The 68,565-nt window shown below is 53.7% G+C and overlaps 2 protein-coding genes across 6 annotated transcripts; one reads left to right on the top strand and one right to left on the bottom strand.

The window, feature by feature from the left end:
• Positions 1–16,519: 16,519 nt before the first annotated feature.
• On the bottom strand, positions 16,520–39,897 carry GEN1 (GEN1 Holliday junction 5' flap endonuclease). 3 transcript variants are annotated; one of them, XR_008915937.1, is made up of 16 exons: positions 39,550–39,897; positions 38,682–38,887; positions 27,569–27,798; positions 26,884–27,067; positions 25,932–26,108; positions 25,208–25,318; positions 23,392–23,465; positions 22,977–23,068; positions 21,993–22,134; positions 20,971–21,007; positions 20,799–20,882; positions 20,276–20,406; positions 19,896–19,957; positions 19,150–19,293; positions 18,382–18,527; positions 17,908–18,009 (listed from the first exon to the last, which is right to left on the bottom strand). XR_008915937.1 is itself a non-coding variant. In XM_056814821.1 (15 exons), the coding sequence occupies exons 3-15, from the start codon at positions 27,727–27,729 to the stop codon at positions 16,946–16,948; spliced, it is 2,463 nt and encodes an 820-aa protein (XP_056670799.1). In that variant the 5' UTR covers positions 27,730–27,798; positions 38,682–38,887; positions 39,550–39,897; the 3' UTR covers positions 16,520–16,945. The 3 variants fall into 3 exon arrangements, 2 of the variants coding, with proteins under 2 accessions (XP_056670799.1, XP_056670802.1); XM_056814821.1 differs by lacking the exon at positions 18,382–18,527 and having other exon boundaries at positions 16,520–18,009; XM_056814824.1 differs by lacking the exons at positions 18,382–18,527; positions 38,682–38,887; positions 39,550–39,897 and adding an exon at positions 31,268–33,385 and having other exon boundaries at positions 16,520–18,009.
• SMC6 (structural maintenance of chromosomes 6) lies at positions 38,885–64,705 on the top strand. 3 transcript variants are annotated; one of them, XM_056814817.1, is made up of 28 exons: positions 38,885–38,998; positions 47,510–47,597; positions 47,920–48,065; positions 48,807–48,924; positions 49,217–49,322; positions 50,067–50,203; positions 51,047–51,108; positions 53,295–53,375; positions 53,861–53,962; positions 54,526–54,645; positions 54,727–54,825; positions 55,426–55,572; positions 55,665–55,753; positions 55,834–55,998; positions 56,157–56,335; positions 56,477–56,681; positions 57,107–57,221; positions 58,186–58,346; positions 59,615–59,750; positions 60,633–60,713; positions 61,240–61,410; positions 62,070–62,207; positions 62,448–62,593; positions 62,677–62,802; positions 62,901–63,006; positions 63,517–63,669; positions 63,924–64,021; positions 64,119–64,705. In XM_056814817.1, the coding sequence occupies exons 3-28, from the start codon at positions 47,925–47,927 to the stop codon at positions 64,234–64,236; spliced, it is 3,300 nt and encodes a 1,099-aa protein (XP_056670795.1). In that variant the 5' UTR covers positions 38,885–38,998; positions 47,510–47,597; positions 47,920–47,924; the 3' UTR covers positions 64,237–64,705. The 3 variants fall into 3 exon arrangements, with proteins under 3 accessions (XP_056670795.1, XP_056670793.1, XP_056670796.1); XM_056814815.1 differs by lacking the exon at positions 38,885–38,998 and adding an exon at positions 38,999–39,130; XM_056814818.1 differs by lacking the exon at positions 38,885–38,998 and adding an exon at positions 40,065–40,263.
• Positions 64,706–68,565: the final 3,860 nt, after the last annotated feature.

The raw sequence follows: 68,565 nt of genomic DNA, 5'->3' as shown, positions 1-68,565 counted from the left end.
GGAAAACATGAAAATCCTAAGCAAAGTAGCCCAAACCTGGTATTGTTATGATGGGATTTGGGGTGAGGAAAGAATAAGAGGGAACATATAAATAAATTCAAATTTATTGGTTGGGAAGGGTAGGAAGGAACAGGGTATAGGAGTAAACTATACTTATACTTATCTTAAAAGCTAATATCTATAAACTATCTAAACTATCTTATTAAGCTAAGCATTGACTTTCCAATATCCAAGTCTCACACCAGGAGTCTAATCAAATAGGGTCAGGATCATCAGTTGGTTGATATCCAAGCAGGTCCAGAGATCTTCTTACTGATGCTGCCAGCAGCCAGATCCAAAAACATCTTTCCTCTGCTGGTCTCAGGAGAAAATCTCTTCCAAGCCTTGCACTCAGATCGGTCCAGGAGAGAAGTCAGTTGGGCATAGAATCTTTCTTCAGATCTCAAGGTTCAGGCTCCCATGTGACCCTTGGTCACATGTTCCTGTCAATCACTCTGAGGTTTACACCTCTCAGTTTTTGCAAACTTTTCATCCTTTATCACATTCCCCCCTTTTGCATAAATCAAAAATCATGTTGGAAACACTATTTTTGCATTTGTGCACAATCTAAAATACTTACTAATTACCTAAACTAAGAAATCTACCCAAAATAACAAACAATCTACACTCAGCTATCTTACTCTAATGAATATTAACCTATTCTAGGGAATTTTAACATGGAAGAAGGAAAAGGAAAAAGAATTAAATAATGAACAAGTACAAATATCAAACAGAAGCAAATAACTTAAAAAAAAAAGATGAACATAACTTCCATGCAAACATCAAACTTAAAATACTCATCAGCTAATACAGAACAATGTACTACTATTGCAGTATATTAACATTAAACTTAGAGGAAAAAATTTGAAAATTACAATAAACACAATATTGTATAAGTTTTACAGTGAAAATCAAACCAAACATTAAACTCACTTATGCAAATACATGTAACAATAAATATTAGTGCATTATGTACATCATTTACACAAATAAGTACATACATACAATATATACATGTATGTTATACATATGCACATATATACACTTCATATTTATACATAATTTCCATATATACATACAATATAATACAATTAATCTACAATCCTATTATATACCCTATTTACATATATTTACATATTTATTTATAATTTTGTTTTATATGTGATGTCATATGTTGTTTTTGTTGTGTAATGTATGATGTAGTGCAAGTCAGTATCTGATTTTCTTATTCCTACCTAACTGATCTCTATCTTTAAACTATTTCAGCCTAACTACATTTCTATACCTAAACTAAATCTAAGTATTTACTTAGTAAATAAGTAAAAAAGTACTTACATTTTGCTAGTAAATAACATATCTCTAGCTAATTATAACATTGTTAGTACCCTAACTATACATTGTTTCACTCATTTAAGTAGTGATTCAATGTAACCTAACCATGTTTATGTTTTGTGTTTATGCTTCATTATGTTGTTACTTTTGCTAGGGCATGATGCTTTGCTATTTTAATGTCAGTGTTACTGTTATGTAAGAGTTATGTTACTGTTGTATGCAACATACTTACCCCCACTGTGGATCTTTCTTTCTCTTCTCACCTCCTCTTTGAATATTTTTCTGCAATTCCACAGTAGAAAATATATTTGTGTTTGTATATGAATAAATGCTATGTTATTATGTACTACAATACATTACCCCAAAGGATAAATTCATCAGTCCATTTATCCTGTAATCCTCTTCATTGCAAATTTCACAAAGTCTTTTAAATTTATAAAATTTCAGTCTTTTATCAATGTCCATTAATTCCTGAATTCTCCTCTTCATCTACATTGTCCTCTTCTATCCTCTTCCACAGGAATGGTCCTCTCCTTACTGATCTTTTTGACTGCAGACTCAATTTGATTGATGATTCTATCTTTCTGCAATCTCTTCTTCATTTTCTTCTTCAATGATTTGTACATTTTCATTATTTATACCATGTGCTAATTTTATATGTGAACAATAATATCAGGGATCTCTACCCAAAACTTTTACTAAAGATAGAGAAACTAACACAATAGTGTAAGGACCTAACCAACTTTCCTGTGTTGCTGATGTTTTAGCAAAAAATTTTATATATGCCATATCTCCTGGTTCATAATTATAATACTCCCATATCATGTAATACTTTTAGTCTTTGTTGTAAAGCACTTAAGTAAGAAGCAAGTTGACAATCTCCTCCTAACAGAGATGTATAGACTGTCTTGCAAATTTTTGCTTGTAGTAGAGCATGTCCAAAGAGCATTTCATAGGATGATATATGTAAATCTGCTCTTGGCCACTTACATAGGTAAAACAAAGCTATGGGAAGAATCTCTGGCCATTTGAGATGAGTTTTAGCACAGAGCTTCCCCACCATAGTCTTTATTTCCTTATTTACATGCTCAACTTGCCCTGAACTTTGTGGATGATAAGGCACATGATATTTTGGTGTTGTTCCTAGATTTTCATAGACTCTTTTCAGGATGTCATGAGTGAAATGAGATCCTTTATTATAGTCTATTGTTAATGGTACTCCAAATCTAGGTATAACTTCCTTAATCAACACTTTCACCACAAAGCTAGCTGTATTTGTATTTGATGGAAAAGCTTCAGGCCATTTGGTTAATCTAGCAACAATTACCAAGCAAAACTTGTATCTTCTAGCTTTTGGCATGCTGATGTAATGAATTTACAGACTCTCAAATGGACAATATGCTAAAGGTCTACCACCTAAACCTTTCTTTCTGAATGCTCCTTGATTGACTTTTTTGGAAACAGAACAACTTGAGCAGATCTTATTTGCTACAATACTTATTGCAGGAGCAACCCATTGCCTCTTTACAGTGTCAATTATAGCTTGACTACCAAAATGACCTTTTGTGTGAATGGCTTGACATAAATAGGTATACAGGTCTTTTGGTAACAGCGGCTTTTCTGTATCTGTTAGCCATACACCTCTTGCTCCAACCTTCTCTTTCCATTTTTGTATTTCTGAGTCTACATTAGCTTTTCCCAGATCATCAGATTCTATAGTTGATAAGTTCATAATATACACTGGGGCATTTCTGGCATCAAATTTATCAATTATGTCATCTTTGTGATTTCCTTTACCAACTGAATCTCTTCTATTAGTATGACTTCTACACAACTGCAGCACATGTACATCTAATTCCATTACACAAATATGAAGAACCATCTGTGAATAAAACCAAATCTGGATTTTCAGTTGGAGTGTCTTTTAAATCCATCCTCAGCATATCCACTAGATCTACTACTTCTAAACATTCATGTAATGGTTCACTGTTCTTTGGCAAATCAGGAAGAAGTGTAGCTGGGTTTAATACACTAAACCTTTTCAACGTGATGTTTTCACTACCTAGAAAGTATAATTTCATACTTAAATATTCATTGGTCTGAATATGCTTGAGCATGAAACTTCCTCATTAGTGCTTCTATTTGATGTGAACAAAATACTGTCAATGGACATCCCAAAACTAAGTCTGATGACTTCTGAACTAACACAGCTGCAGCAACTGCACCCCTTAAACAAGGAACTGTACCTGCAGCAATTGGATCTAGATGACAACTATAGTATCCAATTGGACAATAACTTTGTCCTAAAATCTCTGTCAGTACACCATATGCAATTCCTTTTGTCTCATTCACAAATCATTGAAAAGGTTTAGTATAGTCTGGGATTCCAAGACCTGGTGCAGATAAAGTCGCTTCCTTAAGGTTACTTAAGATTTGCAGATGTTCAGATTTGAGTTTTAGAGGTTCTGGTTCTGTATTCCTGGTTAGATCTGTTAAACATTTAGTAATTTCACTATACACAGGTATCCATTGTCTACAAAAACCAGTTGTTCCAAGAACAGCTCTGAGTTGCTTGTTGATCTTATGTGCACTCAGTTTCTGGATATCAGCTATTCTTTTCTTAGTGGTACTTCTTGAACCCTCTGACAAAACAAAACCAAGATATTCAATGCAAGGCAAAACCCACTGAAGTTTGCTTTAGAGATTTTATGTCCATGTTTATGAAATTCAATAAAAAGATTCTTGCTATCTCTTAAACACACTTTAGCATATGGAGATGCGAGGAGGATATCACCTACAAAATATACTATTTTACTTTCCTTGAATGCTATTGTTTTAAGGTCTCTGTTCAAAATTTGAGAGAATTGATGCAGACTATCACAGAATCCCTGTGGAAGATGAGTGTAAGTCCACTGGGTACTGCCCCATGTGAAAGCAAAGATCTTTTGAAAATCCTCGTGAACTGGTATCGAGAAAAACACTGAACATAAATTTACCATGGTGAAATATCTTGCTTGACTTGGAATGGATAAGATTATAGCAACTGGACTTGGTACTATAGAATGAGTCTTTATTACATGATCATTTACAGCTCTCAAATCCTGTATGAATCTATAGACAATTCTGCCATCTTGATCAAGCTTTTTTTTTTTGGCATTATGGGAGTATTGTATTCTGAGGAACACGGTATTATGATTCCTTGTTGAATTAGGGACTCAATAATAAGTCTTATTCCATCTATAGCTTCTTTACTCAAAGGGTATTGAGGAACACAAGGAACTGGTCCTTCCTTGTTTCTCACTATTACTGGAGTAGCTGATTTCAATAGGCCTACATCTGTGGAAGACTTTGCCCATAAATCTTATGGTATATCCTCAGGAATAGGATAGATGGAATTCAACTCATTCTCTGCACTGACTGAATTGAATCTAAGAACAGCAATGGAAAAGTTTTCAGAGATTCTTCTGGGAGTTGTAATGATTTATCCCCAGTGTCAGTACATTGAATCATTGCTTGCAATTTACAAAGCAAGTCCCTCCCGAGAAGGTTCATTGGACATTCTGGCATACAAAGAAATTCATGCTCCATGGATAAAGGACCTAGAGTAATCATTTTAGGTTGTAATTTTGCTACTCTCTCTGGTTTTCCAGTAGCTCCAATCACTTGCATAGTATCAAAAGATTTCACAATCTTTAGGAAGACTTTGCAAAACTGATTTACTGGCTCCAGTATCCACCAAAAGATCATATATCTGATCCCCTATAGTTACAGAAACATATAGGGTTCAGCACTCTTTGGAGGACGGAAGGTTTCAAGAATTGGTACTAGCACAGTAACATCAATACAAAGCTCAGTAAGTTCCTGTCCATTCAAGTCTACATCTGCTTAAATTACATGACTTTCCCAGGATTTTGCATTATCAGCTTTTATATTACTCTCATTGGTCCTTAAATTATTCATCTTAGTATCATTGTTCTCATTTACAATTTCATTATTATTATTTAGTTAATATTCTTCATTAATTTCTCTTATTCTATGTACATTATGATTTTCTATTAAATTTATATTACAATGTTCTTTCTCTGTATAATTATTTACACCAATTATATCCCCCTTTGATTGAATTAATTCATTTGTATCACTGTGTATTGTATTTTCATTACTTACAATTTCATTTATACTCATTTTCAATTATACCACACTCATTTCTTGATTCTTTATCATGTGTCTTAGAGGAAACCTTCATAAGGAACTAGCATTCTTATTCTGATCACCCTTTACTACTTGACTGTATTTAGGTCTAGCTCCAGCATTTACCCAAGACTGCACAGTATTGTAATCTGGTGCTTGTTGTCCCTGGAAACAGGCATTCTGACACTGGTTTGCATACCAATTGTGATTATGGTTATTATTATTAGTGTTACATCTGTTGTTATTATTATAATTATCATTACTACTCCAGTTATTGTATTTATTAAACCCATTATTTAATTATCTTCTAACCTGATTGCTGAATCTGAAGTCCCAGTATAGATGTCCAATCCAATCACAAAGGAAACAGCACCTAGGGCCTAATCTCCTCTCATTAGGCTTATAATTGTTATTATGATACCATGTCTGTACAGATCTCAATGGAGCCACAGATTTTATTTCTTTAATTTCACTGCCTTTAGCTTTAATTTCAGCTTCCTTTAATTTCCTTTTCTAATTTCCTTTTCAAGTCCTCAACAATGGTATCTCATCATTTTTATCTTCTAAGTCATTTGTCAAATATGTAGCTTTTCTCCTTAAGTCTTCCAGATCTAATTCTTCCTAATAGGGGTAATTTGTTTTAAAAAATTGTCTGACCTTTGGGACTGCCTTCTTTACAAAGACCTTTTTGATGTGTTCAATTGTTTTCTTCCAGTGGATCCATCCCTAATAACATTTCAGCTGCCTCGATTATCCTTTCCAGGAAAACTGCAGGAGCCTCAGAGATCTTTTGCTTTATAGCCTCAAATTTTGACCATGCATTAGACCTTTTAGTATATCTCCCCATTACCTCTATGATTGCATCTCTTGCTTCTACTAACATATCATAAACCCCATCATCTGCCATATCCAGTTTTAAATCCTCTGGCCAAGATTGTAATAAAGGAACTGTTCTTGTATCCTGTATAAATTTTATTCTCTCTCTCTCTTTGTCAAGACCACTTTCATTAATAGGACAAAATCATTGAAATCAGAATCATATAAATTAATTGCCCTATGCATTTCTTTAATTCCTTTATTTGGTTCATCATTGAAATTTGGGGTCCTCCTTTTGATGGATTCAAGGTCCTCTGGGGAAAATCTCTTGTGGATCTTAATCTTATGTACCTTATTTTGCTTAACCACTGGTAGATCTCTTAGTGGGCATAAATTTACTATTCTTGCTGCTTCTTCCTATTCTAGCCTATTTAGGTTTTTCCCTTTATTGTTTAATTTGTTGTCATGTACACAGCCTTGGTTCATATTCATGTTGTTTATAAATTGCTCCAGTGTATCCATTTGATGTTTCATTTGTATAACCATCAGCTTTAAGTCAGAATCCCTCCTAAAGCAGGTTACTAGGAGGTAGAGTCAAGATGGCGGCCTAGAAGGAGCAGAAGTTCAGACCTCAGAATACCTTTCCTAACTGATCACAAACTGAATGCATCCAGGGGACTGAAAATCAAACTTAACAACAAGACAGAGCCAAGGAACCCTCCTGCTGGACTTAATTCAAAAGGTACACCTCCCAAAAAGCCGGAATCTGAGAACACTTCGGTTTAGAAGAAGTCTCAGAAGAAAGGTCTCAGGACCCATCCCCCCTCCCACCCAGAGCACTGAAATTCCAGAGTCAGCAGGAACTTCTGGGCGGGCAAAGGTGCTGGTCTGAAGGTCATACCTTGTGAACAGGGCGGTGCCAAGTTCAGAGCGTCCAACACAGACAGTGGGGAAGGAGCTAGAGAGAGAGCATAGATCTGGCAGCCTGGCCAGAGCTGTGGATATCCTCCATATTTGCTCCAGCCTTCCAGGAAGTTTTGGACTCAGAGCACACCCAGCCCAACTAAGCTGAACTTAATTCCATCAAAAGTCTCCAGAACTCAGGGAAGCCAGGCTCCACACCCATCCTCATTGACTGCTGGACTTTAATCCAATCAAAAGCCTCCAGAGGACAGGGAAGCTCAAACCCCAACAACCCCCCACCAGAGACGACACCGAGAGATCTTTTGTTAAAGCTCCAAGAGGGGAGACTGACAGAAGCCTCCAAAACCAAAAAAATTAGAGGAGCAAGAGGACAGACAAATATGGGGAGTAAAGAAGGGGTGAATTTGAGCAAACAACAGAAAAAGAAGAAAGAAACTACAATAGGCAGCTTCTATTCAGAAAATGGAACAGAGGGGGAGAGATCAGCAAACAATAAATCAGAAATTCCAGCGAGTTGGATACAGGCTGTGAAAGAACTCAAAACACAATTAAGAGAGGCTAAAGACAATTGGGAAAAGAAAAATTAAGATAAGTCATCTGGAAACAGAGGGACTTGAACTAAAACGAGAAAATAGTGTCTTGAAAGCCAAAATCAACCAGCTGGAAAATGAGGCAAAGGAGAGGAAAGATGAGGCAAAGGAGATGAAAGACGAGGTAAAGAGGATGAAAGACAACCTTCAAAGAAAATCAGACCAGAATGAAAAGGATGACCAAAAAGCCAGGGATGAAATCCAGTCTTTAAGGACCAGAATGCAATAACTGGAATTAAGTGACCTCACAAGGCAGCATATATCCCCTCATATATGCAGCATATGTGCAGCAAACATTGATTGCTCAGAGGTGGGATGAGCTAACAATAAAAATTACAATCCTACCCAAATTAATTTACTTATTTAGTGCCATACCCATTGAACTACCAAAAAAAACTTTTTTACTGAATTAGAAAAAAAATAACAAAGTTCATTTGGAAGAACAAAAGATCAAGGATATCCAGGGAAATCATGAAAAAAAAAAAAACAAATGAAGGTGGCCTTGCAGTCCCAGATCTCAAACTATATTACAAAGCAGCAGTCATCAAAACAATTTGGTACTGGCTAAGAGACAGAAAGGAGGATCAGTGGAACAGACTTGGGGTAAATGACCTCAGCAAGACAGTTTATGACAAACCCAAAGACCCCAGCTTTTGGGACAAAAATCCACTATTTGATAAAAACTGCTGGGAAAATTGGAAGACAGTGTGGGAGAGATTAGGTTTGGGTCAACACCTCACATCCTACACCAAGATAAACTCAGAATGGGTGAATGACTTGAATATAAAGAAGGAAACTATAAGTAAATTAGGTGAACACAGAATAGTATGCATGTCAGACCTGTGGGAAGGGAAAGATTTTAAAACCAAGCAAGACTTAGAAAGAGTCACAAAATGCAAAATAAATAATTTTGACTACATCAAATTAAAAAGTTTTTGTACAAACAAAACCAATGTAACTAAAATTAGAAGGGAAGCAACAAATTGGGAAACAATCTTCATAACAAAAACCTCTGACAACGGTCTAATTACTCAAATTTATAAAGAGCTAAACCAGTTGTACAAAAAAATCAAGCCATTCTCCAATTGATAAATGAGCATGGCACATGAATAGGCAATTTTCAGTTAAAGAAATCAAAACTATTAATAAGCACATGAAAAAGTGTTCTAAATCTCTTGTAATCAGAGAGATGAAAATCAAAACAACTCTGAGGTATCACTGCACACCTAGCAGATTAGCTAACATGACAGCAGAGGAAAGTAATGAATGCTGGAGGGGATGTGGCAAAGTAGGGACATTAATGCGTTGCTGGTAGAGTTGTGAATTGATCCAACCATTCTGGAAAGCAATTTGGAACTATGCCCAAAGGGCGATAAAAGACTGTCTGCTCTTTGATCCAGCCATAGCACTACTGGGCTTGTACCCCAAAGAGATAATAAGGAAAAAGACTTGTACAAGAATATTCATAGCTGCACTCTTTGTGGTGGCCAAAAATTGGAAAACGAGGGGATGCCCTTCCATTGGGGAATGGCTGAACACATTGGGGTATACATTGGTGATGGAATACTATTGTGCTCAAAGGAATGATGAACTGGAGGGATTCCACGGAGACTGGAACAACCTCCAGGAAGTGATGCAGAGCAAGAGGAGCAGAACCAGGAGAACACTGTACACAGAGACAGATACATTGTGGTACAATCGAAGGTGATGGACTTCTCCATTAGGGTCAATGCAATGTCCCTGAACAATCTGCAGGGATCTAAAAAACACTATCCACAAGGAGAGGATAAACTGTGGGAGTAAAAACACCGATGAAAAGCAACTGCTTGACTACAGGGGTGGAGGGGACATGACTGAGGAGAGACTCTAAATGAACACTCTAATGCAAATACCAACAACAAGGAAATGGGCTCAGAGCAAGGACACATGTGATACCCAGAGGAATTGCGCTTTGGCTAGGGGAGAGGTGGGGGGGGGGAAGAAAATGATCTTTGTTTCCAATGAATATGTATGAAAATGACCAAATAAAATAATGCTTAAAAACTAAAGAATAAAATTAAAAATAAATAATAAAATTAACCAGGTTACTAGATCTTTAAGACCCTTTACACAAAGGCACACAGAGGCATGAGACTTGTATACAATACACCCACAGATCACAGCACAGGGTACATATGCCATAATGTCACACAGTTTTAGATCCATCAGTGGCTTCATACAATACATGTCAAAATCATAATGGCAGTAGGTAGGGAAGGACACAAACACAAAATAGGGAATATACATAATATAGTGAAAAAACATCGTTATCATATTACTAAACATGTTGGCTGACATGTCAGCTTCCATTGTTAAATTATTATACAGAACAATATTATCACACTGTAATTTATACATCCAACAAAGAAACAAGCAAGAAATAAATTTCAAATTTTAAAAGCAGCTTTTTTCCAAGATGGCTGCTCCAAGATGGCTGCTCCAAGATGGCTGCTCCAAGATGGCTGCTCCAAGATGGCTGCTGGGCATCTATAGGGCAGCCTCACTAACCCCCTTGAGCAACACAAGCCCTTAGAATCCTATGTGGCCTACCCCCTAAGCTCCTAGCCACCTAAATATAGAGTAGAATGTTGGCATAAAACTGCTCTCTTTATACTTAAAAAATACTTATACAATAAACAGAGTTTATACGTCACCTAGCTGGCTTCTGGAAGTGTTTGCAATCATCGTATCTGAGAGTTTAGACAAAATTCAGGCAGATTCCAGATAAAGCTTTGGAGAAGGCAATGAATGCTGATCCAGTAAAAGCAGAAGAGAACTAGCTGAGAGGAAGGTCAGAGATGTCCAGAGAGGAGGGAGCACCCTCCAAGGGCAATGGATGAAAAGGGAGGGGAGGGTCAATGATGACAAAAGGGACTTGGAGGCAGGAAGACCTGGGTTCAAATTCAGCCTCCCACATTCCCTAGCGGGTCTATAAGATCTTCCCACCTTGGCCATCCCACGTTCTCTGTTCTGAGGCTCCTGTGGCCGGGGATTCCATGCTCTGCTGGGAGAAGCCCAGCAGGCTGTGGCTGCTCTCCTGCTCTCCAGTGAGGCCACAGACATTTCTGAAGAGACAACAATCCCCCGAATCTGGGCCCAGCGCAGAGAGCTGAGCGCCGGAGTCCTCGGGGACGAGGCTGATGGCTGGCCTGTGTCTTCCCCCACCATGGTCTTAGCCCGCAGGGAGCCTGGGGTCCGAGCTCTCTTTGGGTCTCCCCAACAATGAGATTTGTCTTTGAAATAAACTTGAGACATGTCTGAACCAGGACAGGGCTGGGGACAGAACTTGGAACGTGGACCCAGAAGAGAACAAAATCAGAGCTGAGGGGAACCTTGGAACCCAGCCCTGGGAAGGTCCTTAGAAGAGAACCTGGAATGTCAGGGCTGGGAAGGATCTTGGAGTAGACAGAATCCAGAGCCTCCAAGGAACCAGAGAGCCATCCCCAGCCAGGCTGGGCCTCAGTTTCCCCCTCTGTTATTTTCTCCTCTGGCTCTAAGGAAAGAAAAGGATCCAGAAAGCTGCCCTAGCAGTCCAGAGGCACTTAGCACAGGCAGAAGGAGCAGACACAGGATGCTCACTTGGGAGGGGGAGGGCAGGAGGCGGCCCATGCTTTGAACCTGAGCTCTCAACCTCGACCAGCAGAGGAGATGAACCTCTTTGTCCTGGGGCCCCTGCTTTGACACCTCTGAGGCACAGCCTCGGATCCCTGGGAGCTCCTGATCCGGCTCTGCCATTCAGGGCTGTTGCACTGTGTGAGGATGGAGCCCACCATGTGGTGAGGGGCCAGGGATAATGGAGAAATGGCCTCCCCCTGCCTCTCCTCACATGGGTGACCTGGGGCAAGTCACTTCCTCCTTAGGTCTCAGTTTCCCCCTCTGTAAAATGAGAGGGTTGGGCTCTGGATGGTCTCGAAGGCTCCAGGAACTTGGTCTGATCCATCCTACTGAGAGCCAAAGTCACTAGATTGGCCACGTTCATCCTGGGTCTGCCCAGCCTGGCTCTGGGGTCAGGACTGGACCTGTCTTTGGGGGACTCAGAAAAAGAGGCCCCAAATACCCTCCGGGCAAGCACACTGCTCTCAGATCAGCTTTCCTAAGCTACCTCTCATTTGGGGGCACTTTCCAATCTGCACATCGCCTCTATCAGCTCCTGTGATTCTCCCAGCCACCCCTTGAGGGAGATGCTATCAATCTCCTCCTTTTACAGGTGGGGAAACTGAGGCTCCAGGCAGGCACTCGACTAGCTCAAGGTCACACAGCTGGGGGATCCCTCTGTAGCCTGCTGATCTCTGAGCTCTCAGCCACTCTCAAACCTTCCAAGTTCTGGGGGTGCCTTGCTCTTCCCCCCCAAGGCTCTGCCTTCCCTCTGGGGTTGTCTCCAATTTATCTGGTCATCCCATGAGCATGCACAGAGCTGTTTGCTTCCATCAGACAGGCCACTCCTTGAGGGCAGGGGCTGCTTTTGATTTTCTGTCAAAATATTCTCTTAATACAAGGCAGGAAGCCATCTTTCCTCATCAGGAGGATCTGGGTTCGAGTTTCTCCACTAAAGGATGCCAACCCTGGGCACTTTTCAGGGTTCCAGATAATTCTCTGAAGCTATAAATTGCAGAGAAGGTGCTGACCTGCCTGAGTAAAGAGGGCTTCCTGTCCTGGGCACAGCTCCTATCCCCCTTCTCCTCCTCATTCCTGTGGAGCTAGAGGGGCCTTGCTGAACCCCTAGTCCAGCCCCCCCCCCCCATTCAACAGGAGGAAACCCAGGAAGCCCAGAGTTAATAATAATACTACTCGTCAGACCATCTACCTAGAGCGGGGCAGGTCTCCAAAAGCCCAACCTCCGCATTTTCGGCCCCAGGACGCCCAGTGATGGACTCGGGGCACCCAGGTAGGAAGGGCAGAGGCAGATTTCGCACCTGGACCTCACCTTTGACAGTCAGGGCTCTTTCTGTGGCCTGAAGTCCTTGACTTAACGTCTCCTTCTCCCACTCGATCCAGAGGTGAATTCTGCCAGGGATATGGCAGATGGAGCCTCCCCGTTCTACCCCGCTCAGTGGATCAATGGATCAATCAATGAGCATGGAAGAAGCCACCCCCGTCGGGCTCCCCCAGACCCCAGCAGGAAGCCCTCCCAAGGGATGGGGGTCCCAGCCTGGCCGGGAGTTTGACGTGAAGAACCAGGACTCACGTGGCAGCCACCCTCGGCTGACTTCTCATGAGGTGACTGCGTGTGCGGTGGAGCTGCAGGAAGGCTGAGGGCAGGGGGGCCCCCTCCGGGCCCTACATCTCCCCAGTCCTCCTCTCCTCCTCGGCCTCTCTTTCCCCCGGGTCAGGCACCAGCACGGGCCTCCTCTGGGCGGGAGGCCAGAATGCGGGCTCTGGAGGTGCAGCTCGGAGCTGCCGCAGAGGCTGAGAACCTCACGCAGCAGCAGCGCCGCTGGGACAGTGAGTGACGCGTGTGGGGCCACCTTCTGGGAGAGAACTGATCGGGAGGAAGGAGGAAGCCAGCTTCCAGCTACGCGGAGCTTCCAGTCCAGTGAAGCCTTTTCCAAGGCGGGGAGGAGGGAGGGGGTGAGCGAGCTGACTGGATCATGGAATGTAACAAATAAAAAGAGATCATTTTTTTTAATGTCGTGGTGGGGCACTTAGGGCTTAGTGGATAGGGGGCCAAGTCCTGGGTTCAAATTGTAAGAGTTAAAATTAGTTTTTCTCTGTCAAGGAGTATTATATTTTATGAGGTTTATTAAAGGTTAAGGATTAAAGAAAATACAGAATAAGAAAGCATGTGTCTAGGCCCAGAGAGGCCTATCCAATCCTACTTACATCATGAGAGACATGTCTGCTGGGAAGCGGAAGTAGGAAAAGACCCCTCAGTAGGCGGAGAACTCCTTTAAATAATAATTTGTGATCTCGCTCAGGTGAGAATTCAGTGCAATTACAAAGCATTCTGAGAAGTAAGCAAGGACTTCTAGGGACTGGAGTCCTGGGTTCAAGTCTCCATTTTTTACAAAATCTAGCCTCAGACACTTCCGATCTGGGTGACCCTGGGAAAGTAATTTAATTCCAGTTGCCTAGCCCTTACCACTCATGCCTTGCAACTTATATCTGTAAGGGTTTTAAAAAGAGTCATCGACTGCTCTTGGGTCCAACCACCCTGGGAATTGGGCTGAGAGAAGGATTAGAAATGAAGTTTTTGCCTACACCTATACCTCTGACTCTCTTCCTTCAAAGTGCAACCCAGAAGCTGCCTCCTCTTTCAGGAAGCCCTTCATGATTTTTACCCCTTCAGCTAGGGAAAAACAAGCAAACAACCTGGTAACTGATATTTTCATTTCTGAGTTAAGGTTTGCAAAATGACTTCCATACATTGTCTTGTTTGACCCCCAGTCAGGAGAACCTGGGGGAAGCTCCTGGGCTGTTTTCCTACTGATATCCCCACTTGGTAGCTTGAATTCCTAGCTCAGCACCCTGCTAAGCACTTTGTAGACCCTCAAGGAAAGCTTACTGAATAGAATTCAGTGAAAGAACCATCAGAACTAGACCGTGCAAGCAGGAGACTGAGGCTTGGAGAGGAGATGCCTACAGTTGTATGTCCAGCGAAGAGGCCAGTTTGGATGCTCTCTTCGGAATCCCTTCTGGAAGTGGCTAGTGCAGAGGCAGCATGGGACCGAGGCTTATTAAATTAAACCAGACTGGATTGAAGGAAGCCCCCAGACCTCCCCCATGCCCAGGGTCATCCCTATCTGAGTTGTTTGTGTCTCTGTCTCACACTTGACTAATGAGGAAGCACGAGGACCGAGCCAGCATCCTCAGACATCTTGTAGATCCCGAGCTGAGCACAGACCCTGGAGGTAGAAGCAACTTGTCTGTGGTTACCCCGGAAGAAGCAGGAGGAGCTGAAACTCCCCTGGGGGCCTCCTCACTCCCAGGTCATGAACATAAAATAATCAGGATGATGATAACCACAATAACAACAGCAATAACACGACTGACAATACTAATCATCTGATTAATGACAGTCATCTCTTCTTTGTTTTCAGGCTCCCAGGACTTTCAGACTCTGCTCAGTTGAAAGGCAAATCTTGATTTGCTGAGTGGGAGATTATTGGGAGGTTGGAAAGATGCTAATGCCCCAGGGGATATCCCCCAAGCCGGACTTTGACTGGAGACATCTAAAAATATAGGCAGCTTTGGGGACGTCCCACCGTTAATGTCTTCCCCTCACCATCTTGGCACAAAATGTGCTGAGGGGGCTCCACTGGGCTCCCCCATTAAGTGTCCAGGTCTGCTACAGTGTCTGCAGACACCATGCAGCCAAACAGTGGAAGGTTCAGACATTTAGACCACAGGAAGCAACCAGGTCCTTTGTCAGTGATTTCTTTTCAATGCCAAAACGGCCATTTATCGAATTTTTCTAAATCAACTTTCTGCTCCACAAAGCTGGATTCGAAGCCAGAGGTCTTGGGTGACCTTGGACAAATCACTCCCTATCTGGGGTTCAGTGTCCTCACGTACAAAATCCAAGTGTTTGTGCTCAGAGCTGTAACCAGGAATTCTGGGGGTTGGGGCATGTTCTATGGAGGTAGGGGGGTCCCCCACACTATGAGATTATTTCAGATTATATGCATCATATTCATTTGATTGTATGTCTTGTATATACCCTATTGAATCAGACTATCTGCCTTGTATATATACTATTGTATTGGATTGTACACATTGTACATATCTGATCAAATTGTATGCATTGTACTCATTTGATTGTATGTCTGGTATATATCCTATTGTATCAGATCATCTGCCTTGTATATATTGTATTGTATGACTTGTACATATCTGATTGTGTCTTGTATATATCCTATTGTATCAGATTGTGTATCTTATATATATCCTATTGTAGCTGACTATCTGCCTTGTATATATCCTATTGTAGAGGATTGTATGTCTTGTATATATCCTATTGTAGAGGATTGTATGTCTTGTATATATCCTATTGTAAAGGATTGTATGTCATATATATATATCCTATTGTAGCTGACTATCTGCCTTGTATATATCCTATTGTAGCTGACTATCTGCCTTGTATATATCCTATTGTAGAGGATTGTATTTCTTGTATATATCCTATTGTAGAGGATTGTATGTCTTGTATATATCCTATTGTAGAGGATTGTATGTCTTGTATATATCCTATTGTAAAGGATTGTATGTCTTGTATATATCCTATTGTATCAGGCTGTCTGCCTTGTATATACCCTATTGTATTGTATTGTACACATTGTACATATCTGATCAGATTGTATGCATTGTATTCATCTGATTTTAGGGATTGCATATATCAGATTGTAGCCAACTGTCAGTATTACATTCATCTTGTTGTATCAAATGGTCTGCCCCATATATATCTGATTGTATCAGATTAAATGCATTGCATATATATCTGATTGTGTCAGATTGTCTGCATTACCATGGATCAGCCTGGACACACTCAGAGAGCCTACCTACCATTGAGGCATTTTAAAACTTTAGGGTACGTGGCCCCAGGGCATTGTGGGGAGAAGAGGGGTCCTGAATGAGTAAAAGGTAGGACTGGACAAAATGTAAAATGTAGTTTAATAACTTCCCTGTACAAGAGTCCAGCTGAGGTGCACTTGGGGAAAGTGGAGTCTGAGAGGCTTAGAACGACCCCTGGAAGGGGCCTAGGCCCTTGGTCAGCCCCTCGGCAGGCTGTGCCTTCGGACAGCTGTCCTCAGTTCCCAGGGAGATGGAGAGGCTGGGATGGCTGGCCCCCATTTCTGGTTGCCTCTGGCCTCCTCCATGGGCAGAAGCCGCCTTTGATTGGGGAACGGGAACAGGCCAAGACCACCTCCTGAGCCGTCCTTCCCTGGCCCCTGACCCTAGGTGAGATTCCACCTGAATCCATCCTTTCCCCTGTGAGTCCAGATATGGCCATGGAGTTCACAGCAATGCCCGTGTCACATCCCAGGGTGGGGCCACGCGGCTGCAGGCGGCCAGTCTGGTCAGCTTCTCTGGAGCCTCAGCTGCAGCCTCTGAGCTAGTGGGAGAGGGCTCTCCCAGATGGCGTGGGTAGTTTTCTCTTCTGCGGGAATGGGTGGAGGCGGGCACACTGCCAGGCACAGAGGACTGCGGGCTGCATCTGCAAAGGCAGCAACAGGTGCTGCCCTGGCTTTGTGACCAGCCGCTCTGGGCTCTGGGCTTGGAGGACGGGGAGGCCGAGAGGACCGAGGCTTCCCTTCCCCATGTCGGCCCGTCCCTTTGCTGCCCGGGGGGTCTTCCTCCTCGTCCGAGGAGCCGCGGGGCAGGCACACACTCTTTTGGGGGACTCTCCTTGGGGCGCTCTGAGGCCCAGGCTGACCTCGGGGGAGCCCTGAGCAGGGGGCTCTGGCCACCGGCTGCCCAAGAGCACGGGGCATGCAGGCCCTGGCAGACGGGGCTCTCCCAAGGGCCACGGTGGGTTTCTCCTGGCTGTCGTGCAGACGAAATCCAGGGGGAGCACACGGGAGACTCCCCTGGATCTGCTGGGGGTCACAGCAAGAGTGGCCTCCAGGGATGGAGCTTTCTTTTCCCTTCTGTGCCGATGAAGCGTCCGAGCCTGCCCGCTGGGAGGGAGATGGGTCTGGGGGGGAGGAAGCCTGGAGCTGGCCCGGGGCCCGGGCACACACGCGCTCCCTTAGAGGCCGGAGGTCCTGGATGCTGTGGGTGCCGGGTACCGCTGCACGCCCGGGGTCCCCTTCAGGGTCCGAGGGGCTGGCCGAGGCCGTGGGGGCCTTGGTGGCTGGCGAGGCGCTGAAGGAGGTGCCCTCCCAGTCGATGGTGCTCAGCTGGAGGGCCTCGAGCACCGAGCTCTCGTCCAGAGGCTCAGACATAGATGGTGAAGGGCTCCTGGGGGCCTCGTGCATGGCGGCCCCCCGCCTCGGAGGGGCAGGGGCCGGGGGGGCCTCCGTGGGAGGGGGGACGCCCCCTCTCCCCTGGGCCGGGTCAGCAGAGAGCTCCACTCGGGACAGAAGATCCGTGACGGCCTCCACTCGGGCCAGGCCCCCCGCCTCAGGCCGAGTCCTCTTACCTGCAAACACAGAAAATCGAGTCGATGTTTTCTTCGAGAGGAGCAAAAGGCCAAGACCAGAAGACTCCGGGCCGGTCGGGCCTTCGGAGGTGCCCGGAGGGGCCGGTCAGAGCCTCCCTGTGGGGATCCCGGGCCCGGCCAGGGCAGTGTGTCCCCTCCATCGTGCCCGGAAGGGCTCCTCATGCCCCAGAAAGTGCCCAGGCATTAGGGGCCCAGAGTGAGCATGCTGGCCGGGGTGGTGCCCCCCTCCAAGGCCCGGGAAGACCCAGGGTGTGCCTAGAGTGCGAGGGGAATCCTGGGCTCTCTGTAGATATGGAGAGCCGGGGCAGAGCCTGGGGCTTCCCTGGGAGGAGACTCCACCACTGGGGGCACCTTCTCAGTGACTTCTGGCCTCCAGGCACTGGAGAGGAAGTGACCCATCCACAGTCACACACCAGGATGTCAAGAACCAGAACTTGAACCCGGGTCCTTCTGGCTCGGAGAGTGGCCCCTGCTCTGCCCTGCTCCCCTCCTCCTCCCTGTGCGTGCACAGAGAGGTCAGAGGTACAGAGACCAGCCATGAGACTGTCTACAGCCCCTCCAGAGCAAACACCACCAGCCCCAGGGAGAGGACAGGCAGGCTGTCAGAGGGGGGGCCCCGGCAGCTCTGCAGAGGGGGTACCCCCTCACTCGGGCTGCGCTCCCCGGGACTCCTTCTCTGGGACCAGAGGGACGGGAGGAGCCTCGAGGGGGACAATGACTCTGCACCCGGGGCCAATGGTCAGCAGGCTGCCCCGCGAAGGCCAGGGTGCCAGGAATCCACAGACAGGGAGCTAGCTCAGCAATCCTTTGTCCCACACGGGCCAGACCGAGGTGGGCCAGGCCCTCCAGGCAGAGCAGGGACCGGGGACTGAGGCCACGGCCGGTTCTCCCAGGATGGGAACCGCCGCTCCATGCAGGGACCTCCCCCTACCAGGGGCACGCAAGCACTGGCAGACGTGGCTCTCCCGAGGGCCACAGCTTGTCTGGCCGACGGTTGCCCAGGCTGAGGGGAGCTCAAGAGGCCTGGAGGGGTGCTGGGGAGCCTGGGGGGCTCAAGGGGGCCAGGGGGGCCTAGGGGTGTTTCTGGCCAGGCCTGAAGCCATCTGCCCCCAAACTCACTTTTGGTCTTCCTCCCCTGGGCTTCCAGCACTTGCTTCTGGTACAAGGCAGCCACGTCAGGGTAGGCGGCTTGGAACAAGGATGCATCCTCCACTGTGAGCACCGAGGGGACCTCCGAGCCCACGGCGTCCGTCACATAGTGCTCTGAAACGGGCCGAGGTCTGGCTGTGGGCCCTGCAGGGACCCGGCCTCGTCCCCTGGCCCTGACCCTCCTGGGGTCCGGCCTCTCCCTCCTGGGCAAGGACTGTCCCCCCGCATGTTGTGCCACGTGGCCTCCTTCATCAGCGACCACGCTGGGTCACCCAGGCCACGGCGGACTACGGTGGACCCCATTTCAGCCCCTGAATCATCCAGAAATCCCTCCACGGCCAAACAGGACAAGCCGCTTCTTGAGTCAGGGGAAGTCAGGGTCCCCCTGAGACAGGCGGCTCCCCTTGTCCCATCTGGGCCCCCCTCAGCTCCTTCTCTCCCGGGGATCTCCCCAGCCTGGCTTTGGCCTTTGTCCCGGGGCTCAGATGGAGGCTGGCATGGCTGGCATGGGGGGGAGGGCACCTGGCCGGGAGTGGCCGGGAAGAGGAGGCTGAGCCGTCCCGAGGGGCCTCGCTGCCCGGACAGAAGCACCTCTGGGCAGGGATCCTCGTTCCCCGGGTCCCGGTGCCACACTCTCGTACCCGTCTGCCAGCCACTGTGCCCTAGCATGTGGGCAGAGGAAGGTGGCCCGAGGAGGACCCACGGTGCCCACGCACCTGGTTTCTGCCACTGGACCTCAAAGCACGGGACACCGCTCCGGACACGGGGGTGGACGATCCTGGGGAAAACAGAGAGGACTCTGGCCACAGTCGGACAAAGCCCTGGACATAAGGGGGTGCCAGTGCTGGAAGGGCTCATTCTCAGGCTGGTCTTTCCCCAGCTGGGGGACCCCTGAGCCTCCCCCCAGGACCATACAGGGCCAGGAGGACTGGACAGTGTGGACGCCGGGCTGCCGCCCAACTCTGGCCCCGTGACTCCTGCTGCGGCCACCCAGACCAGAGAAGGGGATGACCACCGCTGACCATCTTGGGCAGACACCGGGAGCACCGTCCCTCCAGGGCTCCTCCCCGGCCAGCTGACCGCCCGCCCTGGTTACCGCACTGGCCGCAGCTGGTCGGGACCCGTCCGGCCAAACTTCCTTTCCGTCATGTCGTGATGGGTCAGGAGCGCCAGCAGCTTCTCACACGCGTATGGCCTCGGCCACTCCATCTTTTCTAGCGCAAACACCTGCGAATCCAATGGGCGGCAGCGCGGCCTGAGCGTCTCCTCCGGGCCCAGGCCCTGGGCTGGCAGACGGCAGCACCTCAAGGCCTGATGACCGACACCGAGGAGTGCACGAGCGTGGCACAGACCTAATGACCGGGCCCGGGGGCCAGAGGGGGCGGCAGGGCCGGAGGGGGCGGCAGGGGGCGGCAGGGCCGGGCCCGGGGGCCGGAGGGGGCGGCAGGGCCGGAGGGGGCGGCAGGGCCGGAGGGGGCGGCAGGGCCGGGCCAGGGAGCCGGAGGGGGCGGCAGGGCCGGAGGAGCCGGCAGGGCCGGGCCTGGGCTCTTCCATCCTCCACCCTGGCAGAGCTGCCGCCTCCTGGGATCACAGACGCCCCCATCCTGGGCTGCTCCTACCTGAAAAGACAACAGGTCGGGTCTCCGGTAGTGGACGCTCTCCACGGTCAGTGTGTCCTTGCTCAGCTGGAATTCCCGAATAACCTGGGGCAGGGGAAGGAAGCGCCGGACATTAGAGTTCCGGCCGGTCTGGCTCCCCGGGGCCAGGGCACCTCCCCAGGCGGGCGGTTACCTCGCGGAAGGGGAAGCCTGCGCAGCCGCGAGCTCGCCTAGAAAGAGGGCCGGACGGTCAGAGGGTCCCTCTGCGGCCCCGGCCCAAGCAGCCTGGTGGACGGGGAGCTCTGGGGCAGCCTGCCCGGGGCCGGGTGACCTCGGGCCTCTGGCCTGCCAACGACGCTGCTCCCGGGGCCGCAGGGGCGAGGAGAGCTCTGGGAAGGGGGGCCCCTGGGGTTCGGGGTGGGGGCTCTTCTCCGAAGAAAGCTCCCACAAGGCTGAGATCCGGCAGGCTCCTGGGCAGGTGCGGAGGCCAGAGCCCCGGCACGGGCTCCGGAGGCTCCTCACGAGGCAGCTCACCCCCTGGGGCCCCCAGCTGCCCCCCGAAGGACGAGGGCCCAGACCTGCCCCCCCCCCCCCGGGCACTAAACCAAAGCCGTCTCGTCCTGGCTCCCGTCTGCTCGTTCGAGGGATTCTGGGGTGCAAAGCCCCCGAGGGTGAGGGTCCTGGTGTCCGGAGGAGGCCGGGCCACAGGAGAGCAGAGGAAACAGCCCCCAGGAAGGGCTTCCACGCGCTGACCAGCAGGAGGCACGTCGGCCCGGGCAGCCACCGTGTCCGGCCTCATGGGGTGACCCACCCAGAGGCCCACGGCTGCTCGGCCGGGTCACCCCAACGATCCTGCGCGTTTCCTCAGGGGCGCCCCCTCAGCCCCCCAAGCTGCTCCCTTAGATTCAGGGACCCCGGCCTCGGCCCTCCCCCCGGGGGCTCCGGCACTGACACCGGCCTCCCTGGCTTCCTGGGCGACCCCGCTAGGGCTTCCCCTTCCACAGGCTGTCTGCCTGCTCTGGGGGGAGCCTGGGAGGCCCCCACAAGAGCCTCCACCTCCTGAGGGCAGCGCTCGGGACCCCCTTTGGGGCCTGTCTGGGGGTCTCCGCCGGGCCAAGGCCGGAAGGCTCCAGAGGGCAGCCCCAAGGACGAGCCCGGGAGCTCCGCTTCCTGCCTCCCACCAGGCCGGCAGCAGCCCCGGCGGGGACGTCCCACCTCTTCACGGCGCTCTCCACGGCGCGGCGCTGCTGCTCGCGGTGCCACTCGCAGGGGCAGAGGCGCTCGTCGGCGTGGGGGTCGCAGCCCCGCTCGCTGCTGCAGCACGGACACCCCCGGCGCTCGTGGTCCTGGGCGGAGCCTGGAAGGGGACACGGGCTCAGGGGCGCCGCCTCGGGCCGGGCAGGGGGGAGGCAGCTCCGGGTTCGAGAACAGACCAAAGGCCCCGGGCTCCCCCGTCCGGGAAGAAGAGGATCTGAGATCCGGAGATTAAGGTGGGACACCAGGAAGAGGCTGCTGGGAGGGAGGCAGCCCATGGGGGGAGGAGGGAGGCTGGAGCCCGGGGAGGGGCTCTCCTGCGGGGGGGGCCCCTCCGCTCAGGCGCGCAGGCAGGAGAGGAGGCAGCAGGGAGTGAGGCCGGGGGCCGCCAGAGGTGGACGAGAGCCCCTCGGGCAGCAGGCCGGACCTTCGCTGGGCACCCAGGTCCGTCCGTCCCTCCAGGCTCTGCCCATCCTGGGCCGCCGAGGGGCCTCTGGCAGTCACGTAAGCAGCAGAAGGGGCGCAGGGCATCAGGAGGGGAATCACTGCCTCCCGGGGTTAACCAGCCAGGGGATGGCCGCTGCTCCCCTCGGGGCTAATATTTCCTTGGAGCACCCCAACTGTCATCTTGCACCCCCTCTTTGGAGCCACAACACCAGCCATGGTTTGAAGCCCAGAAAGTCGGGAAGGGACTGAGGGCAGGCCAGCCGGGGCACCTCCCTAAAGTCGGGGTTCCAGGAGGGATGAGCATGAGCCCGGTGGGGAGGAGGGCCCAGGGGCTCGGGGGGTTCTAAGATGAGGGAACGCAGAGCCCAGAAACGGAGCGGCTGTCCCGCCGCCTAGCAGGGAGCCCCTCGAGGGCCCGTCTCTGCCGCCCACCTTCATACTGCTGACGGTTTGGGGCGCTCTGTGACTAGGGAAGGGGAACCCCTCGTTTCCCCGTACCTGGGTGGGAGCACACGGAGCAGTGAGCCGGCTTCTTGGCGGAGAGCGGCGCGAGCTCAGGGCTGTCAGGCTCCTCCTTCCACTGATCGAACCTGGAGAGGGCAGGAGAGAAGCGGGTGGGGGCGGGCGGGGGGCTTCCTTCCTTCCTCGGTGCCGGCTCCATCCCGTATGGCGTGTGCGGCCCCCCTTATGGGCAACAGGCCAGGAAGGAAGCGGCCCCCAGGAGAGGGAGGCACGGCAGCCCCTGGGCTGAGGGGAGAGAAGCCCCGCGGGCTCCCCGCCCCCTCGCAGTCTCCCCTCTGCTGGGGAAGGAGGGAGTCGGGGCCCAGCGGGGCGTCTCCACCTCAGGATGCCCTCCGAGGCTCTCCTGCCCCGGGGGCTTCCTCGAGGAGACCAAGCGCTGCCTGGGCCTTACCTCTGGAGGAGACTCTGCCCTCGGAGAGCCCGGACAAGCCTCAGCGCCTGCTCCTTGCCAACCCCCGGGACACCCTACGGGAAGGAAAGACAATGAGCCGACGGGCACCCGAGACCCCGTGCAGCAGCTACGCCGACGTAGCTGGGAAACGGAGTTCATGGGGAAGCAGGCAGGTCCGCTCTGGAGGGGCCGCACGTAAATGGGGGTGTTTGATCATTTGCAAGAAACAAAGGAAAGGCCGGTGCTTCGAGTTCCAGGAGGTCTGCTTTTGGGTCTCCGTCGCCTCGCCTGACCTGGGGCAGGTGGCGTGCACTGACCAGTGCCTGGCCTGGAAAACAAGCTACAGAGGTCAAAGGGCAGAGTGCACGAGTCCTGCATCCTCCCGGCGCCGGGTGCGGGTCCTCCCACTGTGGGGCCAGCACGTGCTCCCTGAGCCCCAAAGCCCCTCCAGAGGAGGCTCGTTTACCAAATGCCTCATTCCACACGGTAGGCTCCAGGAAGAAGCGCCGGGTTTCCTGAGGAGGCCAGCGGTGAATGTACACAGCCCCAAACAGTGCATTTATTTGCGTCATTGGCCATAAAGGGAGGTTTGCAAACAACAGTAAATCCAAAGTGACCGGGCACGAAAGCAAAAAGCTATACGGGAGGGAGTATTAAAAACAAAACAAGGGATAGCAAGGTAGCTCAGGGGCTGGAGAGTCAGGCCTAGAGAAGGGAGGTCCTGGGTTCAGATTTGGCCTCAGACATTGCCCAGCAGGGTGACCCTGGGCAAGTCACTTGATCCCCCAGCCTAGCCCTTACCATTCGTCTGCCTTGGAACCGATACACAGCACTGACTGAGACAGATGGGAAGGTTTACAAAAGAAGACTTGACCGAGAAACCTGATTTAGGAACCTTCAAAGTCATGGTGGTGGCCTAGTTGAGGCCCCCCCGCCAAGTGCTCCGAGATGTGTCCTCAAGGAGGCCCTGACCTCCCACACCTCCCAAGACTCCTCTTGGGGGGGGGGGGGTTGGAAGGCTGCTGCTGCCCTTCCACCTCACACCTCTTGAGACTCACTACTGGGGCTCACCGTGTCCCCTCCACCACACGGGGCTCTCAGAGGCGAGATGAGCATATTCAGAGACACCCCACACACTGATGGCCCCTTTGTGGCCGTCCTGGGGTGGGGGCTCCTGAGCTCGTATTGGCTCAGCCGGCCACAGCGGGACACCATGGACACACGTCCACCATGCCTAAAGGAAGGAGCTGGGGGTTCCAGGCCTGGAGGCACTCCTCAGTCAATGGCAACCAAGAGTAAATCGGATGTGGGGGCCCCGGACAGCTTCTGGGTTAAAAGGAGACCTCCCCACCCAACTCTGTTGGGAACCTCTGGGGGGCCAGTGTGCCATGGGCAGGGGGGGAGCCCCTGGGCCAGGGTGCCATGGGCAGGGGGAGGAGGGAGCCCCTGGGCCAATGTGTGATGGGCAGGGGGAGGGGGGAGCCCCTGGGCCAGTGTGCCATGGGCAGGGGGAGGGGGGAGCCCCTGGGCCAGTGTGCCATGGGCAGGGGGGGAGCCCTGGGCCAGTGTGCCATGGGCAGGGGGAGGGGGGAGCCCTGAGCCAGTGTGCCATGGGCAGGGGGAGGGGGGAGCCCCTGGGCCAGTGTGCCATGGGCAGGGGGAGGGGGGAGCCCCTGGGCCAGTGTGCCATGGGCAGGGGGAGGGGGGAGCCCCTGGGCCAGGGTGCCATGGGCAGGGGGGAGCCCCTGGGCCAGGGTGCCATGGGCCAGGAAAGTGAGAGAGGGTTAGGCACCAAAGACCAAAGCGGGCTGCTTACCTTGGGAAGGTAGTCACAGCCCAGCAGCACGGCCAGGCCAATCAGGGAGTCTCGGTCCAAGCCCAGCTCACTCGTAATGGAGGCCATCGTGTAGCAATCCACGTGGGGGTCCTAAAAGAGAGTCAGTGGGAGCGTGACGAGGGGTCCCCAGAGCCCGCGTGGCAGATGACCTCGGCTGGGCTCTGCGGACAGATTTCAGAGTCGGGTGCCAAACAGCACCCACGCGTTCCTCTTCGTTCCGCTGGGGGACGCCGGCCTCTCGCTGCCAGGTCAAGTCCTTTCCGGACACGGCGGCCACTTCAGGACTCAGAATCGCCGGAGGCGCCCTCTTCTGGCCGCTATCTCGGTGACGACTGAAGAAGCGTCTCTGCACTTCCATGCAGACTGCAGGGAGTGGCGCAAGGCCCCAGAGCTGGGGGCCCGATGCTCCGGGGCAGAGAAGGCCCCAGGGACGCTCCCTCTCAGGAGGGGGAGGCGCCTCCTCTGCACTTGGGGGCTCAGAGGACCTTCCGGGGTTTTGACAAGGGACGTCCCAGGGCCGTGCACAAGGCAGGCCCGGCTTCCAGGGGCCTCTGGCTCTGCAGTTGGCGCTAGCCAGCCCACACACTGCCTTGGAAGCCAAGACAAAGTGGAAATCCAGACCCCGATAAAACCAGTCTAAGCCCGCGGCAGGCGTCCCGGCCAAAGCTCGAGGTGAAAGAGAGGGGGGGAGGGAGAAGCTCACCTTGGCGTTCAGAGTGAAGTTGCGATACACGGTCTGCGCCCCGTACAGGAAGGCGTCTCCGTCGTTGGTGAGGCACCCGTCCACGTAGCCGTGGGCATCGAGGTAAGCACACATGGCCTCGGCCTCCCCCGCTGCTTGGACCCAGGGAATGCCCAAGCACGCCAACATGTCGAGGCACTAGAACAGAATCAGCCAACGTGAGGGGCTGCCTCCATCTCCCCACAGGAGCCTCGGCCTGCGTCTCCGGGACGCAGCAATTCATACAACTAAAATGAGCTCCTAGGAATGCACAAATCCAGGAAAAAGAGGTGGATGGAGAACACACAGATGGACGGGAAGACCGTCTCTGAACGCCAGTCACTCGACTGGGGCCGCCACGTTCCCGTATTTCACCGTTAATCCCTCCAGATTTCCCGACGGACTGCGGTCACGGCCAGCAGTGACCCCATCTCTGAGGCTGCCGTCACCCTCGGGCTCACCCCAGAGGCACTGTGAAACAGGGGGCCTTCGCCAAGTCCCTCCCCACGCTGCCTCCGACGCTTCCGGGCTTAGACACCCAAAGGTTCGCAGGAAGAGATCGCGGCAGGCCACCTCTTGAGCCAGCGTAGATTTTTTATGCCACCGAGCCATCGTTGTGGCCTGCCTACACCTCCTCGTGGCTCTCCGTCCGATCTGAAGGCATGGAGCCAGAACTCCTCTTGGAAGCATGACATGAGCCATGGCTAAAAAGGACCGATGGTGTCCTCAGACCCTCTCGTGTTCTTCCTATTCTCATGCCCAATCCACTTGTTAAGAATGGGAAGATCTGGGTTCCAATCTGGCCTCAGACGCTTCCTAGCGGTGTGACCCTGGTCAAGTCACCTCTCTCCCATCTGCCTTGGAACCAAACCTTAGTGTGGACTCTAAGACAGGAAACAAGCCTTTTCCTTCCCTGCCTGCTGCGGCTGCTCACCTCTTTTAGGATGGCTCTGAAAGAGGATCTCGTGGGTCTGTGCGCCCGGCTCTGGGGGGGCCCGTACCTCGCCTCGTTCCTCTTGCTCATGACATCTGCTTTCAGTCCGGGAGCGTCGCCCTCCATGACAAAGAGCAGTTTTACCCCCATCCGGGTCAGGGACGAGATCCGAAAAAACAAGTTCCTAAACACGGCACAGACGGGTCTCAACAAGGGCCAGCCCAGAGCCGTCGGCTGGGTCTGGCCCCGCCGATGACGCCTGGCGCCTCCTCGCCCGCACACGGCGCTCTGTCCACCCCAGCACGTCGGGCCCCGGGCACGGCCTTCCCCCCAGGGCCTCCGGCTCTGAGAAGACCTCCTGCAGCAGGGCGCCCCCGACCCCTGTGCCCCATGTCCGGGAGTCCATGTCGTCAGCCCCACAGAACGCAGCCACCTTGCAGCCAGGGAAGGTCTAGAGTTTGCCTCACCCCCTCGTCCCTCGCCAGGTGCCCGACGTGGAATTCAAGGGTAATAAAACGTGGGGGGCTCGACGTCATGGGCCAAGCGGCGCCCTAAGCAGCTGCCCATCTTCCCCACGCTGTGTCTCCAGAATAAGAAGCAGGAATCCCCCGGGTGTGCCTTTCGGGGCCCAGCCCGCACCCCAAAGGGAGGCAGGGAGGCCCCAGGGGCTGGCAGCAGACCATACCTGAGATGAGGCCTGGCCACAGTGCCCGCCATCTTTCTGACCGTAAGGGCTTCGCACACCCAGACACTCAGATCCACTGCCAGGGTTTTCCCCTGGAGGCTGCGGAGATGGCTATGCCGCTTGACAGGCTCCAAGATCTGCCACAGATCATGCACCCCCATGCCGGGCTTTCCTGCCTCCACTCTCAAAGGACACTGGACAGAAGTAGTCAGTGGTTCTCAATGAGCAACCTGGACGATACACAGAAAGTCGGGAAGAGGGTCGTTAGCCATCCTTCCCCTTTATTCGTACCGTTAAACAAATGCACTAAGAACTCCCCGGCAAGTGAAAGCACCTCAAGATGTGAGGAGCGGGGCTGCCCACCCGGACCAGAAAGCACAAAGGGGGCCCTGGTGCCCATCTTCCTAAATGAGGAGCCACGGGAGCATCCCTGAGGCTGGGCTAGGCTTCCTCTGGCCCCTTTATCAGCAGAGAACGCCTCCAGGGCATCTGGGCCTCCACCAGGGCATTAGGGTGGGTGAAGAAAGTTCTTGTGAGTCTGAAAGGGGGGAAAGCGAGTGGACGGAATGGAAAGTCCCTGCCCAGATATGGGATCAAGATCGCATCCCATGGCTGTCCGATCAGGGCTCAAGTCAGCCAGGAGCCCAGCATTCCAGACCAAGGGAAAGGGAGGGCCTTTCTTCACTGCCCTGGCCAGGGGATGGCCTAGAGAACTTGGAAATGCCGGAAGGATTGGACTTCCCGCATGGGTTGAAGTCCCAAGCCCTGGCACCAGCCTGTAGTGAGGCCCAGAGTCCTTAGCACTTGGCTCCTTCAAGCCTGCGGCGGAGCCCCTAGCCCCAGGGCAAAATAGCGCACAGTACTAAGTCCTGCAAGCCTCAGCAGAGGAGAAAGAATCAGCAGTGTTCAATATTCCCAATGCACAGGCAAAAAAAAAAAGGCTGGGAAGAGCAAAAAGAAAAAGAAACATCTAACCATAGAAAATTTTTACAGAGACAAAAAAAAGCAAGGCACAGATTCAGTAGGAGACAAGTGAGAGCAAAGCAAACACATGCAAAACTTCAAAGAAAAATGGAAATTGTCTCAGGCACTGGAAAAGCTCAAAAAAGAATTTAAAAATCAAAAAGAGAGGTGGAAGAAAAATGGGAAAAAGAAATGAAAGTAAAAGAAAATAACAGCTTAAAATGCAAACTGGTCAAGTGGAAAAAAAGACACAAAAATCCAATGAAGAAAAGAGTTCTATTAAAAAACAGAATTGACCTACTGGAAAAAGAGGTAAAAAAATCCAATAAAAAAAGAATTCTATGAGAAGTAGAATGGACCAAATGGAAAGGCAGGACCAAAAGATCGTGGAAGAAAGCCACTCTTTAAAAATTAGAACTGGGCAAATAGAAGCTAATGACTTCATGAGACATCAAGAAACAAATAACCAAAAGAATCAAAAGAATTAAAAAAATAGAAGAAAATATTAAATAGCTCATTGGAAACACAACTGACCTAGATCTTCAGGAGAAAATTTATATCCCTGAATGTTTATATCCAAATAGAGAAAAGCAGCATGTAACTTAAAAAAAAAAAAACTAGGAAAAAAAATCTAAAATCTCCAAATAAAGACTTAAGTAGAAATCCTAAAAATTAAAGGTGAAATTAATGAAACTGAAAGTAAAAGAACTATTAAACTAATAAATAAGATTAGGAGTTGTTTCTATGAAAAACAAATAAGATACATAAGACCTTGTGAATTTGATTTAAAAAAGGAAAGAAGAGAATCCAAATTACCTATGTCTAAAATGAAAATGGTGATTTCATCTCCAATGAAGAGGAAATTAAAGCAATCATTAGGAGCTATTTTGCCCAATTATATGACAATAAATCTGATAATTTAGGTGAAACGGATGACTATTTACAAAAACATAAATTGCCTAGATTAGCAAAAGAGGAAATAGAATAATAAATAATCTCATCTCAGAAAAAGAAATTGAACAAGCCATCAGTGAAGTCCCTAAGAAAAAATCCTCAGGGCCAGATGGATTCACAAGTGAATTCTCTTAACATTTGGGAAAAAAATAATCACAATACTACACAAAGTATTTGGCAAAATAATCAAAGAATAAATCTTACCCAATTTCTATAATGACACAAATATGGTGCTGATAGCTAAGCCAGGAACAACAAAAACAGAGAAAGAAAATTACAGACCAATTTCCTTAATGAATAACTGATTCAAAAATCTGAAATAAAACAAAGTAGCAAAGAGTCTACAGCAATGTATCACAAAGGTTATTCACTATGACCAAGTGGGATTTATACCAGGAATGCAGGACTAGTTTGATATTAGGAAAATTATCAGCATAAGTGACCGTATCAATGTGTGGAACAGGGGTGGCGCCCACCCCACAAAGAGCCCCACCTCCCTGTTAGCAGGTTTGAAACTAGCACATTGCTCGGCCAGGGGGCTTTTGGAAAACATATTCTGCCTACTTCTCACATCAATAACCAAACTAACAGGAATCACAAAACGGATTATCTCAATAGATACAGAAAAAGGCCTTTGACAAAATACAATACCCATTCCTTTGTAAACACTAGAAAACACAGAAAATAATAAGTAGGACCTAGCTAAAGCCACCAGCAAGTATCATCTGCAATGAGGACTAGTTAGCCTTCCCAATAAGATCAGGAGGGAATCAAGGGTGTCCATCATCTCCTCTATTATCTAATATTGTACTAGAAATGCTAGCGATAACAATTAGAGAAGAAAAAGAAATTTTATAGAACTAGGAAAAGAAAAAGCAAAACACAATTCATCTGGAAGAACGAAAGGTCAGGACTATCAAGGGAATGAAAACAAACTGACGGATGGGGGCCTGGCAGTACCAGATCTCAAACTGTACTAAAAAGTAGCAATGATCCAAACAACCTGGTAGAAGAGGGGATCAATGGCATAGACTCGGGGTAAATGACCTCCGCCATGCAGTGCTCCATAAGCCCGAAGATCCACAAGAACCCTCTCTTTGGCAAAAACTGCTTGGAAAATTGGAAAACGGTATGGAAAACATGGAGCTTAGATCAATCTTCCACATCCCATACCAAGATAAGACAGAAAGAGTGATGCTATAACTAAATTAGGGGAACCCGGAATAGTTTATTGTCGGATTTATGGAAAAGGGAAGACTATATGACCAAAAAGAAACAGAGAACGTTACATGATGTAAAGTGAGTAATTCTGATTCTATTCAATTTTAAAGTTTGGGTACAAACAGAACAATGCAACCAAGAAAAGAAGGGAGACATCAAACTGGGGCAAAAAATGTATAACAAATTTCTGATAAAGGTCTCAAGATAGTTACTTCCCAAAAAGAATACTATGGAAATGTTTTGTGTGATAACACATGCATAACCTGATATGGGGGCATGAGCTTCCCCTAGACACCCCAAAACCCTAAAGGTGTCCCAGGTCCCAGAATCCATAAAGACCTCATTTCCCCTCACGTTCCTGCAGTGCTGAGGGAAGGTGACTATGGACCCAGAGATGGAGGATCCTCTGTCCTCCCCCCTCATTCTTGATGAGCACCCACAGGCACCTCCCAGCTTGCTTCTGATGTCCCCTCACCGGGACAAGCTCACCCTTTTGACTCTGAGGCCCAGGACATAAGCACATCCCCCAAACATCACTCCAGCACCCCACTAGCACCCTACCTCTCATCAGGCAGGCCCTATTGTCAAGAGGGTACAAAGTAGGCCAAATCCCATCTCCTGAGAGGCAGGATCCTCGTGCTCCTGCCTCCGGGCCAGCTCCACTCAATAATCCAGCTTGCATTCAATGGAACAAATCTCCAATTTTTAAACTACTTCCTGGAGCCTGAAGAAGGTGTCCCTTCCGGCCCAGGTGTCCTATTCAGCTCTCCCCCATCATCACCCAGACCAGATTGCTTGGCAGCTCCAAGGGGGAGGAGGAAGAAGGGAGGGACACAGTTGGGCTCATATAACCTCAGAAGACTGAGGTGGAACATGTAATTGGCAAAAAATACATGAATTCCTTAAAAAAAGAAAGCTGTCCCGGAGCAAAGGAGGCTCTCGTCCTTGGGGCCGCGTCTCCCTCCCCTCTGCCTTTCTGGTGCTCGTCCTTCTAGAGCTCTTGGCAGCCCTGGGCACCGCAGAGCAGTGCCTGCTTCTGGGGGCCTCCCTGGGCTCTCTCCTGGGGCCTCCTATCTACTTCTTTCCCTTTCTACTCTTGTCCTCTCTGGAGAAGACAATCGGGCAGAAAAATGCTTTCCGAAGAATCTCGGCGACGGTGACTAGAAGAAAGGGCTCGACAAGGAGGAAGCCTCGCAGCACTGCTGTCTGCAGAGGATGACCAGGAGAGAGGAGGCCTGCACGCTGGCCCCCCAGGGGTTCTTGTTGCCTCTGGGTCCAGGCGACACCAACTGCTCCCACGAGTCCCTTCCTTTTCCTCTCCAAGGACCAAGCGGACTGGCCTTCCTTCCTCCTTCCCTCCCTCCCTTTCTGATTTCAAGGATGTTGAGAAGGCCTAGGCAGGCAGGAGGAACCATCATGGCCCCTTTACCCCTCTGTTTCCCCATCTGCAAAATGCTCCGACCTCTCTGGATGGCCAGCGCTCCCTTGCCCAGTGTCCAGTTTCGCTGGAACGATGGTCCGACAGGGAGGGATCCCAAGTCCCCTGGGGCAGAGGGGGCTGAGGCGCTGGTCCTCTTCCCTTCATGTGTTGGGGCCACAGGCGGGGGAGAGGCGAGAGCAGCTGTTGCCAAGCGAGACTCAAAGGGCCGCCGTCTGGTCACTTCCCCTGTTCTCTACTTGGCCGGCTCACACTTGGTGGGATCTGTGGCTGCTGATTCTTGGAATCCAGGGCGGAGACTCGGTCCCGTGGCAGAGTCCCCTCCAGCGATCCTGCCTGCATCTGGCATTCGCCTTATCCGTGAATCTGTCCACATTTCCATTTGTTCTCCCCCAGAAGAGGGGAGCCCCCCGAGGGGTGCTCAGCCCTGGGCCTAGGACACAGCAGCATCATTAACCAGGACTTGGGAGGTGGGCAAAACCCGTGCAAACATTATCCCATGGGATCCTCTCCATGACCAGGAGGAGGGTGCTGCTAACGCCCCTAGGCTACACGGACAGACAAGGGGAAGTGACTTGTCCAGGGTCATACAGCTCGCAAGCCTCTGAGGTTGGGTTTGAACTGAGGCCTTCCTGAGTCGGGGTCAGGGCTCTATGGGCCGCCTGCTGGTAAGCACTAAAAGGCCGCCTGGCCGAGTCCGAGGCCTGCGCTCTCTACAGCAGGCTATGCGCCCTTGTTTAAACCCGCGATGGCGGCCAGGTGATGGTGGGCTGGACGCCCTACCGGCGGGGTCGGGGGATGGAAGGAGGGCCGAGGCACGTTCCGGGAGCTCCCGGCCCGCGCCACGGGGACGCCCGGCCCCGGGAGCGCTCAGGGCCGCCAGGGCTCAGAGGCGCCCTCTGCTGAGAGCTCGCCCCCCCAGAACCGTCCAAAGGCAGCGAGGCGATGGTGAGAGGAAAGCAGAGGCCGCGCTCCCGCCTTCGGCTCTCGGGAGACTCATCGTGAATACTCGGGCGTACACTTCCAGATGAAAGGAAGGAGGCTGCGAGGTTGAGCCCCACTGGGGGGGCGGCCCAAACCCGCGACGGGGCAACAGAACCGAAGGGCTCCCGCGGTGTGTGCGCGTCACTTCCGGAGTGCTTCCGCGGAGCGAAGACCCAGGGACGCCGCCGCTTCCGCCTTCCTTTGGCGTCTCGTGTACAAAGCGCGGCAGCACTCGGCCGGCCTCTGCTTCCCTCTCTTGACAACCCGGGCGGGGCCAGTGAACCCCGTCCTCTCCGATCTCTCATCTCCCTGTCCTCCTGCCCCTCGGTCGTGCCCAGCGCCGGGGCTGGGTGGCCTCTGCCAGCCTCCCCGACTCCCGCTTACAACCACGCGGAGTCGGGCGTCAGAAACTCGGGAGAGCTTCCCCCTGGCCGATTCCCCGCCTGGGCACCCCCTGAAATGGAGGTCGGGGAGGAGGAACTCGTCCTCCGGCCTGCAATGAGCAGACCGGCGCCCCTAACCTTACACCCTCAGGAGACCACCAACCCCTCGGGCTGCCGCCGCTATTTCTGGGGCTTTCACAGCCCCCCCACCCCCCCAGAAAGAGAAGCTGCTCCTTATTCCCTTCCTCCACCGGCCGCCAGCCGGCTGCTCCGACTCCCTTCACGGCCCAGGCTGGCGGTCACTGGGGGGCTTCTCTGCGGCCCGTCTCTCCAGTTCCGTTTCCGGCTCCTCGCTCGCTCTCGGCTCTCCCTCTGCCCACTCGGCCACCATCTTGGCTCAGGCCACACCCCCTCTCCCCAGATGGCTGGACAGCCTCCGGGCTTCCTGCCTCCAGTCTCCACATGGCTGCTTATGGGGACCCTCCTTCAACACGGAGCAAAGCCTCTGATCCAGCCCCGTCCACTGGCTCCTGAAGCCCTTCCGGCCTGGCCCCAACCTCCTTTCTGGCCTCCCTGGACACTACCAAGCACCCCTCTGCGCACCCGGTGGTCCAGCTCTCCGGCCTCCACGTACCCCCCCCCCCTTGCCTCAGAGGTCCTCCCTGCCTTCAGGACGCAACTCTGCGTGAAGCCTGTCTCGAACCCCCATGTCTGGCGCCCTCTTTCACGTCTGTCTCTATCTGTCCCCGAAGCCGCACAGTCCATCCTTCTCTTTCTCCTGCTTCGGCTGGCCTACTGAACAACCCTGGACCCAGACCCGAGTTCGCACAGCTCCGTATGGCCTCCCCTACGTGGTTCCTGGGAAGTGTTGCCTGCCGGGAACTCTGAGGGATGGCGAGAAAGCGTCGGTGCCGGATGCTACCAAAGGTCCCCCCCCCTCCCCCCCCCTCCCCCCCCCCCCCCCCCCCCCCGCCAGCTCAAAGTCGGGGGAAACAGCCAAGGCAGCGGCGGAAGGAGCCCGGAGCTAGCTCCGCTCCCCGGCAGGAGGGCCTCTGGGTTGTGCCTCCCCGGGCCGGTCCCGTGTCCCCAGTCACGTGCCTGTGGGAATGCGGGGCTCCCCCGCCTTTCTAAAGCTCCAGCATGAGGCTGCCCGTTCTGTGCAGACGGGGCAGCCCCCAGATCAGGGAGCCTCGGAGGACTGAGCCAAGGGATTCTGCCCGAGGGCAGGGTTCCCACGAGGGCCTTTTAAAGAGGGAGGCTAACCTCACTAAGGTCCAGATGGGCCGGGCCTGGGGGGAAGGGACGGGAGGCAGCTCCTCTCTGTCCCACTGAGCCCCTCCAGGCCCCTGCTGCCTGGTCCAGCTCTAAAGCCCTGGACTCTGGGCACCATCTGCTGGGCTCTGGTGGCATTCTCCATTCAGATCCAAGCCACCCAACTCCCCAAAGGGTCCGGGCCTCCCTGATGGGGGGGCTCCCCAGGGGCTTTCACCTTCCAGGACCCTCCCCAGATCTCCATCCTGAGGGCCCTCCAAACCTGGCTGGAAAGGCAGCCCCATCACCGGCCTCCCAGCCCTGGAAGGCCCCGGGAGGAGAGCCCGAACACCCACCAACGAGACTCACGACTCGAGCCCTGGCCGTCCGAGGGCTTCAGCAGCCCAGTGTCTGAGTGAGCCCCTTCTCCGCCTCTCTCCGGCCTCACCGGGTGCCCCTTCTTGCTCCCTCGGCCCCGAGGTCACATCTGGAGCCTCGTGGCCTCCTGATGAACCAAATGGCACCTCCTCCGTTCACCTCATGCTTCCGGCCAAGACCCTTCGTCTCCCTGTAAAAGGAGCGAGCTGGACAAGACACTCTCGCACTCAAGCTCTCTCGGGGCCATTTTTCTGGGCTCCTCCGCGAGTTTCCCAGCCGGTCTCCAAGGGGCTGCTAGGCCTCCTCTAAGGGCGAGTTGCTCTAGTCTCCACCTCTCAGGCCAGTGTGATCCGTCTTTCTGGGAAGGAGAGTTGGACCTTCTCGTGCCGAGTACGGCCTTTCCTTCTGGCCAGAACACACCGCTTTAGCCGCTCATTTAATGACCGGCCAGCGGGTCTACACCAGGAATAGATCGATTGTGTGAGCAGTCAATGGGCCGAACCCTGGACCCCTTCTTAAATGTCATTCTCAGAAGCTGGGGTGTTGGACTTGGGCTGGAGGTTTCCCATGAAAGAAGGGACAGAAACACAAGGTTGTGGGGAGAGAAGTGAAAGCTGTGGAACTTGAGGGACAGAGCTGGGAGAGGAGGGGCTTCAGCGCGGCCCCTTCATGCTGCACTTGGGAAGTGACGGGTCCGTTTGCCAGAACACTACAGCAGTCACTGCCTGAGGATCTGGTGGAGGGCAGAATGGAAAAGACTAAGCAGAACGTGGTGGTCACCGCCATGTGGATTCGGCTCATGGAATCCTTCTGGAGTGACGAGGGAGCTCCGAGGCTGCTCATCCGAGCCCACCCTCCCTTCCTCCTTAGTTTCGGGGCTTGTCCAAGGTCACACAAACAGCTACTCTTGGCACTATCCTAGGCAGGGGGGCCACGGACACAAGAAATGAATGAAACCAGCCCAAGGAGGGCACGTTCTCAAGTGAGAAGGCCCGACACCCCCTCCAAGTCACTGGACCTGAGGCCTGGAGGATGGGAATGGGTTGCAGGGCTTCAGGCTGGGGCTGGAGGTCCCCTCAGAGATTCTTGGTCCAGGATTGCTCACCACCAATTCAGTTTTTAAAAAATCTTTTTTATTTTACAACATTGTCTTTTGCTGGGATCCAGAATGCCACAGAGTCACAGTATCTGCGTGGACCAGTTCTTGGATCCCTCAGACCCCCCATTTGCTCCCCTGGATGGGAGGTGATTGAGTAGACGAAAGGGTCCCTTGCAGATCTCATTCCAGGAGCCCCTACGAGGCCATCTGGGCAGACGACATGATGCCCAAGTGATAGCCCGAGAAGATTCCAGATCACCCAACAGTGATGAAGTCTCAAATTCATCACAAGAATGAGAAGTCTTAGCTATCCACTACTAAAAAAAATAGAACCCCAAAAGGAAGCCCCAGCCTCCCCCTCTTCTATGGCCCCACAGACCTCCTTTCAAGCAGGATATTCTAGCAGGAAAAAAAATTAACATTATTTGAATTTGAATTTCTAGCTTTGAGCGAAGGTGTGGAAATACCCACTTCTGCTTTAAAAAAGGAAAGAAGGCCTTTGATGTAACCATTTGGTGCCTATAAATCAGTCTATCCCTTCCTAAAAAGCTACTAAGCTTTACTGATTTACTCCAAAGCAAGAGGTGAGAAAAGCGCAGAGCCTTGCTAACTCCCTGAGGAGGACATGGCTTTTTCATAGTAGAAAAAGGAGCTGAGAGGCCTATTGAGACTGTAATTAGGCAGCCAAAAGTCTCAAGGGCTTCTCCGATTCAGAAAAAGACACTTTTAAAGCCAGAAAGCATTTGCCCAGTTCCCTGGTAAAATCACTTAATGTTCAGAGGCAGGAGGCTCCCTTTCAGGCCGAGGCTGCTCAGGGCCTAGGGGGGGCTGAGAGGAGACGTCCAGGCTTCCACCAATTAAAGCTATCCTGAGTTCTCTTAACTGGATCCTTTCTTATTTTGATTCACTTCCTAGTGAGCACCTTCTCTTCCAGGCAGGGTCATGGAAACTGGGAAGGAAAAGCAGGGATGATTTGAGACCAATGTGGCCGGGGGCCAAGGGAAGGGGGTACTGAAGCCAGTGGCCTGGGCAGCATTCAAGGAGCTGGGGAGCATCTCCTCTTCTCCTGAGGAAAGGAGGAGGCTTACCTTTGGGGGAAGGTGCAGATGCAGAATGGCCTGGAGTCAAAGGATCTAGGTCCAAGTTTTTCCTCTGACTCCAGCTCTGAAGATCTAGAGAGAAACCTCCCTTCTATAGAAGGACTCAGTTTAATCATCTATAAAATGGGGATAATAAAACAATACTAAAATGTGCACAGATATGGTAGTACTGTGTGCCAAGCACTCAGTTACCATCTAACCCCATTCTGAGGCATGAACGCAGTTATGGAGCCCATTTTACAGATGAGGAAACTGAGGTAGTGAGCTGTTAAGGGACTTACTGGCCCAGAATCACACAGCTAATAAGAGCCTGAGGCTGGATTTGAATTCAGGCACTCCTGGGTGGTTGTGAGGACAAAGCCCTATTAACTCAGAGGGCCCTAGATGGAAATGGGCTCTTACTAAAATGAGAAGGGTGGGGCTGAATGCTGGGGGGGAAAGGGGGAATTCAGCTGAGTCAGCATTCCATCAGAGCTGGGCCCTAGAACATTGGTAGGTACCAGCAATGGGAGGCCCCCAGGGAGTCAGGGGCAGGACCTATAACCTTGGGCTGCCCTCACTGGAAGGGGCCCTGGGATCTGGAACAATGGGGTGCCAGGGCTGGGAACTAAACCGCAGGGAGGTGTCAGAAGCAGTGGGATGCTTTTCAGAACCTAGAACACCAGGAGATGTCAGCAGTGGGAGGGCCGCCCCAGAACCTGGGGGTGCTTCCTTGGTCAGAGTCTTCCCTTCGCCCCAAATCTGATAGGTAAACTAGCCTAGGCTCCCCTAACTTAGCTGTGGTATCAGTCTTCACATCTGCATCACGGGCCCACTTTGACTTTCCCTTGGTTTAGGGGATGAGATGCTGGTCTACATCTGGTTTCTGCCAGACCGGTTTCCAGTTCTTTTCCCAAAGGCTGGGAGGGTGGGATGTCCCCACCGAGAAGGCCTCCAGGATCTAGAACAGGGAGGTGTCGGGGCCGGAGAGCCTAGAACTTGGGGGTGTCCTCACTGGCAGGGCCCCCAGAGCCTAGAAGGCTGAAGCGCCGGGGCTGGGACCTGGAACACTAGGTGTCAGAAGTGGGCGGGCCTCCCCACCTAGAACACAACAGCTGGGGGGGAGGGAAGGTCCTTGGAGACATCAAAGCCTAGAGCACACCAGGTGGGGGAGAGTCACGTGGCCCTGGCCTCCCACTGGGGGAGTCACGTGGTCATCTAGAGGCGGGGCTCAGCTCCTAAGATACCCACGCCTTATTGGGAAGCACTATAGGTTCAGCGGGTGGCCCTTTAGTCTCTCCTCACAACACACCCTTCTCCCCCCACAACCCCCTCCCCCGGGGCTGGTCCTCGCCAAACTCACGCTGTTGCTGTTCGGGGAGCCTCCAAGGCCTCAGCAGGCACAGACTTCCTGTTCCAAACCTTGCGCCTTCGCCCAGCCACGCCTCCGAGCGGACGGACGGTCCCTTCAGCCAATCGGAAGCGGTATTTTCTTTACCCCTCTCCCTGTCTCTGCTGTCTCCGCCTCCCAGGAGGGGCCTTCTCATAGTGCACAGGCGCAGTGCAGCCCTGGGGGGGCGGAGAGGTTACGCAGGCGCAAAGCTGAGTTGGCCCTGCCCCTTCCGCAGAGGTTCCCGCGCTATTTCCTTTGGGAAGCTGCTGGTTTTCTCGGGTTCTCTGGTAAAGAGCAGCTCGCTGTTGTGGGGCGAAGGCTGGGTGTCCGTAAGCCGGAGGGTGGGGGGCGGGGACCGCGGCCCCAAACTGCTCAGCCTTCCAGCCTCCGCCCAACGGCTCCCGGGATCCACCTGCCGGGTAAGGGAGGTGGGGCTGGGGGGCCTCCAGGGCCAAGTTCGAGTGGGGGGGCGGGGTCGGCCCGAGTAGAGACCGGTACAGCCCCACTCCTGGGAGATTGGGACGTGAGGGCTGAGGACCTAGTTAGCCCGAGGGGGGGGCGGTAAGCAGTCCCTGCCCCGCCCCCTGAGGCCGGAGCTACCAGTCTTTATTAGGCGCCTGTTGTACGCCCGGGAGAGGCAGCCCCTGCCCTGTCTCCTGAGGAGACCCCGAGCATCCTGGATCAAGTGGTCCCGCGCCCAAAGGCTCCCAGAAAAGGAAGGAGAGCGTCGGGATGCTGGGGCTGGGGCTGGGGGAGGGCCGAGGGGAACCCAGATCTGCGGAGAGTACTCCGCCCCCTCCCCACTTTGTCATAGTCGTCTCTGCCTTCCCGGGCTCACCGTCGAGTCGGCCGGCAGGGGGAGGAGCTGTTGCTGCTACATGTAGCCGGGAGGGAGGGAGCCCGCGCCGCTTTTGGCTAGCTCTTGAGCGTTTCTGCAGCGACCCTCGAGCCGGCCGCGCTATCCGCACCCTCTTTCTGGGGCAGCCCTGCCGGGCACCAGGCTTCTCCCTCTAGCCCGGGCTGAGGGTAAACGGAGGGGGGCTGGCTGTTCTGTCCAGTCAGGATGACCCAAAGCAAGCTGTGGCTCCTGAAGCAGCCGGCCTTCCTCCGGTGTCTGAGGGCTGGAGACCCCCCCCAAGGCCGCCCTCGCACCTGATGGCCTGCCCCTCCCCCTCCAGATGGCCGTTCGGCCGGATCCATCTCCCCACCCGTGAGGGTCGCCGTCCCTCGCGGAATCTTCCAATGCGCTGGTCACCTGCAGCCTGACACCCCCCTTCCCCCCCCACCTCACCCCCCCCCCCCCGCCTCCGTTGCTGCCCCGGAGGGAGGATTTTCTTTCCTTTTTTGCTCTTAATCCTTAGAGACCTCATTGGTGAGGGGTTCCCGGGTCTGGGAGAACTTTGGCTTTCACTTGACCGCAAACTTCCCCAGTGCTAAGGTTTGACACACTCTCCCTCTGTCTGGATCCTCCCGGCGTGGTGAGCTGAACCCTCTCCAGACTGGTCTTCAGAAACCCCATAAAGTACCTTGCTCGGAGTCGTCCCATCTTCTGGTACTGGAGTCTTGGACTCTGCTTGCTTCCCCCAGGGCTTCCTCCTTCCTTATGGCAGAGATCGCTCCCCCCCCCCCAGCCCCCCATCTCCCCAGTGTGTCCAGCCATACCCTTTCCCATCCTTTGCCACCACTAGAGGAGCCACCAGAAACATTCCTGTCCCATTAGGGCCAGCGCTCCTCCAGAATGTCTGGATCTGTGCACAGCTCCACCAACCATGCACCAGTGTCCGCTTTGCTGCCATCCTGGCCGCCCCCTAGGCTACACTTCTCCCTTGAGGAGGCCCTAGGACATTTTCCTGTGATTATCGCTGGCTTTAACCACTATCCATCGGGAATGACTTTCCTCTCATCCTTTGGGCCAGAATCCCTAGAAATCTGGGAAATGTGTAATAAAATTTTTCCCTATTTGTTTCCCTTCCCTGTTCCACTAGTTAATTTAATCTAGCCACACTTACTCAGTGGACAGCCCCCAGTGGCTCTCTTATTTGGTGCAGGTGTGGCTCATTACTAGTGAGTAGCTCTGGGGTGCCAGGGTCACTCACCCTCGGTCTATTCTATAGAGCCCCCCTTCTGTTCTTAGTCAGGCCCAGACTGCTTTGATGATTAATGCTTCATAGGACAGCCTAAGATCTGCTCCTGCCAGGCCGCCTTCACTTTTTTTTTCATTAATTCCCTTAAAAATTCTTGACTTCTTGTTCATGCAGATGAATTTGTATTTTTTTTTCTAGTTCTATCAAATAATGTTTGGTAGTTGGATGTGGCACTGAATAAGTAAGTTAATTCAGATAGAATTGTCATTTTTGTTTTCTTGGCCTCCCCATGAGAAATTAATGTTTTTAGATCCGAATTTATCAGTGTTTTGCCACAGTGTTCATAGAATTCCTGTTTGTCATGGTACATGGATTCCCAGGTATTTTATATTGTCTAGAATATTTTAAATGGAATTTCTCTTGCTATGAGCTTTTGTTGGTAATAAATAGAAATCCTGGTGTTTTGTGTGGGTTTGTTTTGTATCCTGCAACTTGACTAAAATTATTTCTACTCGTTTTTTGATTCTCTAGGATTCTCCAAGTATACCATCATATCTGCTGAGAGGGGTAGTTTAGTTTCCTCATTGCCTACATTAATTCCTTCAATTCCTTTTCTTCTCTAATCACTACTGCTAGCCTTTCTAGTACAATATTAAATAGTAATGGTGATAATGGGCATCCTTGCTTTACTCCTGATCTTGGGGGGGAGGAGAGCTTCTTATTTTTCATTTTAAGGCATGGCCTGTTTATTCCTGTAGTGTTTTTAATAGGAATGAGTGTTGTGTTTTGTTGAAGGTTTTTTCTGCATCTATTGAGATCATCCTGTGATTTCTTAGTTTGGTTACTGATATGGTCAATTATGCTGATGGTTTTTTCTATTTTAATCAGCCTGACCCTCCTGTTATAAATCCTACCTGGTCATACTGAATGATCCTTGTGATATAGTGCTGTTGTCTCCTTGCTTTAAGATTTTTGCATCAATGTTCGTTAAGGAAATTACACAGTATTGATTCCAAGATGGAAGGTAAAGGTTTATTTCCTCTTTTGTTAATCTAGGCAGTTTTTAATTTTGTAAATATTTATCCATTCTGCATAGATTGTTAGATTTGTCATATAATTGGCAAAATAGTTCCTAATGATTACTTTAATTTCCTTTTCATTAGTAATGAGTTTACTCTTGACTTCTGATACTAGTCATTTGATTTTCTTCTTTTTTTAGTCAAATTAATCAATGCTCTATTTTTTTTTCATAAAACCAACTTCTAGTCATTTCTCCTTTGAGTTTTAAGATTTTCAATTCATTCTTTAAGGGTTTTTAATTTTTTCTTTTTCTAGTTTTTTTAGTGGTGTACTGAAAGAATGGTTTATAATGGTTAACTGGGGGTTTGCTAGACCAGTCTGGCAAGGTGATTTCTTTAGGAATAGAAAGCAAAAATGACTGCTCTCCACCTTAGGCCAGTAGATATCAATCTGACTGCTTCTTCTTGAGGTAACAAGGTTTATTGAAATTGTTAACAAGATTGGGGTTAGGAATATGGGTTGAGAAATATTCTCTAACAACTAATAAATCTATCTCTTTTCCACAATCTGACCCTTCACAGGGTATCTTCAACCCTCCGATGAGCCGAGGCTATGCTGACTATTCTCTTTATCTTAATGTCCTCTTCTATCTGATCTAATCTAGGCTAAACCCACAAAGTAAATAATAATAGGTAGGTACAGAATAGAGGTGAAATCAGATTCGAGGTGTGACCGAGTTTACCCCAATAAACCCGAAGCCCTCCCAAAGGCAAACTGAGTGGTTTGGTCAACACCTCTAGAGAGAGTTTCAGTCTTCTCAATATAGCAGTAGAGTAAAAAACCTTGACTGGTCTTCAGGATCTTGCTGGCCTTCTCACTGGAACAAGTTAGAAATCCACAGGAGATCAGAGCCAGGCCCTGGAGATCCTTTCAGTGCCAGAATCATGAACCAACTCTTCCTCCTGGCAGTTGGTTTCCCAACATTCAAACTTCCAGATTCTCAGGGTTGCTTTTGATTCTCCATGTTCCTTGCATTCTGTGTAGCTTTGCATGACTACTTCATTACATGATTTTCTTCCAAAATCTCCCTTTAACAATACCCAATTCATTGATCTGCTTTTTTTCTTTCATTTTTACTAATGTAAGTATTCAAAGATATACATTTTCCCTAATTATTGCTTTGATCCCATAAATTTTGATACCTTGTCTTCTCATTGACATTCTCTTTAATGAAATTATTGTTTGTATAATTTGTTCTTTGACCCATCCCTTTTTAAGTCATATTAATTTCCAATTGATTTTTAATTTGTCTTTCCAGGCACCCTTACTGAGTATAATTTTTATTGCATTATGATCTGAAAAGGATATGTTTATTATTTCTACTTTTCTGAATCTGGTTGTGAAGTTTTTATGTAATACATGTTCATTTTTGTGTAGGGGTCAAGTACTGTGGAAAAGAAGATATATTTTCTATTCCTGTTCCATTTTCCCAGAGATATATTAGCTCTAACTTTTCTGAAATATCATTTACTTCCTTTACTTGTTCATTTTTTGGTTAGATTTATCTAGTTCTGATTGGGGAAGGTTGAGGTTTCCCTCTAGTATAGTTTTATTGTCTATTTCTTCCTGAAGCTCCTTTCATTTCTCCTTTAAAATTTTGGAAGCAATACCATTTTGGTGCATATATGTGCAGCCTTGATAGTACTTCATTGCCTATACAAGGTGTGATTTCTTTCCTTATCTCTTGTAATCAGATCTATTTTTGCTTTAGCTTTGTCTGAGATCATGATTGATATTCTTGCTTTCTTGTTTAATCTCAGTTAAAGACAATAGATTCTGCTACAATCCCTTCCCTATATGGTATGTGACTCCCTAGCTCAAATGTGTTTCTTGTAAACATATTCTAGGATTCTGGTTTTTAATCCATTCTGCTGTCCCCTTCACATTCACATTCATGATTCTCCTCTTGATTTTGCTCTCTCTGGCCTTCTTACAGTTCCTTCTCACAGGTGTTGTTGTCAAGTTATTTGTGGGTCACAGAATGGGATAAGAGGAATGAGGTTGGGATCGGGAGGGTCATAGACTCACAGGCCTCTTGCTGATCAGTGACAAATTAATTTTAGGTAGATATTTATAGAGGGTTGAATTAGGCAGAGGGATTAGATCACTCACAATGGAAGTAAATGATTAACAGGATGTAAACAATGGGTTTAGATTACCTGGGTAGCTCTAAATAAAGTTTTCTATAGGTGATAATTCAGCATGTCAATGTGTGACCCAGCTTCTAACAGGATTTCTGCATCAGTAATTTATTGGAAGAACATACAGTATTTTGGAGAGAGGAGGGGTTGAGTTCTTTGAGTGTCTGGCTGTTTCTAGGCGCTGACTAGGATTTTACTAGGGTCCACTCTCACTCTACAAGGTATTTTGCTTTTAATCACACACACACCCCCCCCTCCATTTTCTTCCCCTCCTCTTTCTCTAAGATGGATTCTGTACCCGCCTGCATCTAACTGTTCTTCCCTCTCTGAGCCAATTCCAATGAGAAGGTGGTTAAAGCCTTGCCTGTCCCTGCTCTCATCCTCTCTCCACAATAATAGTGGATTCCCTTCTAGGGGAGGGGATATGTTCCACTTCACCTCTCTGTTCCCTCTTCTCTCTGGGCAATCCTTCTTTTTACCCTTTGATTTTTTTCTACATATCATGTTATCCCCATCAGATTCCTCCCACATTCTCTGCTTATGTATTCTCCTGCCTGTTGCACAGAGAATGGCAGAAATTCTGAGTTACAAATAGCATCTCAGTGTAGGAATTTAACACTTCAACCTTATTGCAGTCCTCACATTTTCTCTCTCCTTCACCTTCTTAGGCTCTCTGAGTTTTGTATTTGAACATCAGGTTTTCTGTTTAAGTCTGCTCTTTTCATCAGGAATGCTTGGAAATCTTCTCTTTTATTAATTAAAGGGCCTTGGCGAGGGGGTGGGGGTGGGGGGGGGTCAGGTCGATGATCTTTGGCTGTAAACCTAGTTCTTCTGCCCTCAGGAGTATCCTATTCCAGGCCTTCTAGTGTTGTCATGTAGAAGCTGCTAAGTACTGTTTAATCCTGACTGGGGCTCCATGATATCAGAATTGTTTTTTGCTGCTTGTCCTATTTTCTCCTTGGTTTGGGGGCTCTTGAATTGAATCATAATATTCTGGGCGGGGTCACCCTTTTGGAGGTTTGTTTCAGGATTTGATTGCATTGCTGGTTTCTACCAATTTCTATTTTACTCTCTTGTTCAAGAAAATCAGGGCAGTTTTCTTGTCTTAGTCATGTAGGCTTTTTTTTTTTTAATATATATATCATGGCTTTCAAGTAGGCCAATAATTCTTAGATTGTCTCTCCTGGATCTATTTTTCAGGTCATTTTTTTTCAATGAGATATTTCCTATTTTCTTCTATTTTTTCATTCTTTTGATTTTGTTTTATTGTTTATTGATGCCTTGTGAAGACATTAGCCTCTAATTCCCTAATTCTACTTTTTAAGGAATTACTTTCTTCCAGGAGTTTTTGAACTTCCTTTTTTTACCTTGGGTCAATTCTGCTCTTTAAGGTGTTATTTTCTTCTTATATCACTTTGTTATCTTTCCCCCACTTTTCTTTCTTGGTTTTTTAAATTCCTTTTTGAGCACTTCCAAAGTCCAAGGCCAATTCCCATATTTCTTTGCCATTTTGCATGTGGCTGCTCTGCTCCCACTGTCCTCTCCTGAATCTGCACCTTACTCTTCTTTGTCTCCATCAGAGTTTTCTGGGGTTTGGCTTGCTCCTTTCCCAGCCTTACCTTTTGACCTTTTGTTTTCTCTTCTCATGGGGGAGTGGGAACACTCTGACATCAGCTTCTCCTTGCTGCTCCCTGGGCCCCACTTTTGAGTTTCTGCATATTTCAGTTATTCCAAGGTGGGACAACTGCAACCCTTCCTGTGTGCTGGGGCCCAGGACCCCCTCCCCCAAGCTTGGACAGGGTCTCTGGGTCTCACTCTGGGCTCACACTGTTAAAATTAAATTGTGATTGGACTCTGAATATTTATAGATTTATGTGGTCACCAGGGATTTAATTTCTAAATCCCAAAATGAATTACTAAAGTAAATGGAATTTATGGTACTTACAATAGAAGGAAGATATTAAGGAATGAAAGAGAGAGAGAAAACTCTGGCTTCTTCTGATACCAGTTAGAATCTTTAAGCCTCAGCTGGGGAAAGAGAGTCTCAAGAAAATGGGCCTTACCTGGAGGCTTCACGCCTCCAGAAAGGTGGGGCCACTAAGTCAGCTTTTCACTCACCAACGGTGACCTTCTAAAAGAAGTCTGGATGTCTGCCTTCTGGTCGCTCCTCCAAGTCAGTGCCCAATCTCCGAATGACTGTCTGAATCTGAATGAAATGATCTCCTGCCTTTTGGTCCTCGTTTTAAAGACCTTTTTCCCTTGTGTCCCCTCCCCTAAATTTTCACGTCTACCAATCATAGCAGATGCTTTTTTCCAGGACTGCCCACTCTTTAGTTCTCACCTTCTCTGATTAGATTATATCTTTTTGGGTTACTTAATACCTCTTTTGGTAAGTTCACCTTTTGGAGTTACTTAACACCTTTTTGTAGTTAAAATCTAAACATAGATTATAACTTACAATTCTAGCTTCACTATAAAGGAAGAGCTAAACCTTCATTGTAACCTTCATTGTTACAGTCAGGAGATAGCTAAATCCAGTCTTCACAACACCTATCAAGGGCCATGTAGGCTGCCCTGAGAGGGAGCTTGGGGCCTCCCCTTGGGCTATACCCACCAGGGGCCTCTGTGGAGGCTTGGGCAGGCCTCTGGGCCTCCTCTTAGGTGGGGTGTTGGGCTCAGTTTGGGCCCAGGTTCAAATCCTGCACAGTGGATATTGGGGGGCCAGCCTGCGCTGGTACCCCTCGGTGTGGCTTTGCCAAGGCCTGCGCTCCCTGTCCAGTCTAGATCAGTGCTGATGCTCCAGGATTTTTTTGAGGTGTTGGTAGCTCTGAGCCAGAAGGAGAATCCCCCAGGCAGAGGCCCTGATCCTGGGGCCAAGAGGGGGAGCACGCTTCTGTGTTTCACAGCTTTGGGGTACAGGAAGGATTGATACAGATAAGAGCAAGGGGCTCCCCTCATGGGCCCCCCCTGAACAGTTTAGTGAGAGAAGCTTCTATAGGCAAGAGAGAGAGAACCTGCAGCAGGGAGGTTATGGGGTGACTCCCCCCCCCCACGCCACTACATCCACGCCACCAGAACTGTCAGGCGCGTCCGTGGTCTGCTTCGGGCCCCAGGTCAGGCCCCCAGTGGTGTCTGCCTGGGTCCCCACTTCCTCCTCCTCTGCGCCCATTGGCCCAAGGCACCCCCTCCCCTCCATGGATGCCATCTAACAAGAGGGAGCCCTGGGCCGGGCCTGCAGGTACCGGCTTGTTCCTCCCAGCGCCCTGCTGAGGCCAAGGGCTCCGGGCAGTGCCTCCTCCTGAGGCGGCCTCCGGGCCTGGGCTGGGCAAAGGGTCTGGAGTGGGCATCGGCCTCCCCGCAGGAGGCTCCCCTCGGTTTCCCTGTTTGGCCCTTTGGCCGTGAAGCCCAGGTCAGTGGAGGCCCAACCTGGGCTCCTGGCCGAGGGTCCGCAGAGCCTCCGTTGCGCAGACACGTTTTCTCTGGTGTCTCGTAGGTCCGGCCCCCGCGGCCCCTGCCCGGAGCAGAAGGACGAGCGAGGAGTGACTGGACGCTGAGCCTCCCTCGTGACCCCTCGACAGCCGGTAAGAACTGGAGCCTCCCGGCTCCGGGCCCTCCCCAGGCCTCCACACGCCAGCCCTCTCGTGGGGGAGGCTCAGCGGGCCTGAGCTGGCAGAGAAGGGGGCAGCACTGGAACCAGGGACCCAGGCTGAGGGCTCCCAGGCCCGAGGCAACTGGAAAGGGGCCGGCTTGTTGCTAGGAAACCGCTGAGAAGGGGGGGGGAAGGGGGGGCCTGGCAGGCGGAGCCGCTTCCCAGCTGGCGCGGGGCAGGTCTGGCGGGGCGCAGAAGGGCGGCGGCCCGGCCCTCCGGGGTTCTCACCTTGGCCGGCTCTTCCGGTGCCCCAGAGCCGATGGCCAAAAGGAAGGAAGAACACTTGATGCCCAGCAGCCTCCAGAAGAGGCAGCGGCAGGAGCCGGACAGGGCGTCCGTGGAGGAGGACGACGATGAGCCCTGCCTCGCCTTGTCCACTGGGAGCTCGGCCGCCCAGTCGGTGAGTGGCCGGAGGGCCGCGAGGTGCCCGGGAGGATGCGGAGGGTTGGAGGGGGGCTGAGACGTGGGCACTGGCCTTGGCCGCCTCCTGCCTCAGTTTCCTTATCTGTAACTAGGATCCCAGCCACCCCTCCCTCCTGGGGTGCCATGAGAGTCAGGGGCTCCTAGAGCTTTCTTAGACCTGGGAGGGAGCAGAGGCAGGATTCAGACCCGGGACGTGGGCCCGAGAACCGGCGGCCTCCCCCGAACATCCTCGCCCCTGCTTTGTCGGCGGGTCCTGAGGATCCTCCTACAGGTCGGGGTTCTGAAGGACGGCCCCACAGATGTGCCCCCCTCCCCCCCGGACTCAGTCTCCCAATCTGTAAAACGGGTGATGGCCTCGGGGCTGCCGTCTTCACCGAGCTGAGCCAGAGCTCCCCATGTGGGCCCCCTACATCCTACAGGGGCTTCTGGGGCCTGCAGTTTGGGGGGGCTCGGCCCTCCCTGAGAGAAGCACCCCAGAGCAGCAGCGCCTCAGAGGAAGAGGGACTTGGTCTGGCAAGCGGCTGAGTGAGGCAGCGGGGGGCGCCCCAGCCTTTGGGGGGCCTCTAGGCCGGGGTGTGACAGGGGCTCCCCTCGCCAACCCTGCTGGAGGAAGGCGCCACGTCGGGCAGCCAAGCTCTGCTTTGGGCCCCAGGGAGCCTCCGTGGGAGGCAGGGAGGCCCGCAACGTCCCCCGCTCAGGCCCGCCGTTTCTCTGGCAGATGTCGGCGGAAGTCGGCATCATCGAGAGCATCCAGCTCAAGAACTTCATGTGCCACTCGATGCTCGGACCCTTCAAGTTCGGCTCCAACGTCAACTTCGTGGTCGGGAACAACGGGAGTAAGTGGGTGCTGGGTTCGAGTCTCGCGTGAGTCGGCACGTTACGGGGGGGCAGCCATTCGCTCACAAAACCTGGCTCTGGGAGCTCCCTGAGGGACGCCCCCGAAGCCTGACCGAGGAGAAGCGGGTACAAACAGACAGAGCCCTGCGAGTCTTGGGGGCCCCGATTTCTTCCCCCAGATAGACTGGCTCAGTGAGGAGGCGGAGTGCCCTGGGCTGTGGGAGCAGGACTTGAACCCGGTGCCTGGGTCTCTGAGGGGGCCAGCGCTGAGGTTTTCTGCCCTTCCTCTAGGCGGGAAGAGTGCTGTGCTGACGGCTCTCATTGTGGGCCTCGGGGGGAAGGCCACAGCCACCAACCGGGGCTCCTCTCTGAAAGGCTTCGTGAAGGACGGACAGAGGTACGGGCAGGGGCGGCTCCCCTCTACCCCTCCCCCTCCGCCTGGGGCCCTGACTGACCGAAGGGTGGCCTTCACTGTCCTTAAGAGGGAGACGAGTGAGGGCCGGGAGTGAGGGAGGACAGAGGAAGGGAGGCGCCCTGGCCGGCCGGGCGAGCTCCGGGTCCGAGCCTGCCAGCGCCTGGCGCCTCTTGGCCGTGTCCTGGCCCGGCCCCAGCCCAGAGGGGCCTCCCGCTTCACAAGAGGCCCCAGGCCCGGAGCCGGAGGTCCCGGCTTCCTATCCGGCCTCAGATGTGTCCTGGCCAGGATACCCTGGTTGAGTCCCCGCACTTTCCGTCCTGCTGCCCAGAGCGGGGCCTGCTCTGACACAGGAGGGAAGGGGCCGTTCTGGGCCTCCCCCACCGGCCATGTCGAGATGAGGAGCCCCCTCGCTCCTCTCCAGCTTGGGGCCAGAGCTGCGGCCCAGGCCCGTTCCTCCCCAGGCCTCTCTGGCCCCAAATCTGGGTACTTGAAGCCAGAGAGCCAAACCCCAAGGCCGGAGGGGCTCATGTCCACTCTTGAGTGGAGCCGGGCCACGTGGGCTGGTCTGGGCCGCTGACCCTCCATCCTCCGACGCCACGAACCACGAGCTGGGGGGCTGCGGCTTTGGAGCACCCGAGCCGCCCCGAAGCTTCCGTGTGCCCTGTTGGCGGCTGGGAGGGGGCCCCGGGCAGCCCCCCCTCCCCTGACCTCACTCTCCGGCCCCAGCTCCGCGGCCGTGTCCATCACGCTGAGGAACCGCGGCGAGGACGCCTTCAAGCCGGCCGTGTACGGCGAGTCCATCACGGTACACCAGCACATCAGCATCGAGGGCAGCCGCAGCTACAAGCTCAAGGGCCAGATGGGTGAGGGGGCCGGGGAGGGGCAGGGGGCAGAGGGGCGAGGGCGGCGGGGGCAGCCGGGGCGGGGGCAGAGGGCGAGGGCGGCCTCAACATGGCATCCAGGGGAGATCCCGGGTGCCAGCTGCCGGCTGCATCCAGTTCTCCCAGCCATGCAGGAGTCTGCTCTGCCCCCACGTCTCCTCAGCGCACACAGGCTCCCCTTCCTCAGCCTCAGGCCAGATCCCGAATGTGGGGGGACAATTACAGTAAATGGGGTGGGACCAGAGCAGGACCCCGAGCTCATCTGCTTTCCAAGTGGACGGGCCCCTCCACCAAGCATCTGGTCAGCGAGGGGCTGCGGTCCAGAGGAGAAAGGGCCCGGCACCGGCCTTGGTCCAGCACTGCCTTCTGGGCCGGCTCTCCCAGGCCCCCTCGGGGGTCTCTGAGCAGCAGGTCCAGGGATCCCACTTCCCGCTGTGTGGGGCCAGGCTTAGTGCCGTAGGTTTGCCCCCACAGCCGAGCAACCCGGGCCAGTTTGGATGAACTCCAGGGTCCAAGAGACGGCCTCCCTCGGCCTGGCTGCCCGAATCTCCGCGACGCCTTCCATGTCTTACTCTGATGAAGCGCCCGGCCTGGGGCGGCACCATTGACTCCCCCGCCCTCCCTAGGGGCTCTGGCCTCTGTCTCCCCCTTTTTCCTGATGAGCCTCGAGCCTTCCTGCAAGTCCCATTGGAGGCAGCATCTGGGGACCTCTGGAGAGGAGACTGGGGGGCATCAGCCCCCCTCACCTCTGACCCCCCCGGGGCACAGGTCATCCGGGGCTCTGGCCCTCTGCGTCACTGCTCTCCGCTCTTGCCTCCCCTCCAGGGAACCTGGTTTCTTCAAAGAAGGAAGAGCTGACGGCGATCCTGGACCACTTTAACATCCAGGTAACCGCGAGGCATCGGTGCCAGCCAGGCGGGCAGAGGGGGTGCAGGGCGTCTGAATGTGCTTGCGGCCAAGGCCCTGGCAGGTGTGACAAGGAAATCACTTTAAAAGACTGATATATATTAATTTAAGGTCGCCAAGGAATTCAGCTATGTAATTCCTAAATGAAAACTCAAGTCAACCTTTTATGGAGTTTAATTACAAACAGGAGGAAGAAAGGTATTAGAGAGAGAGAGAAAGGGGAGAGAAGGGAATAGGGCTTAAATACCCCCTCTGTTTAGGCTGGGCCAAAAGGCCCAAGCCCTTAGATAGCTGGGGCAAAGAAAGGAGATCAGTCCTTATTACTCACGTGATCAAAATGGAGAAACAGTCTCCGGGGCCTCCACCTCCAGCTTCCTTCAGAGCAAGCTTCTCAGAGCACAACCTCTCAGAGCAAAAACTCTCCAACCACCTCAGTCCTCAGACCCTCTATCTTTAAGGACACCATCCAAGTTCCCTCCCCTCAGTTCTCACATCTACCAATCACTGTCCATGTCTTCCCTGTGCCAATGGTGGCTCTAGCTTAACCCAGGACCGCCCAGAGGTCTGTGGCTTTGCACATGTCTGTTGAAGGTCATATTCTCAAATAATTAAATCTTGATCCTTTGCTACAGCCCTTCCTAAATCCTGTTACCCTGAGTAGGGTAGAGATTGGAATAATTAAATTTTGATCTATACTGCAGCCCTTCCTAAATCCTGTTAGGACTGAGTAGGGTGGAGATTGTAATTTCCAAGACCTGGTTCTGTCATTCCAAGTATCTCTATTGTATCAATTCTAAAATCAATCATGACTCAAAGAACTTCCTGTTCTATGCTTAAGCATAGGTCAAAGCCCTTTCCATTGTTCAGCAAAAGGTTTCTGTCCTAAAGTAATCTTAAGAAGGGAGGAGGAGGAACCTCCCATGCCAATGGGGTTCACATTCCAATAGAGTTCCCACTCTTAATAGGAAATTTTTCAAGTATGAAATTTCCCGATGGTGAAATTTCCAACATTTATAAGTCTAAGAAATTTTAAGGTTTACATGGGCTACCCTCTCACCTTGGGATCCGGGGGCGCTCCAGGCCCCTCCCTTTGCTGACGCTCTTACGGGTGCCCGCACCGCCACCTTCTCCTGCGACCCCAGCTCCCAGCGGACTGCGGCCTTTCCCCCGTGGGGCCTTCTTGGCCTGGACACCCGTGCTCTCCAGCCCTAGTCCAGGCCTCTTTCCTCTCTCGTGAAGCTGCAGGCACCCTGGGCACGTGCCAGTGGGCATATGGCTGTGTGTGGGCACGCAGGGCTGTCTAGAACCTCCACCTTCCACCTGGTACCCCAGAGGAGGACCAGTCTTGGCCTGGGGGCACCTCTTGGCCCCCAGCCCTTCTCTGTGACTCCCAAGGGGGGTCCGCTGCTCCCCCCATGGCTGACTAGTAGAGAAAACCAGCATGTCCAGGTCTGAGAGCACCCTTTGGGGTGGGCACCAGAGGCCTTTCAGGGCTTCACTTCTGCTGGACCCCAAGTTCAAAGGCCACCCGAGGTGTTAACTAGCCATGTGTCCCCATCACTTAGCTTGTGCCTGCCTCCATTTCCCCCTTTAAAACCTCCGCTTCCTAGGCTTGTTGTGAAGCACTTTGCAAACCTCGCCAGGCTCCGTGCCAGTGTGGGCTCTTATTGGGGGGCACCGTGAGCCTGGCACATCCTAGGAGCTTCTGAGGATGGCTATTGGCCTGGCGTTAGTATCCCTGAAAGGAAATCTCCATCTGAGAGGATCCTGGACAGTCATCGAGGCTGTCTTGGGCCTCCCATTATGAGTGACTCTCAAGGCCTCCAAGGCCGTTCCTGGAGCCGGCCAGGCTGGGCCCACAGGGGTGGACCAAGCCAGGGTCTGCCCCGAACATCAGAGGACAGATGGGCGTTGGGGCTGGCCAGGGCGAGCAGAGGGACAGCCCAAGGCCTCCTGTGGGCCACGTGGGCAGCTGTCGTGCGACCCTGGCCAAGTCCCCTGACCCCCATTGCCCGGCCCTCACCACTCTCAGGCCATGAAACCCGGAGCAAGTGAGGCTTGTGAGACGGAAGGGAAGGGGTTAAACCCACGTCTGTGTCTGCCTGTGTGCCTGTGGGAGGGGCGGGGGAGGACCTCTAGGGAGCCGCCTCGCGCCTCGCTTTTCTAGGTGGACAACCCCGTCTCGGTTCTGACCCAGGAGATGAGCAAACAGTTTCTGCAGTCCAAGAATGAGGGCGACAAGTACAAGGTGGGCCTCAAACAGCTGCAGAAGACCAGAGACCCCCCCCTCCCCCCACTGCCCTCCGGCTCTCAGGGACTCCGGCCTGGGCTCCTCAGAGAGTCCAGAGTTGGGAAGGCCCCTGTTCTGATGCGGCCTCAGTGTCCCACCCCTGTAAAATGGACTAAGAAGAGGATGGCCAAACCTCCCAGTCTTTCCCCCAAGAAAATCCCAAATGGACCAAAACCACCTGAGGAGCCGCGACCCAAAGTCCTGTGGGGTGTGGGGGACTGTGGTGAGGCCTAGCAATCTGGGGTGCCCTCAGAAGCCCCTCTGGCAGGACAGGCCTGGGGCAGAATGATGGTCAGGGAACACCGGGCCTCCTGCCGCCCCCCGGGCAGGGCCTAGCAGGTCCAGCTGTCCAGTGGGTGGATCCTTGCCTCTGCCGCTTGGGGGGTCCCCTGGTGAAGCGCGGGCCCCCTGCCAGCCTGGTTTCTGCCTTCTCCCCGGCCTAGTTCTTCATGAAGGCCACCCAGCTGGAGCAGATGAGGGAGGATTACTCCTACATCATGGAGACCAAGGCTCGGACCCAGGACCAAATCAAGCAAGGGGAAGAGGTGGGTGAGGTGCCTGGCAAATGCCTGGGTGGCCTGGGCAGAGGCGGCCACCAGCCCCAGCTACAAGGAACTGGAGGGAGCCAGGGGTCAGCCAGGGAGGGGGGCAGGTGTGCCCAGGCACTGCCAGGCTCCAAAGGCCTAGCCGGGAAGGCCCTCGAGCATGGGGGGCCGGGAGAGGGGGCTGAGGGACGCTGGGAAGAGAGTGCCAAAAAGCTGCCAGGCAGGGCTGGACAGGGTCAGTTCCCGGCCACACTTTGGCCCCTTGTGAGCTGGACTGGGGAGAGGCCTGAGGTTGGAGCCCCCAAGAGTCGTCTGTGTGGGCCACAGTCTAGTCTCTAATGTGGCCAGTGACCCAAGAGATGGGCCCCGGGGCCCCGGGAGGACAGGAAGGCCCCGCCACGCATCCCCGCCTTCCGCGGCTGCTGGCGCTGCCCTGTAGCCAGAGAGCCGCTCGGGGGGTCCTTGGCCTCTGGGCTCTGTGTTCGAGGCGGCCCTTCTCTGCCCGAGCCTCGTTGCCTTCGGCCCTGGGCCTGGGTCTGAGCCGCCCATGTTGGGGTTCACAGCGCCTGCAGGAGCTCCGGCGCCAATGCCTGGAGAAGGAAGAGCGCTTCCAGAGCATCGCCGACCTGAGCGTCATGAAGAGGAAGCTGGAGGAGCTCAAGCACGAGATGGCCTGGGCCCTGGTGAGTGCCGGGCCCCCTCCCTAACTCGGCACCCCCCCCCGTCCCCTCCCCCACGGCCCGCTCCACCTCTTTGTCTCCTAGGTGGGTGAGTACGAGGCCGAGACCGAGGAGATCCGGGCCAGCATCGGCATGGGCGAGCAGCGCACGGCCCGGCTCAGCCAGAAGGTGGAGGCCTGGCAGGTGAGGCTTCTGGGGTTGGCTGCCCCTGGGCCCTGAACCTTGGGAGGGGCGCCCCGCAACAGCCCAGGGGCCAGCGTCGCTGTCATCTCTGCTTTACGGATGGGGAGACCGAGGCAGGGAAGAGACGGGCGTCTCGGTGCTGCCCAGCGCGCCTCCTTTTGAGCAGTTGGGTGATCCATTTCAGAAGCCCCGTGTGCGAGGCCCAGTGCCAAGTGCCTGGTTCAGGGAAGGGCAAACCCTGCCCTCGACGTGCCCCCAGAAGGAGGCCAAGGCCAGATAGCCAGGGCGAGGCTGGTGCAGGCACTGGGAACCAGTGGTCAAGCTGTCTACACTAGCAGCACCACTCGCTCCCCTGGACTCTCCTCCCCTGTAAAATGGGCACCCGGGCCCAGCTCACCCCAGGGCGGCCCGACGGCCCCAGCCACTGCGGGGCTCTCTCTGCGCCCCCGACGAAGGCATCCTGGAAGGGTTGCAGAGCCCTGAATCCCCCCAAAGTCCCCATCTGAGGACAGGGGGGCAGGGGGGGCCCCCCGGAGGCTCCACCCGGCTCCTCGGCCCCCCTTGGCCCCCTCCCCACCCCCGGCCTTCCGTGTCCCGCAGGCTAAGGTGAGGGCGGCCGAGGAGAGGCTGAAGGCCATCCAGGACCAGCTGGAGCACATCAGCGAGGAGGCCATCGCCCTGGAGCCGCGCTGCATCCACGCCAAGGAGGACCTGATCCGCAGGAAGAAGGCCTACAACGACGCCGAGGTGGGGGGCGCCCGGGGGCCGGGGGGCCGTCGCCCCCGAGGGCCCCGGGGTCCCCGGCGGCCCCTCCCCAGCCCCCGCTCCCTCTCGCGCAGGTGCTGTACAACCGCTGCCGCAGTGAGCACCGGAGCCTGGCCAAGGACGGCGAGCAGCTGCAGGCCCGGATCCAGGAGCTCAAGAGGAGGTGCGGCCCCGGGCCGGGGGGGGGGGGGAGAGTGGGGGGGGGCACGGGCTGTGCTCACATGGGCCCCCTCCCCCCCCCAGCGCGGACCAGAGCCTGGAGCCGGCGCGGCGCGAGAGGCAGAGCAAGATCGCAGCCCTGAGCGACAAGGCGCAGAGCCACGAGGCCCAGGAGGAGCTGCTGGGCCAGGAGCTGGAGCGCTTCCAGCAGGCCATCAAGAAGGACAAGGAGGAGCGCTCCAGGATCATGTAGGGGGGGGGGATGGGGGCCTAGACGTCCTCCTCTACTGGGGGGGGCTCTAAGACGTCCTCCTCTACTGGGGGGGGGCCCAAGACGGCCTCCTCTGCCATCCTTGGGGAGGGAGCAGGGGGGCGGCAGGAGCCTCACGGCGGCCCCCACTCCTCAGGCAAGAAGAAGCCGACATCCGGCAGGTCCTGGACGCCAAGCGGAGCCACCTGGAGCACCTGCGGGGCAGCCGCAGCAACCGGCTCAAGCAGTTCGGCTCGCAGGTCCCGGCCCTGCTCGAGGCCATCGACGAGGCCTACAAGAAGGGGCAGTTCACGCGCAAGCCGGTGGGCCCGCTAGGTAGGGTGGCCTGTGGGCAGAGAGGGGCCCCCACTTCTCCGCGCGCTGCTTCCGTTTCCTTGGGGTGGGCAGAGCCAGGCCTGGCGCTCGTGGGGGAGCCCCAGGTTCCTGCGCGGCGCCCCAGCCCAGTGCTCTCCGCAGGGGCCTGCATCCGCCTCCGGGACCCCGAGCTCGCCCTGGCCATCGAGTGCTGCCTCAAAGGCCTCCTCTTCGCCTTCTGCTGCCACAACTACAAGGATGAGCGCGTGCTGCAGGGGCTCATGAAGAGCTTCTACCCGCCGGCCACCTTCCGGCCTCAGATCATCGTCTCCGAGTTCCGGGACAAGGTGTACGACGTGACCCACAGGTACCGCCTCGGGAGGGTCTTCTGTGGCCTGCCTCAGTTTACCCACAGCGTGTTTGATGGCTCTGCTGGACAAGACCCAGCGCGGCGAGTCCGGGGTCTCCTCCCCCGTCCCCCGTCTGAGGTGGACCTTCCTTTTCCTTCCTGCGCCCTCCACGGCCCCCCAGACGGCAGGCCGAGGGGCTCTTTATGGGGTGTGCCTGCCAGGGAGGGGGCGGGGATGAGCCCCGAGAGCACCGGCCTGTCCACCCCTAATGGGTGCCATCACCGCCGCCTGTCCCTGCGGGAGGAGCCCCCCTGGCCCGGCCACCTTTGATGGGTGCTGTCACGGCCATGTGTCGCTGTGGGAGGCGGCAGGCCGAGAGGGCAAAAGCCAGTGGGGTCCCCCTCGTGGGCCTGGCCCAGCGGCTCTCGTCGTCCTCCCCCAGGGCGGCCTATCACCCCGACTTCCCCACCGTGCTCACAGCCTTAGACATCGACAACGCCGTCGTGGCCAACAGCCTGATCGACATGCGGAGGATCGAGACGGTGCTGCTGATTAAAGTAAGAGCCGTGGCCTCGGGCCTCCTCCGCGCCGGCATCCTGCCCGTTTGTCCCGTCGCCTCGTGGGGTGGCAGGAGGCCCCGAGTTCAAACGCAGCCTCAGTCACGGACTCTGGGGGCGGCATTCGGCCCCAGCAGCCCAGCTTCAAGATGGGGCTAAAGAGCTGGTGGGCCCGGAACGGCGAGGCCTCAGGAGCGCCTCGTGGCTGTGCGGCCCCAAGCGTGGCGCCGCCTTCCTGAGCTCTGAATTGTCTGGTTCTGCTGCCCTCGCTCCGCCTCCCTTCTTGGCTCCTGGGGAGCCCGAGCGGCCATTCTCCCTGTTCCCTGTGTTCCAGCCCTGAGCAGGGAGGCCCGGGCCGTCTCACGTGTGTCCGTGATCCCTACCATGGGAGGGGCCCAGCCTGCGACGGGGCACGAGGCCGCTCCGGCCTCCCTCTCTGGCGTGGGTGACTTCCCTGAGAGACTAGAGGGCCATCCTGGGCCCCGGAGGGAGGAGGAGGCTGGCTCTGGGCTCTTTGCTGCCCCAGCCTGGGCTGTCCTCCGTCTTCCCACCGATGCTTGATCCCGGGCCGCCTCTAGACCAAGTGGAGATTGACCTTGTTTGTCTCTCTCAAACACGTCGGCCCCTTTTCCCTAGAACAGGACTATCCCATCCCCGTCCCCCGGGGCCGAGCCGCGCTGCTTCTCCGCAGAGGCCTCCGTCCCGGGTCCCCCTGGATGTGAAGTCCAGGCTTAGGATTTGCAGTAAGACTGGATAGCGATGCCCGGCCTTCCCCTCGCTGGAAGTCTATCGTAGCCTTTGTAGACCTTTTCAGTCGGTCGGGAAGGCGGCCGCGGAACGCAGCCTGGGGCTCCCTTTTGGTCGGAGGGGACCCCCGCGGCCCCTGCCAGAACTGTGTCGCTCTGGCCAGCCTGGCGGCCCGTGGCTGCAGCACTGGCCAAGCGCAGCGGTCTCTTGTTTTCAGAGCAGCCCTTTGGCTCGTGCCGTGATGCAGGCTCAGAAGCCCCCCAAGAACTGCAAAGAAGCTTTCACCGCGGACGGTGACCAAGTGTTCGAACGGCGCTATTACTCCTCGGAGAGAACAAGGCCCCGCTACCTCACCGGCGATGTCGAGAAGGAAATCAGGTCAGCAAACCTGAGGAGCCGCCTTCTGCTTGGGGGGCTCGTTTCAGGGTAGCTGATGGCGGGGCAGCCAGGTGGTGGCGCTCGTGCACGCAGCGGAAGAGCCTCGTCCTCCCGAAGTTCTCAAGATCTCCTTCCCAACTGACGTTGAACCCTTTGACCAGGTTGGAGCTGGCGGTCCCATCCCTCGCAGAAAGACTGATGGCCTGGTGAAATCCAAGGCAGCCATGCCTTCGTCTTGGCCCTCGTCTGCCAGTGTAGACACTGCCCAGACAAGACAAGCCAACTTAGTCTGGCATAGCTTCAGATCAGCTCTCTGTTTATTCATTTGATGGAAATCTTGCCAGGAACCAAATTAACACCTTTGGCCCAAATCCACGTCACTTCCTTCCCTTTCTTTTTGGGAGGTCTGAACAACTCGGACCTTTCTGCACTCCCTAATTAACGGTCCCGTGCTCCACAATTCCCAAGATGATGAAGGGTGGCCAGGACGGGGCTCCTTCTGGAAGCAGATGATGCCCTGGCAGTGACCCTCATCGGAAGCATCTCAGCGGGTGCTCTCCTGTGGGTGTCCGCTCCTTTTGAGCCCATCAGGGATGGCAGAGAAAGTAGAACCACGAGAAAGCTGGCTCTCTCTGCCGTCCATCGTCGGCCCCCTTCCTCCCGATCTCCTCCAATCTCCCCAGGGGAGGAATTTAACCCTATTGTTACCTCCTTCGGTACCGGTCTGTCCAGCTGCTAGAGAGGATTATTCCATTCTGTGTACCCATTGCAGCCAGTGCCTATGGCAGGGGCCTACCGAGGCTGCCTTTCCTCGCCATCCAGAGCTTGGCTGAAGCCTTCCTGTGTGTGTGTGTCTTCTTTCTCGTTCTAACTGTCTTCTATAAGCCCGGGTTGGCGAGCCTGTGTGCCTTGGACAGGAGGCTGAGGTGGTCGTGGCTCTGGGCAGAAGAGGCTGGGACACATCTCTGGCCTCCCGTGCCCCCAGCAAGCATTTCTTTTTTGCTTCTCCTGGTCACTTGTCTTGGGTTTGCATTGACTTTGAATGGGTAGGCGAGGAGGAAGCTTGGTGGTGTTGGGGCAGCACGGGTACTTGTGGGCAGCAGCTTGGCCCCCTGGCCCTGGCCCCACTGCCATTTCCGGTCCATCACGTGAAGCCTGGAAGCGCCCTGAGGGCAGACTGTTGTCTCTGTATCTGGAGCCTGGCCTGGGCAGTGGAGAAGCACCTGAGCCTGGGCAGTGTTGTCACCACCTTCCCTTTTCTCCTGCAGTCATTTGGAGAAGGAAGTGGAGAACAAAATGGCGCAGCTGGGCGCTCTGCAGCAGCATGTGCGCTCCCTGGAGAGCGACCTGCAGAAGAATCAGGAATTGGTCAGCAGCCACCACCAGCACCTCAAAGAGCTCAAGGTGAGAGGCAGCTGCAGCCCCCTGCCCGCCCCCCCCCCAGCCCGGCCTTGGGACGAGAGCAATGACGAGAGGCCTTGGGAAGCTTTTGGCGGCTCCGCTGACTTCCCAGGGCCAGGAGTCCTACTCTGAGACTCAGTGATGAGAGCTGATTCACGATTGCAGGAAGCTGTGTAAAGCCTTTGATTGCTCGGTCTCCTTAGAGCCTCGCACTCACTCTGGGATCCCAACAGTAAGGGAGGAAGCAGGCTCCAGCAATTCTAACGCCAAAAAAATCAGGCCCGTTTGTATTTCCATTATTTACAGTAGAGCGGCTACGAGGCCCAGTGGATAGAGTGGCCGGGTTTGGAGTCAGAAAGACCCGAGTTCTAATCCAACCTCAGACCTTTCGTGGCTGAGTGACCCTGGGCCAGTCACTTTCCCCTTTGGCCCCTTTCTTCATCTGCAAAATGAGCTGGAGAAGGAAATGGCCAACATCCAGACCTCTGCCAAGAAAACCCCAAGGGGCGGGGGGGGTGGGGGGGTCCTAAGCTGACTGAACAAAGACAAAAATCTTTAGAAAGGAATTGTGCTTTATATATGTGGGATCTGCGTGCCCCATAGTCATCTCCAACCTGCTAGAGGGAGCTGGTGGGTCTGACAGAAGGGTAGAGAATCCTGGTGTGAAGGAGGGATGGGCACATGCTGGGGAATGAGGCCTGCCAGGGCCCAGGCCGCCATCTTGGTTCCATGTTGGGTGGGCTTCATGTCTCTGAGCCCTGGAGATGCCGATGGCTCGGTGTGTTGGCTGCAGGATGGACTCTGTGGGGGGAGGGAGGAAGGCTTTTTTAATTGTCCAAAGTCTGGAAAATCAGCGACTCGAGGAAGCCAAACTCTTCATTTCAGATTAAAATTAAAAAAATCCTTCTGGAAATCAAAGAGCTTGAGAACGAAGAAGAAAACCAGTCGGTGGATATCTCGACCCTGGTAGGCTCCCCTGTCGTCTTGTGCCTGGGTCCTCCCTGGCTGGAACCTTTCTCTTCAGCCACGGCTCTACCATCGGGTCCCGCAGTGAGCTTTGTCCTATGGACCATGGCGTGGCCCTTAGGGTGATGCCTGCTCTTGGCATGGGTGGCCTGGTGACACGAGGCCCCTTGGCCTGGCGGGTGCCTAGTGTCCCCCTCCTGCTCACCTCCATCCACTGTGCTCCATGGTCCTCTCTGTTCTGCTCTGCCCGCCATCTTGTTCTGGCATTGGACTTGGTGCGAGGGGGAAGCAGGCTACCTGGACATGGCCCTTTGCTTGGTTTTCTCTTCCTTCTGTCCCCCACTGGCCGCCTGTTGGGCTGAGAGTACCGTCTGCCCTTGGGCCACTCCTCCAGCAGAACTTGGCCCAGTTCGGCCCAGTGCCCTCCCTGCACCCACTCGGTTGTGCTGTGCGCCGGGGGCCCCTCCGGTGAGTGATGTCCGGTCCTGCCCTGAGAAATCCTGTTCTCTGTTCCCGCTGCACGCAGGAGGAGGAAAACGAAGAAATTCAGAAGCGGATGAAGGAGGTGGAGGAGAAGATGAGCGTCCAGAAGGAGGAAATGGAGAGTTTAAGGAAAGCGCGTGCGGAGGCCGAGCAGACGTACGAGGACTTCAAGATGAAGATCCACCAGGTTTCGGAATTGGCAGAGCCCGTGAAGGTTGGTGCCAGCGGCCGTGTCTGCCGCCGGAGCCCTGGGGGTGGGGGTGGGGTGCCCTCTGAGCTGGCGGCCGCGCCAGGACGGGCCCACAGAGCCCCGAGCCCGAGGCTCCGGCCAGCCCTCCGTCTGAGGATGTCCTGGCAGGGGAGGGTGCCCGGGCTCTCCCAGCCTGGCTACGGACTTGGCCGGGACTTGGCCGACAACCAGGGCAGCCCCCCCAACGCTGGTGGCTGGATTGGGGTCCGAAAGTTTATAGGTGGAAAGTGGGATGGTGTGTCAGAAAGAGGGGGCCCGGGCGCCGCAGCCATCGCTGGGCCCCAGCTCTAGGGGCTGGGCCGGGCCTCGGAGGCGACCCGAGGCCGGGGTGGCCTTCAGTTCCGCTGGTGGCCCTGAAGGCAGACCCCCAGCTTCCGGGGCTCCGGGGAGAAAATCCCTGGCGCACTTTAGACACGGCCCCCCCGGCCTCCTCCATGCTCACTCGGCCCCCGGGCGCGCTCCCCCCCGCCCCCCCGTTTCCTCTCTCCCCGAGGCTTCCTCGTTCAGACATTGGCCGTCCAGCCACCGTCCCCGTTTCTCCCCCTCCTCCTCCCTGGCTCCTGCGAGGCCCAGCGCGGGCGCCACACCGGGAGCCCGGAGCCCACCCCGCTCTGCTCCAACAGGAGGAGCTCAATGAGGCTGACGCCGAGGTGGACGCCCAGAAGCGCTCCCTGCGCCACTACGAGGACCGGCTCAGCCAGCACGTGGCCACCGTCCAGGTGAAGAAGGACGAGCTGGCCCGGACGGAGAGAGAGCTCGAGGTACCCCCCCGGCACGGCCGGATTCCGGGGCGCTCTGGGCTGCTGAGGGCTTTGTGGTCAGGCTTGGCATCAGCAAAGAAACCAGCTCAGGCCCGGCCGCAGGGCGGCTGCCATGTCGGGGGGTCCCTGAGGGCCTGGGCCAGGGCGCGTCCAGCTGTCTCTCGGGGGCCCCCAGAGGCACCCCCCCCCAGGGCGAGGCTCGGAGGGCTGCCCTGACCGGCGCTGCCCCTTGTCCTGCAGGAGAAGATCGCGCTGGCCAAGAAGATCTGCCCCGAGCGGATGGAGGTGAAGAAGAGCCCCTCGGCGCTGGACAAGGAGATCAGCCGGCTCCGGCAGAAGATACAGAGCGAGAGCGACAGCCACGGGGACAAGGACGACATCATCAGGTGCCCCCCGCAGCGTGCCAGGGAGGAGGCGGGGCCGGGGGAGTCTGGCTCCCCCGGCTGACCGTGCCCCCCCCCCCCCCCAGGCAGTACAAGGAGGCCAAAGACACCTACCAGGACCTCGACAGCAAGGTGAAGAGCCTGAAGAAGTTCATCAAGTTACTGGAGAAGATCATGGCCCAGAGATACAGCACCTACCAGCAGTTCCGCAGGTGAGCGGCCGCCTCCGGGGGGCTTCCCCAAGCCTGGGCGCGCGCTGGAGGGCCCCGGGGGCGTCGGGCGTCTGGTGCCAGCGTGGCTCCCCCTCCAGGTGTCTCACCTTGCGGTGCAAGCTGTACTTCGACAACCTGCTCTCGCAGCGGGCCTACTCGGGGAAGATGCTCTTTGACCACAAGAAGGAGACGCTGGCCATCACGGTAAGCCCGGCCGGGCCTCGGGCCCCGGGACTCTCCGGGCCAGCCCCGGCCAGGGCTCCCTTCAGGGGCCGATCGGAGTTGGGGAAATGGCTCGGGATGCCGTCGGGGGAGGTCGGCCTTGGCTTGATCCCATCGGAACTTCCTGGCGACGTGCCCGCTCTCTCCGTGGAGGCACCCCCAAAGGGCACGAGGGCTTCTGCCCCGCCCAGGCCCCTCTCTGCCGCCCCGGACGGGTCGCCCCCAGACCCGGCCGAGGACGGCGGAGCCACGGGAGCGGGGATCCCCAGAGCCCGTCCCAGAAGGCCCCTCGGTGACTCCTCGCCCCATTCGGAGCCTGCCTCGCGGTCTCTGGGCGGCTCAGTCCCCCTGGCCGCTTCATCGACCGCCCGATGGCCAGAGCGCAGGCTGTGGGTTCAGAGCTCGGGCCTCCCTGCAGAGGGAGAGCCTCGAGGGGCCGTGAGGGCAGCACGCTGGCCCGCTCGCACACAGGTCTCTGTCCTCCTCCCCAAGGTCCAGCCTGGAGAGGGGAGCAAAGCTGCCTTCAGTGACATGCGGTCCCTGTCCGGCGGGGAGCGCTCCTTCTCCACCGTCTGCTTCATCCTGTCTCTGTGGTCCATCGCCGAGTCGCCCTTCCGATGCCTCGACGAGTTCGACGTCTACATGGTCTGTCCCGGGGGTCCCCGGCCCCGCTTTACCTCCCCACGTGGGGGCCGTGGCTCGGATCGGGGGCGTCCATTCGGGCCTGAAAGCTACGAGATGGGGGGCTGGGAGGGAACGGAGGGGTCAGTCGGGTCAGACTGACCGGCGGCCGTCCCGCCGGGGCCTTGAGCCTGTGTCCCGTCCGAGTGCCCGGAAAGCTCCACGTCCTCCGGGGCTGGCGGTGGGGAGGTGGCGACTCTGGGCTGTCTCCCCTCCAGGACATGGTCAACCGGAGAATTGCCATGGACATGATCCTGAAGATGGCCGACTCGCAGCACTACCGCCAGTTCATCCTGCTCACGCCACAGAACATGAGGTAGGGCCGGCCAGAGACGTGGCGCTCCTGCCGCCCCCCCTTTGCGGGCCGAAGCCAGGGTCCGGCGCTCCCTAATCCCGTGTGTGTCTGCTTCCAGCTCCCTCCCCCCGAGCAGACTGATTCGAATCCTGCGCATGCCGGACCCCGACAGGGGCGAGAGAGGCCAGCGAGCCCTGCCCTTCAGGCCGGTCAACCAAGAAGAGGACGACGACTGAGGGCCGCTTCCCCGCCCGGCCGAGCTGCCGCCGCCGTCCCCGTTGTCAGTGTTGTGTGTCAGGTGTCGTTGCAGAGCTGGTGTTGGTCACGGAAAGCGTTTCAGGAAGAGAAGGCTGCTGCCCGCGGCCTGGCGCTCACAGGCGCCCCTCTTCCTGCAGACTTCCGGGAAGTGGAAAGGGCAGAGGAGGCCCATTCCACGGGCGGTTAGTCCAGGCGCGGGGCTGGCCGGGGTCCTCCTCGCCCTTCTGTGGCCGCACGTGGTGCATGTTCTAAGGTTCTTCCTTTCCTGTAAGCCCGCCTGGAGTCCGTGGTAGGTCTAACCCCTCTGTCGCCCTCTCCACGAGTGCCCGTTTCTCAGCTGTTGGCACGGACAGCTCCTGCTTGGGAAGGAAGACATATTGGAGGGGAAAAAACAGTGTCTGTCAGTTGTGAGAAATTCAAAATAAAGTTGTTGATAACCTGGAAAAACGGCTTCCTTTTCTGCGGCTTCCCCTGGCGCGTCCGTCTTTTCCACATTCCAGATTCCTCCCGTGGGTAGCTCGAGGGGTTCCCTTCCGGAGGCTGGACCCCGAGAGTGGTTTTGTCCAGGGCCGCCTCCCTCTCCAGCCCACAGCCACAAAGAGCCCAAGAAGCCTTTTCCTTCTCTTCCTCCCCTTCTTCGGGTCCCTCCGATTCCCCAAGAACTCCCACCCACCCTTTTAGAAGAGCCCAGATCGCCTGGGGCCAGCCGGCCAGGAAATAAACTTGCCTGAAGCCAGCAGCTCGAGGAGGTTGTCCCCTGACACCCATCCAGCTGTTCCTCGCCTCTTCCTTTGGCAGCTCCACTCGCCTCACCTCACCTCGGCTCCATTTTCCGAGCCATTTACTTTGTCCTTTTGATCCTTTTCGTTTTCCTTATTCCGAATCCCCACCAACAAGACAACAAAAAGGAAAAGGATCCTCCGGGAATGGGGGAGGGGGGGTTGTGTCCCCTTTCTGAACAGGGAGCCACGTTTAAGGAATGGGCCACATGAGGTCCCTCGGATTCCAATCTGAGGCCATGATTGGGATCTTCCATCTTTGTTAGGGAGGAGAGGAGTAAGGGCAGAGGAGCAGCTCTGGGGAAATGACCAAGTGGACTCTACGTCCACCTCCTCAGTGGCCATCTGCCCATTAGAAATGGCGGGACGTCCAGGCGAGGGACTAAGTGATGGACTCCAAATTGGTGTATGATTGAGACCTTTTTTGCATGGCTTGGCCTATCAATAAATTAACTTTTAATTAGGAAATACTGTCTCAAGAATTTCCATTGTTACAGGGGAAAAAGCCCCTGTATATCGTACTTCAAGAAATAAGTAGAAAGTGCCCAGAACCATCTACCTGTCACTTCCAAGAGGAAAAAAGAAAGAAAAAAACCCAAAGTGAAAATTCCCAGGAAGTCATCGCTGAAATCCAGAGATTCTGGATCAAAAGAAAACTGAGGAGCAACTAAAAAGTACCAAGAAAGCACAGAATGGATCACTCCAGTGTCGGAAAGGAGAGCTTGGAATAAATCGGGCAAAGGTAAAGCAACCAAGGATAACCTGAAAGCAAAGCCAAGGCGAGACGTCCCGTTTTGAAGGAACAGCCGGTTTCTAATGATTCCTCACCAAATGATGAGAACTAAGACACTGGTTTTCTTTCTTCAGTTTCCTCAACTTACCCACCTGTAAGGGCCAGAACGTGAGGGGCTGGGCTGGATGGTTTAAGAGCAAGGTTGCCAGGAATGTAATCCGTTCCAAATGATTTTTTTAGCAATTTATTTCTAAGATATAGGAAATCAGAGAGAGGATGGGGTAAGATACCGAGTCTAACACACTAAGTATTTTGCTCCGACCCCTGGCTCAACCCAGGAAAGTCTAATTAGTCCTTGGCCTGAGGGGCCTCAGCCTTGAGCCGAGGACCTGGGGATGCCCGAGGCTGGTCCCTTCAGAAAATCTGGAAAAGGAGTTGGACTTTTATTCACTCGCCCCATGTGGTAGTTCTAAGGGGAAAATCCCAAGCTGGAGCTCCTTCACGATCAAGCTCAAGGCGAAAGACATCTTCACAGGAAGTTCTTGGCATTTTTAGAGACCTTCCTTTCCGTCACTTCCTGTGACTTCCATTTTGCACACACGGGGCCGTCAGTCGATTCTGATTCGTCACCCACTATTGCACCTGTGGCTCCCAGACCTCCCCCACTCAAGTGTAAGCGGGGTGTACACGCTTCTGGGGGCTAAATCTAAAAAGGGGCAGGGAAGAGTGAATCCCCTCTCCACACACCCCACAGCACGTGTTTCCTAGCCATCTGTACGATGAGGCTTACTTGGAATGGCCAAAAGAAACATCGCTATTTCTGCATCCTACAATCGCCGCCCCAACAACAGCCGCTCCGTTTCGCTTCAGCCTCGATGTAAGAATCGGAAGGACAGCCAGGTGGCTGGGGGAGAGATGGCGAGCCTTGGGTCAGGGACGCCCCTGGTCCTGAGTTCAAATGTGGCCTCAGGCTAGCTGTGTGTCCCATGGCAAGTTATGTAACCCTGTTTGTCTCCGCTTTCTCATCTGCAAAACCAGCTGGACGTGACCGAAATGACTGAGCAAGAAGACTCGGCGCGTTGTCGCCTTGGTGAAAGGGACCTCAGCAAACACGTGCTGAACACCTACGTTGTGCCTAGTGCCGGGGACAAAAACAAGAGGCAGTCTGCCCGCGAAGAGCCCAAGATTGGGGACTGAGGGAGCCTCTTCCCCTGGGGAGTTCCTAAACAAACTGGCGTGTGCAGGAAAGAAAGATTAGGGTTCAGTAAGAAAGATTCTATCACAACAGCGCCTCAACTAGAGCCCTCTATGAGGCCACCTAATAGTTCCTGTAAAAACAACAGTGCAAGGACAACCGATCTTGGAAGATGTTGGCACTCGGCTCCACGTATTGAAGCAACGAGGAACGAGGCGCTCGCCTCTTGACAGACATGAGATGGGGAAAAGGGCTACCATTTTGGAGCGTCCGCCGTGGGAACGTATTGACTACTTTCCGGTGTAGATGAGTGCTAAACTCACACACTGTGCTGTCTATACTCGCACATCCTTAGCGGTAATGAAGGGACGTACACTAGGAGGAGCGGCTGGGCCTTTTTTTCCTCTTTTTTAATTCCAAACTTTACAAAATCAAATCAAAGAAGCATTTCCATATCCAAAGAAAGATTGTGCATAAACAAATCACAAATCTCATATATTTCTCTTGCTTTTCTTTAATAAACGTCACCCACAAATGCCCCCATCTATCCTCCGGTAGCCCCAGGAAAATCACTCCTCCCATGAGGCCCCCAAACCCCTCCCTGATGTACTCGCTAAATAACTGGCTGTTCTAGACAAACTCACTGAAGCCAAACATTTCCCGGAGAATCCGGACTAGATGGTTACATATTTACCTGCTGCTTACTATAACAGTACATGGTTTAAAGTGACAGTTTTACATTTTCCTACGTCTACCCACCTTTCAGATCATAAGAATATCTTCCGATTACTAAATTCTTATTTGCTTTATACTCATTTTTTGCAATTCTCAAATTCAGTTTGACAAGCATTTTTGGTAAGTCTAATAATTCAAATCTGTGATCATTATGCATTGCAAATCTTAAATTTTTCATCATAAGTTTTTGCACATTCTTAAATTTTGCTGAAATTCTGTTTTTTAACTGGTGACCAATTATTCAAATTCCTAGCAAATCTTTAAAGTTTTACACACACACACACACACACACACACACACACACACACACGTTCTAATCTCTTCTCCCTCCTTCCAGAGAAAAAAGGGGGGAGAAAAAACACCGAACATATATTTTTGCCTTTGTTCGCTGTTGGCATCTTATAATTGTGGGATCAAATTATCCCTTTCCTGTCTTGTCTACAGGAATGGTTGGGAATCGTCTATTTTTTTAAATTGACCCTATTTCCCCCTGAAAGAATGTAGTCAGTTTTGATAGAGTGGATTCTTGGTTATAAACCCAGTTCCTTTGCCTTCTGGAATATCATATCCAAACCTTCTGATCCTTCAGTGTAGAAGTTGCTGGATGCTGTGTAATCCTGACTGGGGTTCCATGATATTTGAATGGTTCCTTTCTGGCCGCCTGAAGTGTTTTCCCTCTTTGGGAGCTCTTGAACTTGACTATAATATTCCCGAAAGTTGTCCTTTGAGGATTTATTGTAGGAGGCGATCTGTGGACTCTTTCAATCTCTATTTTACTCACCTGTTCAAGAATATTAAGTCAGTTTTCCTTGGTAATTTCTTGTAATATGAGACCTAGGATTTTTCTTTTTCTTCTTATTGTGAC

The sequence above is a fragment of the Monodelphis domestica genome, chromosome 1, assembly GCF_027887165.1.
Source record: "Monodelphis domestica isolate mMonDom1 chromosome 1, mMonDom1.pri, whole genome shotgun sequence".
In the NCBI taxonomy this organism is placed as follows: Eukaryota; Metazoa; Chordata; class Mammalia; order Didelphimorphia; family Didelphidae; genus Monodelphis; species Monodelphis domestica.
This window is presented reverse-complemented; position numbering and strand designations above follow the sequence as displayed.

Coding starts and splice junctions, on each gene's coding strand:
- SMC6 (XM_056814817.1), top strand. CDS start 47,925: ATGGCCAAAAGGAAGGAAGAACACTTGATGCCCAGCAGCCTCCAGAAG. Junction 49,323..50,066: donor TTCGTGAAGGACGGACAGAG/GTACGGGCAGGG, acceptor CTCCGGCCCCAG/CTCCGCGGCCGTGTCCATCA. Junction 55,754..55,833: donor ATCCAGGAGCTCAAGAGGAG/GTGCGGCCCCGG, acceptor TCCCCCCCCCAG/CGCGGACCAGAGCCTGGAGC.
- GEN1 (XM_056814821.1), bottom strand. CDS start 27,729: ATGGGGGTGCATGATCTGTGGCAGATCTTGGAGCCTGTCAAGCGGCAT. Junction 23,466..25,207: donor GCTGTGACTACCTTCCCAAG/GTAAGCAGCCCG, acceptor TCCTTCCCGTAG/GGTGTCCCGGGGGTTGGCAA. Junction 19,294..19,895: donor GGTCCAGTGGCAGAAACCAG/GTGCGTGGGCAC, acceptor GGCCCGTTTCAG/AGCACTATGTGACGGACGCC.